At 61.8% G+C, this 68,035-nt stretch overlaps 2 protein-coding genes across 8 annotated transcripts; both read right to left on the bottom strand.

The window, feature by feature from the left end:
- Positions 1-4,655: 4,655 nt before the first annotated feature.
- Positions 4,656-12,128, bottom strand: Crip2 (cysteine rich protein 2). The gene is made up of 8 exons (XM_042669164.1): positions 12,021-12,128; positions 9,622-9,716; positions 6,567-6,624; positions 6,321-6,461; positions 6,179-6,247; positions 5,751-5,845; positions 5,385-5,442; positions 4,656-5,261 (listed from the first exon to the last, which is right to left on the bottom strand). Exons 1-8 carry the CDS (start codon positions 12,061-12,063, stop codon positions 5,194-5,196), a joined length of 627 nt encoding a protein of 208 aa, XP_042525098.1. The 5' UTR covers positions 12,064-12,128; the 3' UTR covers positions 4,656-5,193.
- A 3,032-nt stretch (positions 12,129-15,160) lies between these two features.
- Positions 15,161-66,239, bottom strand: Mta1 (metastasis associated 1). 7 transcript variants are annotated; one of them, XM_042669154.1, is made up of 22 exons: positions 66,181-66,239; positions 48,902-48,969; positions 44,891-44,984; positions 41,027-41,077; positions 40,435-40,561; positions 36,381-36,444; positions 34,188-34,305; positions 29,060-29,162; positions 28,055-28,154; positions 27,792-27,980; positions 25,651-25,725; positions 22,674-22,732; positions 20,559-20,674; positions 20,163-20,314; positions 19,873-20,062; positions 19,653-19,742; positions 18,815-18,967; positions 18,640-18,675; positions 17,193-17,204; positions 16,282-16,313; positions 15,889-16,040; positions 15,161-15,801 (listed from the first exon to the last, which is right to left on the bottom strand). In XM_042669154.1, the coding sequence occupies exons 1-22, from the start codon at positions 66,206-66,208 to the stop codon at positions 15,651-15,653; spliced, it is 2,160 nt and encodes a 719-aa protein (XP_042525088.1). In that variant the 5' UTR covers positions 66,209-66,239; the 3' UTR covers positions 15,161-15,650. The 7 variants fall into 7 exon arrangements, with proteins under 7 accessions (XP_042525088.1, XP_042525089.1, XP_042525092.1 ...); XM_042669155.1 differs by lacking the exon at positions 17,193-17,204; XM_042669158.1 differs by lacking the exon at positions 41,027-41,077.
- Between the last annotated feature and the right edge of the window lie 1,796 nt (positions 66,240-68,035).

The raw sequence follows: 68,035 nt of genomic DNA, 5'->3' as shown, positions 1-68,035 counted from the left end.
AGTCTGGAGCAAAAGCCTGGGTTTCAGGAATCCCACAGGTGCACCCTGGCCCCCGCCCTGCCGGGCCTCCCCCCAGGCCCCAGCTCTGCCCCTGCCTGGGGCTCAGCCTGAGGCCTCTCACAGGTGTGCACACACAGGCCTGCAAAGGTGAACTCCAGGGCTGGGAAGGTGGCTCAGTGGTAGAGCGCTTGCCACGCAGGCATGAGGCCCTGGGTTCATTCCTCAGTACCACATAAGCAGAAAAAGCTAGAAGTGGCACTGTGGCTCAAGTGGTAGAGCGCTAGCCTTGAGCTGAAGAGCTGAGGGACAGCGCCCAGGCCCAGAGTTCAGGCCCCATGACTGACAAAAACAGAAAAAGGTGAACCCCTCAGTCTCCACCCTGGGGAGCCTGCACCCAGCAGGAGCAGCCCTTCTTCCACCTCCCTCCCCATCCCTCAGGGGCCCCTGAGTCCTCCAAACCCCACAGGCTGAAGGCCAGAAAGGAGGCAGCTGCAGGGGCCTGGCCAGGGCATGAAAGCCTAGTAGAGGCTTCAGAATGGAGGAAGTTCTGGTGACAAGGGGGGGTGCTGGAGGCTCGGCCACTGCAGATCCTTGCAGCCTGGCCACACAGGCAGTACACCCACCGGCCTGCCAGGGTGTGGCAGGGTGCAGGCCTGGAGGCGCCCGGCAGGCTGCCGGGGCTCCACTGTGACCACGTGCTCAGGGGGCGGGACCTGGGTGTCTGGACGCAGGTGTCCTGAGCCTGCGGGCATACCTCTTGCCTGTGTCCCCAGAGTCTGTGAGGTCTCTAAGCACATTGCTGGGCACATTTCCTTCCAACTCCACACCACCCCAGGGTATGTACAGAACCTTCTCAGCTCTGAGCTGGGGACATTTTCCAATGCCACCAGGAGCAGGGACCTCTCCCTCCATCTTCCATTACCCAACCTCAACCCCAGAGATAGCGCCTTCTCCCACATGTGAATCCAACCCCCCCCCCAGCCCAGGGAGCCCTCCTGGCAAACCCAAGATGAGCCCTTCCTGCCCTCCCTACTGTTATTTCCTGTTGCCATGGTCCCCGGGGGAGGAGGAGGGGGCAGGGTGACTCCTCTGTGTGGTGATCAGCAGTGCACACCTGGTTCCCTAGCTGTCAGGAGGGCAAAGCAGGAAGATCATGAGTTCAGGACCAGGCCCTATCTCAAAGAGAAAGAGAGAAAGAGTACAGACATACAGAAAGACAGACACATAGATGTGCACACACATGATCACAGACACATTGCTAGAACCTGTCTGGGAGGAGGAGTCCCTCACTGTCTGCGGTGTCCCTCCGGCCCCCAGTCCCTTCTTCCTTACTGCACCCAGCCTGTGTCCAGACCACTGGTCTCACCCCCAATCCTGACAGAGGCTTAAGTGGCACCAGTTGCTGCCCCCTTCCCAGGGCCTCAGTTCCACCCAGGTGCAAGGGCCGGGCTCCTGCCAGCCTGCCAGGCCCCTCCTTCCCAGGCTGCCCCTGGGAGGGACCCCTCAGCAGGCCAACAGGACAAGGACCCCAGGCCGGATGGAGGCCCCAGCACCCCACTCTGCAGGAGCACACAGCAGGCCGAGTGGGGTGCGGAACGGCGCCAGCCCCCAGCTGCTGCCCTGGCTGCCTTCATACTGCGATGACATGAGGACACCGTGGACTTTGGGAGCTGATACTCTGGGTCTTCCTCTGCTCACCCAGTCTTCTTTATTCAGATGCCCAGTACCCTCAGCTGGCCAGCACCTAGCACTGGAAGCCAGCCAGAGATCGCATGCAGCGGTCCACGGGCCACTGACCTCTGTGGAATCTCCACCCCCTCCCAGCCCCATAGAACTTGATAAGGGGCCTCCTCCCTCCTCCAAGTTTGGCAGAACTGTGCTCACCGGGCGCCTCACCTGGTCCCTCACTGCAGGTGTGCAGGTGTGAGGCCCCCCTGCCTCACGGGGGGGTGGGGGGAGGCACACCCAGGGCCATGTGCTTCCGGCAGGAAAACAAGCTGAACCCCGCCAGACATAGCTCTGGCCTCCCACGTCCAGCCCCTCCCCGGCCTGGTGCAGGACACTCACAAGTTCCCAGGGCCTATTTTCAGCAGCTCGTCTCCCGGGACCTGTCTGGCCTGGGGTGGGTCCCGGGTGGGCCTGCTGGCGGAGGCGGCTGGGGGTGGGGAGAGACTGGACGCTGTGGTTCCTGGGCCTCCAGGCTCAGGGCACTGCTGCTGCTCTTCTTCCTCCCCACACGCAGCAGAACAGGGCCAGGGTGGTGAGGAGGGGTCTGGGCTCCCCACCGCACCCCTTCCGTGTAGCCGCACCCCTTGTTTTGGGCCAGACGGGTGCGCCTGTCCTCCCTTCCCTGGAGGCAGGCATAGTGCCCAGTCTCTGTTTCTTGAAGCCAAAACCCAGGCAGAGCTGCCTGGAATTCCAGCCTCCCAACCCAACAGTTGAGGCCTTGTTTACGACCCTGAGCCCGCTCCCCTGACACCCGCCTGGCCCTGGGGAAAGGCAAGCCTACGCCTGGCACCCTGGTCCCCAGCCAGTGCTGTTTGCCCACAGCTACAGCTGGGGCACTGGCACGTGGACACAGGGTACCTGCTTGAAGCTCCTGGGGCTAAAGCCAGCCATCGGTGAGCTGACCTCAGGGATGGGTGGCCACACCTCCACTGAGCTCTACAGAGGCTCAAGAAGCTAACCAAGAGGAATGAAGCCCAGAGACAACCAGGAGCTGGGAAGATGGGGGTGGGGAAGGGGTGGGCAGAGGGGGGGAATCCAAGTCTGATCACAGGTCACTAGCCTGGGGGTGCTGGGCTGACACTGGAGGGCACTGGGGGCTGTGAGGTGGGGCTGGAGGAGCAACAGGAGGAGCTGGCCTCACAGATGAATGGCAGGGGGCACTGGGGGGGGGGGTTGTGGAACAGGACAGGGAAGGAGGCCAAATCCAGATGGACTGTGTGGAGGTCCTGAAGTGGGACCTGGTGGCCAGGTAAAACATCCCCCAACCTCTGCACCTGGAGTGGGGGTCTGCTCTGGGAAGGCTAGGCAGGAACTCTCCTCTGAGCTAGCCCCAAGCACATGGGTGGGACTCCGAGCTGCCTGGCAGCTTGTGGTCCGGAGAGGTGAGGAGGGCCTAGGGCAACCTCCCAGGAAACAGAGAAGAAACACCCACTCCAGAGACTGGAGATGACATCCACTCCTGAGGACAGAGTGGAGACTCCCCGTGCTCCACCCTTCCGCCTGGAGCAGTGCCCTGCAGGGGCCAGGCAGTGCGGAGGACACCACCCAGCAACAAGGCCCCTACAAACAGCAGCAGCACGGCGTTTCCAGGGCAACCCTTCACAAACAAACAAGGCCGCGTCATCTTCCCCACAGGAAAGGAGCAGGTCCACCGCCCCGCTAGGCCAGCCCACTGCTCGGGAGCCAGGGCTGTCAGGGCCCACCAGCCCCACCCAGCCTGAGGGCTCTGGCTCACCCTGAGACCCCTCTGGGGTCACTGTAGGATCCAGACACCGCTGCCCAGCCCCAGGCAGACAAGCCCTGGTAGCGGCTGGTGGAGCTCTTGAAGTTTCGCCGTGGTGGAGGGAAGTGGTCCCAGCCAGGACTCCGGGACCGGCCCGGTTTCTAGCACCCTGGGGACCTCCTCCTCACTTGGTGTGGAGAGAGACTGCTGGCAAACAGGGACACTGCCCGACTTGAGGACTCTTACCCCCTGGTTTACAGGACCATGGGCCCAGCCCTGCGCTTGGCCAGGCCTGGGAGCCCTTGTCTGGCAGGCTGCCTGCGGGGAGCTGCCGTGGGCATTGAGAGTCAAGGCTGGGGGTCAGTGGGGGCCCAAGCAGGTCCAGTGATGCCACCAGGGCAGATCCAAAATGCACTGGCGCCCTCTAGTGGCCAGACCAGGGGCCTCCGCCCCAGGGCCTCCTGATAGAAGGCAGAGGCTAGACTACCAGGGAGTGTTGAGGCAAGTGTTTTCATTGCAAACCCAGGTGTCAGAGCCCCTGGGGAGAAGGGGACAGAACGACACAAAGCCATGGCTGAGGCTGGCCTGACCTTCTGTGACTGCAGCCCTCTCACCATCTCCACCCAGTCCCCACTCTCCACTGGCTCCCTCAGAGACAGAGGCTCAGGCCTGTTCCCTGCTATACGTTATCAGCATAGTCACAAAGCTGGTCCCTCCCACCTCCCGGCTCCTGAGCCAGAGCTCAGCTCCCTTGGCTTGAGAGTATGCGGGGGGGTTTTTTTTGTTTGTTTTTTGGGGGGTCCGGTCGTGGGCCTGAACTCTGGGCCTGGGCGCTGTCCCTCAGCTCTTCAGCTCAAGGCTAGCGCTCTACCACTTGAGCCACAGCACCACTTCTGGCTTTTTTCTTTTTGCTTATGTGGTGCTGAGGAATCGAACCCAGGGCCTCTGGCATGCAAGGCAAGCGCTCTACCACTGAGCCACTTTCCCAGCCCGAGAGTGTGCATTTTTTGACAGTGGGGTCTTTGAACCCCCACAGGCCCCTTCCTTGGGCCCCTCCCCAGGACTCCTGGCCAGTCCAGCCATGTGTGTCCACTCACCACGTGGATCCCACCACCGCCTAACCCTGGCTTCCCTGCCGCCCCCCCCCACCAGAAGCTGGGCCTGGGAGCCTCTGGAGGCAGTCACCAGTACACAGACGGAGTCCTACGATCCTCAAACCTTTTATTGACAGCAAAATCGGGCACTGCATGTGAGCCATGTGAAGGGTGGGCAGTGAGGAGTCCAGGCAGAGTGTCCCACCAAGAGCACCTCCACCTTTGGGTGCCGTGAGAGCGTGGCCACCACTGGCAAGCAGAGCATAATACTGGTGGGCTGGCACGGACAGCAGGGAAGGAATGGGACAGCCACTGTAGAGATCCACCAAGGGTACAGGGACACATGAGGACAGAGACAGACAGGCCAGGAACAGTGGGACACAGGGGATGGAGGCACAGACACAAAAGTAGATACAGGGACACAGGATGCTACAAGGGATAACACACCAAGACACGGCTGGGCTTGCAGACTCCTCCGGAGACTGCCCTCAAGACCCCTCTTCCTCCAGGGACTCAGGCCCTGGGCTTACAGGCAGGACACACAAGGCAGGACTGGACAGTGGACAGTCTCCTCCCTAAAGCCAAGCAGGGGACTTGGGGGCAGGTTCCCACAGGAGACAGGTCCTGCCCCTGCAGGGGGTTATGGGCCTAGGGCTGAACTGTGCCTTCAGGGTCTCTGTCATAGATGTAGCTGCCCACAGCTCCAGTATTCACTCCTGTGCGGAGAGATGATGGGTGGACAAGTGGAAACAAGCAGGTGTCTGGAGGAAGAAAGGATTTCCCACCACCATCCACTACAACCTCCTCCTCTTCCCCTGTCCCATTCTACCCCCACTTACCCTTGGGTCCAAACAGTATCCCATAGCACGGCTTGTGGCAGTAGGGCTGGCCATCGTGCTGTGGACAGGATGGGGGTATGCTGGGCACAGGCCTCTGGCTCCCCTCCCCACAGACTGTCTTGATGCAGGTCCCTCCCTGAGAATCCAGGCCCACTTACCTTGGCAGGCTGGATGTGGAAGGGGTGTCCCCCCAGCATGGGAAAGTGCACAGTCTGGCCACCAGGGGTCAGTCCTCAGCCTGGGCCAGCCTGAGGGGCCCCCGTCCGCCCCCTCTCAAGCCTGCACCCCATCAGCCCTGCATCTTTATTCATCCCTGTAGTCTTCTCCAGGCTGGTCTGACCCCACAAACCCAGTCCTGCGCCTCACCTCCGCATGCCCCCCTGGGGTCAGGGTCTTGGAGCAGCGCTCGCAGCGAAGGCAGGGCCGGTGCCAGTCTTTGCCCAGAGATGTCACCTTTTCAGCTGAAGGGAGGAGCCAGTGACACCCCGTCCAGCACGGAGGGGAGGGGCTGGAGATGCCCCGCCCAGCAGAGGGGAGGAGCTGGCGGTGCCCCGCCCAGCAGGGAGGGGAGGAGCTGGCGATGCCCCGCCCAGCACGGAGGGGAGGAGCCAGTGCGCCCCACCCAGCACAGAGGGGAGGAGCTGTCGATGCCCCGCCCAGCATGGGGGAGGAGCCAGTGCGCCCCACCCAGCACGGAGGGGAGGAGCTGGCGATGCCCCGCCCAGCACGGAGGGGAGGAGCCAGTGCGCCCCACCCAGCACGGGTTCCCATAGGCAGGCTGGGCAGTCACTCACCGAAGTAGACCCTCTTGTTGCATCTGGGACACATGTTGGGCTCTCCGGTGAATGTGGTGACACTGGAGGCTGTGGGGAGGGAGGGCCGAGGTCAGAAGGGACCGTGGCCGCTCACCCCAGCGCCCATGGATGGAGGACCCACCTTTGCTGGGTCCTTTGGGAGGACCGCTGGCCTTGCGCTCCTCAGCTCGGGCCACTGGGGCCTCGATCGGGCCGGTGACCTGAGGGCCCTCGGACAAAGGCTGCTCGTAGATGTAGGAGCCGGCACCCCCAATATTCACGCCTGTGGGTGGCAGAGCGATTCCACTGGAGGCCAGTGTCCTCCTCTCGCCGCCCCCCTCCGCCCCCAGGACAGGACCACCTCGTAAGCGCCCCAGCGCACGCTCACCTTTGGGTCCGAACAGTGTGGCATAGCAGGGCTTGTGGCAGAAGGGCTTCCCATCATGCTAGGTGGAGGAACAGCCGTGAGGGCGGGGCCCCGCTCCTCCCCCGCCCCGCCTGTGCCCACCTCGGGCTCCACCCCACCCTGTGCCCACCTCGGGCCCCGCCCCCACCCTGTGCCCACCTCGGGCCCCGCCCCCACCCTGTGCCCACCTCGGGCTCCACCCCACCCTGTGCCCACCTCGGGCCCCGCCCCCACCCTGTGCCCACCTCGGGCCCCGCCCCCACCCCACCCTGTGCCCACCTCGGGCTCCACCCCACCCTGTGCCCACCTCGGGCTCCACCCCACCCTGTGCCCACCTCGGGCTCCACCCCACCCTGTGCCCACCTCGGGCTCCACCCCACCCTGTGCCCACCTCGGGCTCCACCCCACCCTGTGCCCACCTCGGGCTCCACCCCACCCTGTGCCCACCTCGGGCCCCGCCCCCACCCTGTGCCCACCTCGGGCCCCGCTCCTCCCCCGCCCCGCCTGTGCCCACCTCGGGCTCCACCCCACCCTGTGCCCACCTCGGGCTCCACCCCACCCTGTGCCCACCTCGGGCCCCGCCCCCACCCTGTGCCCACCTCGGGCTCCACCCCACCCTGTGCCCACCTCGGGCTCCACCCCACCCTGTGCCCACCTCGGGCCCCGCCCCCACCCTGTGCCCACCTCGGGCCCCGCCCCCACCCCACCCTGTGCCCACCTCGGGCTCCACCCCACCCTGTGCCCACCTCGGGCTCCACCCCACCCTGTGCCCACCTCGGGCTCCACCCCACCCTGTGCCCACCTCGGGCTCCACCCCACCCTGTGCCCACCTCGGGCCCCGCCCCCACCCTGTGCCCACCTCGGGCCCCGCCCCCACCCCACCCTGTGCCCACCTCGGGCTCCACCCCACCCTGTGCCCACCTCGGGCTCCACCCCACCCTGTGCCCACCTCGGGCTCCACCCCACCCTGTGCCCACCTCGGGCTCCACCCCACCCTGTGCCCACCTCGGGCCCCGCTCCTCCCCCGCCCCGCCTGTGCCCACCTCGGGCTCCACCCCACCCTGTGCCCACCTCGGGCCCCGCCCCCACCCTGTGCCCACCTCGGGCCCCGCCCCCACCCTGTGCCCACCTCGGGCCCCGCCCCCACCCCACCCTGTGCCCACCTCGGGCTCCACCCCACCCTGTGCCCACCTCGGGCCCCGCCCCCACCCTGTGCCCACCTCGGGCCCCGCCCCCACCCCACCCTGTGCCCACCTCGGGCTCCACCCCACCCTGTGCCCACCTCGGGCTCCACCCCACCCTGTGCCCACCTCGGGCTCCACCCCACCCTGTGCCCACCTCGGGCTCCACCCCACCCTGTGCCCACCTCGGGCCCCGCCCCCACCCTGTGCCCACCTCGGGCCCCGCCCCCACCCCACCCTGTGCCCACCTCGGGCTCCACCCCACCCTGTGCCCACCTCGGGCTCCACCCCACCCTGTGCCCACCTCGGGCTCCACCCCACCCTGTGCCCACCTCGGGCTCCACCCCACCCTGTGCCCACCTCGGGCTCCACCCCACCCTGTGCCCACCTCGGGCTCCACCCCACCCTGTGCCCACCTCGGGCCCCGCCCCCACCCTGTGCCCACCTCGGGCCCCGCTCCTCCCCCGCCCCGCCTGTGCCCACCTCGGGCTCCACCCCACCCTGTGCCCACCTCGGGCCCCGCCCCCACCCTGTGCCCACCTCGGGCTCCACCCCACCCTGTGCCCACCTCGGGCTCCACCCCACCCTGTGCCCACCTCGGGCCCCGCCCCCACCCTGTGCCCACCTCGGGCCCCGCCCCCACCCCACCCTGTGCCCACCTCGGGCTCCACCCCACCCTGTGCCCACCTCGGGCTCCACCCCACCCTGTGCCCACCTCGGGCCCCGCTCCTCCCCCGCCCCGCCTGTGCCCACCTCGGGCTCCACCCCACCCCACCCAGTGCCCACCTCGGGCCCCGCCCCCACCCCACCCAGTGCCCACCTCGGGCCCCGCCCCCACCCCACCCTGTGCCCACCTCGGGCCCCGCCCCCACCCCACCCTGTGCCCACCTCGGGCCCCGCCCCCACCCTGTGCCCACCTCGGGCCCCGCCCCCACCCTGTGCCCACCTCGGGCCCCGCCCCCACCCCACCCTGTGCCCACCTCGGGCCCCGCCCCCACCCCACCCTGTGCCCACCTCGGGCCCCGCCCCCACCCCACCCCCCTGTGCCCACCTCGGGCCCCGCCCCCACCCCCACCCCGTGCCCACCTCGGGCTCCACCCCCACCCTGTGCCCACCTCGGGCCCCGCCCCCACCCTGTGCCCACCTCGGGCCCCGCCCCCACCCTGTGCCCACCTCGGGCCCCGCCCCCACCCCACCCTGTGCCCACCTCGGGCCCCGCCCCCACCCCACCCTGTGCCCACCTCGGGCCCCGCCCCCACCCCACCCCCCTGTGCCCACCTCGGGCCCCGCCCCCACCCCCACCCCACCCTGTGCCCACCTCGGGCTCCACCCCCACCCTGTGCCCACCTCGGGCCCCGCCCCCACCCTGTGCCCACCTCGGGCCCCGCCCCCACCCCACCCTGTGCCCACCTCGGGCCCCGCCCCCACCCCACCCTGTGCCCACCTCGGGCCCCGCCCCCACCCCACCCCCCTGTGCCCACCTCGGGCCCCGCCCCCACCCCCACCCCACCCTGTGCCCACCTCGGGCCCCGCCCCCACCCTGTGCCCACCTCGGGCCCCGCCCCCACCCCACCCTGTGCCCACCTCGGGCCCCGCCCCACCCTGTGCCCACCTCGGGCCCCGCCCCCACCCCACCCTGTGCCCACCTCGGGCCCCGCCCCACCCTGTGCCCACCTCGGGCCCCGCCCCCACCCCACCCTGTGCCCACCTCGGGCCCCGCCCCCACCCCACCCCACCCTGTGCCCACCTCGGGCCCCGCCCCCACCCCACCCTGTGCCCACCTCGGGCCCCGCCCCCACCCCACCCTGTGCCCACCTCGGGGCCCCGCCCCACCCCCGTCCCCGGCCGGTGCCCACCTCGGCGTGCCCGCCTGGAGTCAGCGTCTTGTTGCAGCGCTCGCACTTGAGGCAGAACTTATGCCAGTCCTTGCCCAGGGAGCTCACCTTCTCGGCTGTGGGCAGAGGTGTCGGGGCTTCACACCGGGCACTGGGCCCCGCCCCCCGCCCGCGGAGCCTGCCTCTCCCAGGGAATCCTCCAGGCTCAGGCCAGGGGCCCAGCTTCCCCCGCAGGTCCCCCTCATCTGTAGCACCTGGCTCAGGTGCCTGTTAACCCCTCCAAGTCGGCTGAGACTGCACCTGCTTCCACCTGCCTCCCTCCGAGCGTCCACCTCCCGGACACACATCCCTGACTCCTTCCCCACGAGCACCCACCAAGGGAACAGCTCTGGGCCTCCAGCACCTCCAAAAGAAGGCAGGCCTCTCCCTAGTAGGACCCTAGGCAGGACCCTGATTTGGCTTCCTCATCCCAATCCGAGATCTTCCTCTACACAGCTGCCGCTTTGGGGTCAAAGGTTTAAGACCAGCTGCTAAGGATCAGATTGGGTGCCCTGCTATTCCCCCCCCCCCCCAGTGCTGGGGCGGGCAAGCTTCCTCCCAAAGGACGGAAGCCTGGGCCTCCCAAGGGAGTGAGGCAGGAAGAGGGTGGAGGATAGGGCAGGAAGAAGGGCCGGAATTCCAAAGGGAAGGGCCAGTCTGGAGACTGGCTGCTCACTAGGATACAGCCAACCTGCTCAGTAGATGGCAAAAACAGAAGCATCTGCTGACAACCGACAGAACAGCAGGCTCAATCACCTGCACCCTTGGCACCAGCCCTCCCCTAGGCAGCCCTAGCAATTGCAGGACACAGGGCAGCTGACCCTGAAAAGGCCTACGGGTACTGACCACCGTCCTCCAGTGGCTGAGGTGCTGGTGGAGAGGGGGCTCTCCAGGTCCCCAGCAGAACGTGCTAGGCACGGCCAGGCCCGCGCATTCCCTGGGGAACTCTACCTACTCCCATCACTTTGCTTTCTCTGAGGTGCAGAGACCAGGCTGGCCAGGGCAGGCGGGAGCTGGCTGGCAGAGGGCAGGCTTGGCCCCGGGGCCGCCTGGCAGCCTCTAGCTCTGCGATAAGGAGTTTGTCGGGATGGTCATCAGCGGCTGTGGCAGCTGCAGCTCAGGGCTGCCAAAACCATACTGCGCGGGCCAGCTCCAGGACTGGGGCCGTGCGGGGGCAGAGAGCTGACCCTCAGACCCGCTGGCTCGATGGCCGCATTACAGGCCCCAGTCGGGAACACAGAATCGATCGGGTCTGATGGCTTGGGAGCAAACAGGCTCCGCTGCCTGGCCGCAACTGCCCGGGAGGCCACTCTGGGACGCTGCAGCCCAGATCTACTCAGGTGGCCCCACAGGTGCCTCCCCACGCACAAAGACCGCTCCCGCGGCCGCCTTTGTTTTGCCGGGCTGGAGGTGGTGCCCGAGCAGGGGAGCCCTGCGTCCTGTGTTAGGGCCAAAGCCTCCCGGAGCCAAGCCATGGGCGGACCCTCCTTGCCCCGACTTGCCAGGGACCAAGGCCGGGCAGGCTTCTGAGGAGGAGTGGGAAGGCCCTGGCTCCGGGCCACTCCAGAAGCTCTCCAGGCCGAATCCGGTCCCCGCCCATGGGAAGAGCAAACAAGAGTGGCCTCTGCTCTCCTGTAAGAGGGGTGCCCAGGGAAGGCTCCCTGCTGCCCCCACCCCGGTCCTGGGGTGCCCAGGGAAGGCTCCCTGCCTGCCCAGCCCTCTGCCCTTCCAGTCTGGCCCGCAGTCTTGACGTCTGGTCCCGACGGCGGGCAGGGACGTGGCTCAGGCGGGAGGGACCGGGGTGGCGCAGCCGGGCCAGGCCAGGCGGCCAGGGGAGTAGGAAGGGGGCCGCTGCGGGGGACGGGGCGCTGGGCCGGGCGGAGGCCGGTTCCTCCGGTCCGGGATCTGGGGCTCCGGACGCCGCGGTCCGAAGCTCGCGGGGGCCTGCGTGTCACCCCACCGCACCCGCGGGTAACGCGGGGCAGCCCGCCAGGAGACCAAGGCCGCCCCGCCTGGGCCGAAGCCCGACGGCGCCCAGGCCTGCCGCGGCGGCCGGGGCAGAGGGCGGAGAGGGCCGGGCCGGGCCGGGCCGGGGCCACCGACGGAGCGGGAGCGCGGCCGGCGGGAGTCGGGGGCGAGCGGCCACGCCCGGTCCGCCCGGCCCCGGCCCGGCCCCGGCCCGCTGGGGAAAAGCGGGGCGTCCGGGGCTCGGGACGCAGAGCCCGCCGGGCCGCCCGCGGGTCCCAGACCCGCCCGCCCGCGCCGCGCCCCGAGGGCGGGGTTTCGGGCCGCGCATCCCGGCTGCGCACGGGGACCCACGCACCTGGCGGGGTGCGGGGCGCGCGCGGGCGGGTGCGGGGCCCGCGCGGGCGGGCACTCACCGAAGTACACGGTCTTGTCGCACTTGGGACACTTGGAGGCCATGTCCGGTGCACCGTCGGCCCCGCGCCCGCTCGCTCCGCGCCCGCCGACCGCTCGCTCCGCGCCGCCGCCCGCCGCGCCCGCCCGTCCTCCGCCCGCCCCCCGCCTCCCATTGGCCCCGCGGCCGGGGTGGGGCCTGGGAGCCCGCCCAGGGGCCGCCCGCCCCGGGGGCGCGGGGGACGCCGAGGGCGGGGCGCACCTGCCGAGCGGGGCCGCCACCCCGCGCCCCGCGCCCCCGCCCCGAGCCCGCCCCGGGGCTTCCCGGGCTGCGCGGCGGGAGTGGGGCCGCGGCTCGGGGCGGGGGCGCGGCGGGCGGGGCGCGGGCTCAGCCCTCCCTCCCCTCCCCTCCCCTCCCTCTCTCCTCCGAGCGGCGCCGCCTCCCTTTGTTGCCCGGTTTCCATGGAAACAGCGCGCGCGCGGCCTGCGGGGCTGCCGGCTGCCGGGCCCCCACCGCGGCCCAGCCCGGGAAACCACGCGCCGAGGGCGGAGGCGGCGCTGGCTGCGCGCGGGTCCCCGGCGGGTCCCCGCCGCGCCCCGCCGCGCCCCGCCGCGCCCCGCCGGCCCTCGGGAGCGCGCGTCCGGCCCCGGGGGCCCAGGCCTCCGTCCTGACCCCCGCGGGCCCCCCGAGTCTGGGGACCCCCCAGTGGGGGCGGGCAGCTCGAGTCCCAGGCGCCCCTCCGCTTGGGCGGCGGGCCAGCACCGCAGCGCGGGTCCCTGGGCGCTCCTGGAACCAGGCGCGCTGTCCCCAACCCGAGCTGCTTTCTGGAGTGGCCCTTCCCCCCTTCGTGCATGCATATCCTGCAGCTCCATGATCACATCCCAACACCCCCCCCCCACCCCCGACTGACCAGCCTGACCAGCTCCCCTGGCTCCTCTGGATGCTGGCCAGTCCAGGTGGAGCCCTGGCAGAGCCTTCCTGGGCAGGGTCCCCTCGTGTGGCCGGTAGCCCTGCCCAGGCGCACTCCTGAGGACCCCCCCTCCCCCGCTGTGCTCTCCTCTGGCTCCATCTTGCTTCCGTTGCAGGCCAGCTCTGGCTGGCCAGGCACAGGTGTCTCCTGGAAGGAGGCAGCCCCCAGGGTGCCCGGCTCTGCTAAGAAGCAGGTGGGGGTGGCAGAAAAGAATGGCATCCGGCACTGGCCAGATGCCTAGGGCAGTGTCGGCAGCTGGAGAGGTCAGCTGCGGCTCTGGCCCTGCCCACCTCAGCTGCAGGCCCTGGGTCCAGGAAAGTCTCCTGGTACTATGGGAATATTCCAGGCTTGGCAAGAAAGGGCGTGGGGTCAGCGGAAGGAAGCAGAAGAGCTGGGAAGGGAAACAAGCTGGAGCAGACAGGGAAGGATGGGCAGGTGCAGAAAGGCACCGGGCCTGGGCTAGGAGGCCAGGCAGGGGACATGTCCCTCCACCAGCAGCGGAACCCAGAGCAGGGCAGGGGAAGCCTGAGCCCAAGGGCTTTGAGTTACAGCCTTGGCAGGGTGTGCTGGCTGTGGAGAGGGTTCCTGCCCTTCCCCAGGCTCTGGGCTACCTTTCCTGGCAGGGGGGCTTTGGTGTGGCGTAGCAAAGCAGGGACAGCCAGGCATGGGCCCCTGCCTCCTGCGCCCCCTCCAGCCAGTGCTCACTCCCTTCTTAACCGGGATCCCAAGCAGCCGGATGTGGATACGCAGCCAAGTTATGCATGGCATCGGCAGCTGGGCACACAGGTGGGATGTTGGGGTGGAGCAGGACCCCAGGAGTTTGCACCCACCACTTCAGAGTCCTTTTGCTCTGGAGACAGAGCTCTAAGCTGGGCCCCAAGGACACTTCTTTGCCTTTGCCTAGATCTGGCCTCAAAAAGGGTCAGGCAGCCGGGCACTGGTGGCTCACACCTGTCATCCTAGCGATCAGGAGGCTGAGATCTGAGGATCACGGTTCAAAAAGCCTGGGCAGGAAAGTCCGTGAGACTCTTATCTCCAATAAACCACTAGAAAACTGGAAGTGGTGCTGTGGCTCAAGTGGTAGAGCGCTCGCCTTGAGCTGAAGAGCTGAGGGGCAGTGCCCAGGCCTAGAGTTCAAGCCCCACGACCAACCAAAAAAAAAAAGCGACGGGCATTGGGGGTGGTGGGGCAACCCTGTGCCTCAGTGTGTGTGTGGTAATGGCAGAGGCTAGCAGTCTTCACCTCATGAGCTGCTCTCTAAAGCTCCTTGCCGCTTCTCTAGAACCCTAGGGTCCGAAGAGGAGACCCTCAGGGACATGGGGTGCCGGGGGGAGGGGGGAGAGCAGGTGGCAGGCTGCAGACCATGGTTGCCAGGGGAAAACATGCAGCAACCCTGGGAGAGGTGAGAGCAAAGGCTATCTTGCAGCTGAATTCCCAGCACCCAGAACAGTCTTCCTGACAGGCCCCAACGGCCCTCAGAAAAGCCAGAGCACCCCTTATCTGTCCCTGGGACGGGAGCAGAAGAGGTTTCTATTTTAATTCTTAGGCTGAGATTTCCACACTTCTCAGGCGCCTGGGAGGGGTGGGGAGCGGAGGCCGAGTCTGAGGGACAGAGCCCCAGGTTCCCAGGGAGGGGCCGGCTGAGCAGACACAGCCGGAGGAGGGGTCCTCAGAGCAAGGGCGTCACCCGGGGGTGGCTGGCCGGTCCTGCACCTGCCCCTCAGTCTGCAAGCGTGGGTGAGGGGACCAGCCAAGATAGGATTTCTGAGCAGGAACTTAAACTGAAATCTGAGAAAATTCTTACTGTGGAAAAGCACACTGCTGGGGGCGGGGAGGCGATAGAAAGCCTTAGGCAGCTGGAGCGGGGCCTCCTCCCCCCAGAGCGGGGGCCCTGGGCCGGTCTCCCAGCCAGCCTCTCCATGGACAGAGCGGGCAGCGCTCTGCTCAAGTCCAGGGCCCCAGGCAGGGCACTGAGTGGCACAGCCCGGAGACCAAAATGGCTGAGGGGCCATACTTCTTGTTTCTCCTATCCCAGATGCCCCAGAGCAGAGCCACTAGCCTGGGCCTGGCCTGGGCCTGGGCTGCGACTCACCACCCTGGACCTGGTCCCTCAGGCAGGCAGCATGGGCAGCCCGGAGTCCTGAGACCAGGAGAGGGACCCGAAGGAAAGACACAGGGAACATCTGCCAGGGTTTTTTCCTTTTTATGAGATTTTTTCTTTTTTGTTTAATATGAAAATTACTTGAAAAGACAAGGGGCCGACCCGCCAGGCAGCGGCTGCCACCGGCCACACTGATCCTCCTAACATTCCAGGTGAAATACAGAGCTCAAGTTCATCTACAAAAAAAGTAATAAAAATAAAATTTAAAATGGCACCTTCAACAGAACACAACAAAACCTTAGGGCCGATCCCGGGCGGCTGCCTCATCTCTGCTCCAGCCAGAAAGTAAACACAAAGCTAAAAAACGACTCCTCGGCATCTCGGAATAAGTTAAACTGCACTTCTTCCCCTGTGTCCGCCGAAGGAGCGCATTTCTCTGCAGGCGAGGGCGGGAGGAGGGGCACTACCGACACAGGGGGGGCAGGCAGCAGTCTGGCGGGGCAGAGGCCGCCCGGCGCCCAGGCTCGGGACACTCTGGGGTTGACGGAAAAGCCTGGGCGGGCCGCGGGGGCGGGCCGCCGCTAATCCTCGATGACGATGGGCTCGTCGTTGACCGGGGCGGGCGGCGGAGGCCTGGACGGCAGGGCCTGGCTCTGGCGCAGGGAGATGGGCTTGTAGGGCCGGCGGGCAGCACGCTTGGTTTCTGAGGATGAGAGCAGCTTTCGGATCTTCCTGCGAGTGAAAGAGGCAGGCTGTTGAGGCCAGCGCTTGGTAGCGGGGGCGGTGCCCCCGCCCTCCCCTCTCCCCCAGGACACGCACCTGGTCTCCTCGGTGGCCATGTAGAACACGTCATCTGGGGCGTCGATCCAGTTCATCCGCCGCCGCTTCACGGGCGGCAGGGAGCCGCCGCGGAGGAGGCGCACTTTGGTGGGGTATGACTTCCCGTTGAGCAGGAGGTTCCGGCTTGGTCCCTGGGGCAGGGACGGACGTGTCTCCCTGGGCACCCCTCTCCCGCACCCTGCAGCCAGGCCCCAGGGCAAGCCCCACCTCAACCTGCATGGCCCCTCACAGGGGCCGCCCTGCCCGGGGCAGGCGGGAGCCCATGAGGCTCTTCACACCACAAGGGTATGGCCGGCTGGGCCTCTGGGACGCTCCCCAAGGCAGCTAGCTGTGCACACATGCAGCACGCGCCATGCTGGCTGCTCCTCTTACCATGTGCCTGGTCTGTCCATGGTTTGCCAGACCTGATGAGAAAAGAGTGTGCAGTGAGGCACTGACACCAGTGGCCACGGGCCTCACCCGGGCCACGGGCAGGGGACCTGCGCCTACACCCAGAGGCCAGAAGGACATGGTGCTGGTTCCTGAGTCAGGGCTTCGCGACCCCACAGCTCTGAGGGCTCCCTGCATCCTGCCGGCAGAACACGCTCCAGGTGGGTCTGACAGCTTAGCTGGGCTCCCCACTACCAGCACTGGGCCAAGACAAATGAAGCCTGCTACACATAGTAACCAGGCCACACCCACAAGACTAAACACCGCGCACACCTAGCTCCACGGTGGGGCGGCCAGGCTCCGGGCTGTCGACAGCCCAGGAGGCAGAGCTGTCTCCTTGGCCAGCAGGCCAGGGGCTAGGCCCTGGTCCACAGCACCAGCTGAGCCCCGACACCCTGGCGGATGGCGTGTGCGGAGCGGAGGACTCCAGCCCGCCTTGTTAGCCCACCCCGGCCCCGGGGCCCCGCTGCCTCCCCTTCCCACCCAGGCCTGCTGGTGAGCGTCCATGGGCCTGGGGCTGGGCTGCGGCTCTGACCTCAAACATTGCTCCACTCTTTTTGTGAAACAGGGTCTAGCTGTGCAGCCCAGTCCGGACCTCCTAGGGCTGGGCTGCCACCTGCACATAGGAGGGGCCTGGCTGGCCCTCCTCCAAGCAACCTGACTCCTGACCTGGGGCACTCACTCCCAGGATACACTGGGGCCTGGCCGCTCCAGACCCAGCCTTTCTCCCCCGCAGGCCCCTGGCTCCCAGAGGGTCCGGGTGCCTGTTGCACAGCACCAGGGCAGGTACGACCTGCTCTTCGCAGGATCCAAGCCCCACACCCAGGACAGCCACCAGTGCAAGCGCTACTTACCCAAGTAAGTGCCTGCCAGAAAGATGGGGTGGCAGAGGAAAGAAGACACGTGCTAGTTAGTGCGTGGCATACACCACAGGCAGCCCGAGGGCAGGGCAGAGCAGCAGGCAGCATGGTGAGTGCCAGGGCCGGCCCCTCCCTGTCCAGCCTCACACCTGCCCAGGCCGACAGACCCAGCCTGTACCGATGCCGCGGCTGCGCGGCTGTGGCCCCAGAGCACCCCCCGGGGCTCTTCCCTCTGGCCTCTACTGAGGACTGAGTGCCTCAGTACAGCCTCTTCCCTCTCGCCAGCCCGTGACCTAGGCCTGACCCGTGCAGGTGGGGCCTCCAGGACTGGGGCAGAGCATGCCCTGCAGGGCCCACTGGGGACCAGTGGCAATCAATGTACTTTACATTTTAGTTTGTTAGGTTTTTTTTTTTGCCAGTCCTGGGGCTTCAATTCTGGGCCTGGGAACTGTCCCTGAGCTTTGCTGTGCTCAAGGCCAGTGCTCTACCACTTGAGCCACTGCACCACCTCTGGCTTTTTTTGTTATTTATTGGAGATAAGAGTCTTACAGACTTTCCTGCCCAGGCTGGCTTAGAACTGTGAACCTCAGGCCTCAGCCTCCTGAGCAGCTAGGATAACAGATATGAGCCACCGGTGTCCGCTTCAAAGTACTTTAACATGTGAGCAAATGAAGAGGCCAGAAGCAAGAGCGCATTGTGTCTCTATGTCTTGAGGAGACTATGCCTGGGCCCATGCTGGCGGTGCGCGGGCGGCAGGAAGAGCGGGCACGGACAGGCAAGGGGCTTACACCCAGACTCCCGCACAACCAGCGGTGCCCCCAAAGGGAGCGTGCTAGAACAGCTGATGGCCACTGCGCTGCCACCGGGACCCAGGCCCCAGCCCCCACAGTGGCCTCTGTCCTGAAATCTGGCAGGATGCTCTCAGGTCTTCCCTGAGGCCTGTCCGTGTTGGCCTTATAGGTGCCCAGACTGAAGGCGCCCAAAGAGGGCCAGGGCTCCACAGCCTCTCGCTCCACAGCGCAGCGCCTGAGTCAGTCCTCAGGCGCCAGGCTGCAAGGCCCACACCCGTGCCCAGCCACCCTCGGTCACTGTGGACGCCGGCCTGCCTCCTGCTGCCCCAGCAGGCCGGGTGCAGGAGAGGGTTGCAGGCAGCAGGCGCAGCCCCACAAGCAAGGCCGGGGGCATGCGGGAGGTCACAGCGCGGAGGCGGTGGGGGCGCAGGCCACGTATGCAAGGACAGTCCACCAAGGCACACGCCGGGGAGGGCACGTGGCCATGCCACCAAGGGACAGGCGGGGGACAGCAGGGGTCTGGGCCGTGAGCCAGGCCTGCGTGGACTGCCCCGGACGTGCCCTGAACCGCCCACAGCAGGAGCAGACAGTACACACAGCATCACGACAGGGCTGGCACAGCACCCACCGGCGGCCACCCCAGGCCTTACCCCTACTGGGCATCAAGAGGCGCTTCTTCATGTTGCCTGGCAGCGCCCAGAGACAGGAGAGAGAGGGAGAGAGAACACGGTCAGCGGGGGGCAGCAGGATGGGCAGGCCCCGGCCGCCGCGGGCCGGCTGCAGCTCCGTGCAGGCCCTGCGGGAGGCGCTCGAGCCCAGACTCACCGTCTACCCCGTTGTGCTGCTCGTAGCTCCTCTTGCCCAGGATGGTGGGGGAGCCGTTGTTGATGACCGGGGCCGACTTGGCGGGCGTCAGGCTGCTGAGGACGCTGGATGCGGTCTTCACCGGATCAGGCTTAGGGGGGCGTGGGTGGGTCTCTGTGGAAGCAGAGGGTCCCTGCTCAGCAGGCAGGGAGATGCCCAGGAGCCCAGGGCAGGGAGGGTGCTTTGGGTGTGGCGGGTGCTCCACAGCCAGGCGCAGTAGCTTCCAGGATCCAGACAGAGCCATAAACAGAGCAGCCTCCACATCCAGGCCCCAGGGGCTGATGGCAGAGGGCTGGCTGCCAGCCAGGCCCCGATGGGGCTGGTCCTGGCACCAGCCACCTCCTCCACAGGACAGGGCGAGGCCAGCCCGGGCCTGGGACCCCCGACAGGGAACAGTGCCAAAACCACGTGTGCCTGCTCATAGTTCTGGAATGTCCTTTCCAGAAGAACAGTTAACTCCCTGCTGGGAGAACTGACTCAGGAGCCCACTCAGGCCCAGGAGGCCGTGAGCCTCCTCTCCCTGAATGGTCTGGCTGGCTTCTCAGGTGCCTAAACCCACACACACGAGCGCTTCTCCCGCGAGCTGCGCCAGGTGTGCGCCTCCCATCCCCAGAGGCCTGGCTGAGCCGTGCTCTCCGTGGTAACACGTGTCTCCCTGGCCTGATGCTGTGGAGGCTGGCCGGAGGGCTCCGTGGTGCAGGGAGGCAGGGCCGCAGCTTGGCGCCCAGGCCTCCTGCGGGCGGTTTGGCGCGGACCCCCCCCCCCCCCCCCCCCCCGGCCCAGCCTGGGCCCGGCTTACCCAGGTACCGGAGCACAGCCTCCAGGGGCTTCCGCACCACTTGCCTCAGCACCAGTGGGCTTTGGGAAGCTTCCGGCAGCCGGGCCGTGCCTGTGGGGAGGAGGGGGTAGGCAGGGTGAGGGGCCGGCCCCCCAGCCTGTACCCCACCCAGGGTGCTCTGCCCTCTCTGCCCCCCAGAACTGACAGGAACACAGACAGAGACGGGACGGGGGCGGCTCACACTCGGCCTTGATGGCGGCACTGTTGATGGGCATGTAGGGGTGCCGGGCGGCGTGCCAGGGGCGCAGGAGCTCACGGCACAGCCGCCGGGCGATCCTCGTCAGCTTGGTGGTGTGCAGGTAGAAGGCCTGCCTCGTCTTCATGGCAAACTTGGGGCTCCCACTGCTCCGGGCTGGCATGCCATGGGGACTCTGCGGAACGGGCACACAGCCCCACGCAGCGCCATGACCGGGGGCCGGGAGCCACGGGCCCCGGACGCCCCGCACAGGCCGACGGCTCCGCCCCACTCACCATGTTATTGCGGTTTGGTCCTGGCCTCTCTCCATCTAACCGGGTTGGCATTTTCAAGCCACCATATTTCTTCCAATATGTCCAACAAGAGGCGCAGAGGCGACACTGCATGTTAGGGGGACCCCAAGAATACCACTGGTAAGACTGTGTGGCTACGGACAACAAAGTTGGAAATAGACGGATTCTTAAGCAGAACCAAGATGCAGAGAGCATTCCACAGTGTCCCGGCCCCCCCACCCGGGGCACCCCGGGTCCACCACACTCCCCACCACAGCCCACGGCCAACCGCACCCCTCATCAGAGGCCCGGCCCAGCCGGCCGCACAGGTGCCAGCCTTGCTCGCAGGGGCATCCGGGGCGCTCCCGCGGCCCTGGCGGGGCCGGGCCGGGCACTTACTGTAACAGCTCTCGCAGGCCCGGCCGGCCCCAGGGCTCTGGCCTGCCGTCCCTGTGCCATTCACCACACTGGCCTTCACGTTGTTGACGCTGATCTGGTTTGGATTTGGCTTATTACTGAGAGGGTGAGAAGGAGCAGACACAGCGGCCTGAGGTGCGGCCCTGCACTGGGGCCCACACCGCCGCACCCCCGCACAGGGCCCACACCACCGCACCCCAGCACAGGGCCCACACCACCGCACCCCCGCACAGGGCCCACACCGCCGCACCCCAGCACCCCCGCACCAGGGCCCACAACGCCACACCCCCGCACAGGGCCCACACCACCGCACCCCCGCACAGGGCCCACACCGCCGCACCCCAGCAGCCCCGCACCGGGGCCCACAACGCCACACCCCCGCACAGGGCCCACACCACCGCACCCCCGCACCGGGCCCACACCGCCGCACAGGGCCCACACCGCCGCACCCCAGCACCACCGCACCGGGGCCCACACCGCCGCACCCCAGCACAGGGCCCACACCGCCGCACCCCAGCACCACCGCACCGGGGCCCACACCGCCGCACCCCAGCACAGGGCCCACACCACCGCACCCCAGCACCCCTGCACCGGGGCCCACACCGCCGCACCCCAGCACCCCTGCACCGGGGCCCACACCCCCGCACAGGGCCCACACCGCCGCACCCCCGCACCGGGGCCCACACCGCCGCACCCCCACACCGGGCCCACACCGCCGCACCCCTGCACAGGGCCCACACCGCCGCACCCCAGCACCCCCGCACCGGGGCCCACACCACCGCACCCCCGCACAGGGCCCACACCGCCGCACCCCCGCACCGGGGCCCACACCGCCGCACCCCAGCACCCCTGCACCGGGGCCCACACCACCGCACCCCCGCACAGGGCCCACACCACCGCACCCCCACACCAGGGCCCACACCACCGCACCCCCGCACAGGGGCCCACACCACCGTGCCCCCACACCAGGGCCCACACCACCGCACCCCCACACCAGGGCCCACACCGCCGCACCCCCGCACAGGGGCCCACACCACCGTGCCCCCACACTGCTGCACCCCCACACCGGGGCCCACACCGCCGCAGCCCCGCACAGGACCCACACCACCGCACCCCCACACCAGGGCCCACACTGCCGCACCCCCACACCGCCGCACAGGGGCCCACACCGCCGCACCCCAGCACCCCTGCACCGGGGCCCACACCACCGCACCCCCACACCAGGGCCCACACCGCCGTACCTCCACACTGCTGCACTCCCACACCAGAGCCCACACCGCCGCACCCCCACACCAGGGCCCACACTGCCGCACCCCCGCACCAGGACCCACACCGCCGCACCCCCGCACAGGGGCCCACACCGCCGTACCGCTGCACCGGGACCCACACCGCTGCACCCCTGCACCGCGGCCCACACCGCCGTACCCCTGCACCGGGACCCACACCACTGCACCCCCACACCGCCGCACCCCCCGGCACCGGAACCCACACCGCCGCACCCCCACACCGGGGCCCACACCACCGCACCCCCGCACAGGGGCCCACACCCCCGCACCCCCGCACAGGGGCCCACACCACCGCACCCCCGCACAGGGGCCCACACCACCGCACCCCTGCACAGGGGCCCACACCGCCGTACCCCCGCACTGCTGCACCCCCACACCGGGGCCCACACCGCTGCACCCCCGCACCGGGACCCACACCACCGCACCCCCACACCAGGGCCCACACCGCCGCACCCCAGCACCCCTGCACCAGGGCCCACACAGCTGCAACCCTGTCCAGGACCCACGCCACCACACCCTGCTGTCCACATTTCCATGTGTCCATTAGGAGATAGGGTGGTGGTTGACTTCCAGTGTGCCCAACGCTCAGCCCAGCCTGAGCCCTGGACCAAAGGAGTGCCAACGCCAACCACCCTTCCACCCTTCCCAGCACCTCGCACTCGGCAGAGCCGCAGCGGCCACACCAGGCCGGGGCGGCATCCTCAGCACACACATCCCCACCGCCCTCAGCTCCACGAGAAGCCGCGTGGCACGCCTCCCAGGCCGCTCCCTGCTGGCCCTCCACCAGCCCCAGGACACACGGTGGACTTACTAGTTGGGAATATAAACTTGTTTCAACTTGCTCTCTGCTTCCGCTGCTTTCAAGCGTTTCTTAAACAAAACAGAGTTCTGAGGTCACCAGGCCAGCTGGGCCACAGCTGGGAGACCACAGGAGGGCCACCATGGCTTCCCTAGCACCGTCACCCGGTCCTGCCGCCTAGCCTCGGGGGGAGGGCAGGGGAAGGGCAGGGCACAGACTGGAGGGCAGAGGCCAGACTACTCAAGGGGCGTCCTCCCGGTGTCCAGCCTCCAGCGACCCACCGTCTTCCCTCCCTTCTGCTCTGGCCTGGTGGGAATCCAGGGAGGCACGCATGAGGGGGGGGAGGGGGAAATGGGGACAGGGAGGACGGTGTGGGGGGATGCTGGGGAGGACGGTGTGGGGGGATGCTGGGGAGGACGGGGAGGATGGTGTGGGGGGGATGCTGGGAAGGACGGGGAGGATGGTGTGGGGGGATGCTGGGGAGGACGAGGAGGATGGTGTGGGGGGGATGCTGGGGAGGACGGTGTGGGGGGATGCTGGGGAGGACGGGGAGGACGGGGTGGGGGGATGCTGGGGAGGACGGTGTGGGGGGGATGCTGGGGAGGACGGTGTGGGGGGATGCTGGGGAGGACGGTGTGGGGGGATGCTGGGGAGGACGGTGTGGGGGGATGCTGGGGAGGACGGTGTGGGGGGATGCTGGGGAGGACGGTGTGGGGGGATGCTGGGGAGGACGGTGTGGGGGGATGCTGGGGAGGATGGTGTGGGGGGATGGGGAGGATGGTGTGGGGGGATGCTGGGGAGGATGGTGTGGGGGGATGGGGAGGACAGTGTGGGGGGATGCTGGGGAGGACGGTGTGGGGGGATGCTGGGGAGGATGGTGTGGGGGGATGCTGGGGAGGACGGTGTGGGGGGATGCTGGGGAGGACGGTGTGGGGGGATGCTGGGGAGGACGGGGATGGGGAGGATGGTGGGGGGGGGATGCTGGGGAGGATGGTGTGGGGGGATGGGGAGGACGGGGTGGGGGGATGCTGGGGAGGACGGGGATGGGGAGGACGGTGTGGGGGGATGCTGGGGAGGACGGGGAGGACGGTGTGGGGGGATGCTGGGGAGGACGATGGGGGGGGATGCTGGGGAGGATGGTGTGGGGGGATGCTGGGGAGGATGGTGTGGGGGGGATGCTGGGGAGGACGGTGTGGGGGGGATGCTGGGGAGGACGGTGTGGGGGGGATGCTGGGGAGGATGGTGTGGGGGGATGCTGGGGAGGATGGTGTGGGGGGATGGGGAGGACAGTGTGGGGGGATGCTGGGGAGGACGGTGTGGGGGGATGCTGGGGAGGACGGTGTGGGGGGATGCTGGGGAGGACGGTGTGGGGGGATGCTGGGGAGGACGGTGTGGGGGGATGCTGGGGAGGACGGGGATGGGGAGGATGGTGGGGGGGGATGCTGGGGAGGACGGGGATGGGGAGGATGGTGGGGGGGGATGCTGGGGAGGACGGTGGGGGGGGATGCTGGGGAGGACGGTGTGGGGGGATGCTGGGGAGGATGGTGTGGGGGGATGCTGGGGAGGACGGGGATGGGGAGGATGGTGGGGGGGGGATGCTGGGGAGGATGGTGTGGGGGGATGCTGGGGAGGACGGGGATGGGGAGGATGGTGGGGGGTTGCTGGGGAGGATGGTGTGGGGGGATGGGGAGGACAGTGTGGGGGGATGCTGGGGAGGATGGTGTGGGGGGATGCTGGGGAGGACGGTGTGGGGGGATGCTGGGGAGGATGGTGTGGGGGGATGGGGAGGATAGTGTGGGGGGATGCTGGGGAGGATGGTGTGGGGGGATGGGGAGGACAGTGTGGGGGGATGCTGGGGAGGACGGTGTGGGGGGATGCTGGGGAGGATGGTGTGGGGGGATGGGGAGGATGGTGTGGGGGGATGCTGGGGAGGATGGTGTGGGGGGATGGGGAGGACGGGGTGGGGGATGCTGGGGAGGACGGGGATGGGGAGGACAGTGTGGGGGGATGCTGGGGAGGACGAGGAGGACGGTGTGGGGGGATGCTGGGGAGGACGGTGTGGGGGATGCTGGGGAGGATGGTGTGGGGGGATGCTGGGGAGGACGGTGTGGGGGGGATGCTGGGGAGGACGGTGTGGGGGGATGCTGGGGAGGATGGTGTGGGGGGATGCTGGGGAGGACGGTATGGGGGGATGTTGGGGAGGACGGTGTGGGGGGAGGATGGTGTGGGGGGATGCTGGGGAGGACGGGGATGGGGAGGATGGTGGGGGGGGGATGCTGGGGAGGATGGTGTGGGGGGATGCTGGGGAGGACAGTGTGGGGGGATGCTGGGGAGGACGGTGTGGGGGGATGCTGGGGAGGACGGTATGGGGGGATGCTGGGGAGGACGGTGTGGGGGGAGGATGGTGTGGGGGGATGCTGGGGAGGACGGGGATGGGGAGGATGGTGGGGGGGGGATGCTGGGGAGGATGGTGTGGGGGGATGCTGGGGAGGACAGTGTGGGGGGATGCTGGGGAGGACGGTGTGGGGGGATGCTGGGGAGGACGGTATGGGGGGATGCTGGGGAGGACGGTGTGGGGGGAGGATGGTGTGGGGGGATGCTGGGGAGGACGGGGAGGATGGTGTGGGGGGATGCTGGGGAGGACGAGGAGGATGGTGTGGGGGGATGCTGGGGAGGACGGGGAGGACGGTGTGGGGGGATGCTGGGGAGGACGGTGTGGGGGGATGCTGGGGAGGACGGTGTGGGGGGATGCTGGGGAGGACGGTGTGGGGGGATGCTGGGGAGGACGGTGTGGGGGGATGCTGGGGAGGACGGTGTGGGGGGATGCTGGGGAGGATGGTGTGGGGGGATGCTGGGGAGGACGGAGATGGGGAGGATGGTGGGGGGGGGATGCTGGGGAGGATGGTGTGGGGGGATGCTGGGGAGGACGGGGATGGGGAGGATGGTGGGGGGGTGCTGGGGAGGATGGTGTGGGGGGACCCCCACTTACCTGCTGGACATATCTGTCTGTGGTCTTCCACATGTAGTAGTACTCGATGATGCTGGTGAGTGACTTCCAAGGGAGCTGGAGTGAGAAGAAATTGTGCCCGTAAGGAGAGGACCGCTGCCCAGACGGGGCGTGGAGCGGGGTGGGGCCAGGTGCAGCGTCCAGGTCTGACCCCTGGAGCGCCGGGTGGAACACAGCCCAGGGAAGGCGTGTAGCTTGACTGCCCAAACCCAGTCTACACCCAAACGCCACTGTGTGCTTGCGGGGCCTGAGGCCGCCCTGGGGCCTGGCCCAGACCCCTTCAGACTCTGCTGGGGAGCGTCAGCACAAAGGCCCCTGCCTGGTACACACCTTCCAATGGGATCTCCTAGCCTCCAGAGCCAGAGGCTCACGCCTGTCATCCCAGCTACTCAGGAGGCTGAGATCTGAGGATCTCAGTTCAAAGCCAGCCCAGGCAAGAAAGTCTGTGAGACCTTACCTCCAATAAACCACCAGAAAACTGGAAGTGCCGCTGAGGCTCAAGTAGAGCGCTTGCCTTGAGCTGAAGAGCACAGGGACAGTGCCCAGGCCCAGAGTTCAAGCCCCACGACCGACCAAAACAAAACAAAAACAAAAAAACTTGGAGATCTGGGGGGAGGGGCGTAAATACAGTTTTGTTATAAGTAAGATGTTACACAGGAGTTACCATTTCATAAGTCTGGTAATGAGTATATGAGTCTTTTTATTTTGCCAGGCCTGGAGCTTGAATCCTAGGCCTGAGCACTGCCCGTGAGCTTCTGTGCTCAAGCTAGCACTCTACCACCTGAGCTATAGCTCCACTGCTGGCTTTTTGTGGTTAACTGGAGATAAGCACTGCACAGACTTGTTCAGCGTGGGTCTGGGTCTGTTTGCCCCTCTCACTGTCTAGCTGCTGGCTCTCCAACCCTGGCTCCAGTGGGGACCAGCAAGGCCAGACCTTGCCTGCCTCAGCCGCCTGCACCGCCTTCTCCCAGAACCCGCTCCTTTCTCAGTCCACCTAAGATGTCCCCTTGTTTTCCTCATCTTACTTTTTTTTTTTTTTTGCCAGTCATGGGGCCTGAACTCTGAGCCTGGGCACTGTCCCTCAGCTCTTCAGCTCAAGGCTAGCGCTCTACCACTTTGAGCCACAGCGCCACTTCCGGCTTTTTTTTCTCCTTATGTGGTGCTGAGGAATTGAACCCAGGGCCTCATGCATGCAAAGGCAAGCGCTCTACCACTGAGCCACCTTCCCAGCCCAAAAGATAGTGCAGTTTTTTGTTTTTTATTGGTCATGGGGTTGGACGCTGTCCCTGAGCTCTTCAGCTCAAGGCTAGTGCTCTACCATTGAACCATAGTGCCAATTCCAGTTTTTTCTGCTTATGTGGTACTAAGGAATCGAACCCAGGGCCTCATGCATGCAAGGCAAGCACTCTACCACTGAGCCACCTTCCCAGCCCCCTTACTCTACTTTTTGTCTGAGAGTTTGGCTTTATTTTGGTTGGTCCTGGGTCTTGAACCGGGGCCTAGGTGCCATCCCTGAGCACCTCTCATCAAGGCTAGCACACTACCACTTTAAGCCACAGCTCCACAGCGAGTTTTTGAGGGTTAATTGGAGATAAGTCTCACGGTGACTTTTCTGCCTCCTGAGTAGCTAGGATTACAGGTGTGAGCCACTGGCACCCGGCTCATTTTTGTAGCCTTTTGGATACTTTACATGTGAACCTGCCGGGCACGGGCCAGTGGTTCTCTGGCTGGCTGGGCAGCGGCCAGCACTGTCCCTGAACAACAGTCCCCTACAACCTCCGAGCCAGCCGGGCTTCCCCTCGGCTGTTCACAGGCCTGCCTCCCGCCAGTGCTGGCACCCTCCGCACTATACGCCCTTTTCTGCTTTCTGGAGGCGGCACCTGACTGGTGGTGGCAGTGCCACCCTTCCCTGAGGCCCTGGGCAGGCCCTTCCCCGTGGAGCGATGCTGCCTGGGACTGACCAAGCAGGTTCAGCGGGAGAGCACGGGGGGGGGGGGGGCACCTCTGCTCTCTCGCAGACACAGGCCACACTGTGGCACCACGCAGCCACACAGGCCACAGAGGCCAGGCCACACCAGGATGAGCACCGGCGCTTCCCAGCCCTGCATGCCCCTGGCACTTACAAAATCTTGCTGAATGTCTGTGAAGTCTTTCCCGTATTTTTCCAAGGCTTCCTCGAAAAGGTTGGCTTCTGAGGCGGACCACTCCTCCATCTCGTCTCTGCAGAGCACCGGCCCGCCCTGCGGCACGAGGGCCGAGATGGCCTTGGAGATGTCGTAGATGCTCTTGTGCAGCGTGTCCATGGCGTGGAACTGCGAGACAGCAGGGGTCAGCTGGGCGCAGGGCAGGGGGACGGGCCGCGGGGCGGCGGGAGCGGGCGGCTCACCAGCGTGATGTCTCGGGAGGCGGCGGCGGCGCTCATGTGCAGGCTGGGCTGTCTCACGGAGCTGCTGCAGTCCAGGGCCCGGGCGAAGGTGCCCACAGACCTGGGGGTGAGACACACCCTGACCACCATTTGGACGAGCCAAAGAGGCGTGCTGCACCCCCCAGGGCCAGGCTCCACACCCCCTGCGGGGCCGCGGGCCTGGGTACCAGGCGGGTGTCGGGGTGGGGAAAGTGCAGAACACACATGCGCATGTCAGCTACCGCCCCTGCCGGAGCGGCCCCGGGGAGGAGGCAGCAGGCCTTCCTGGGTCCCGCAGCCGCTCTGGGCCCCGGGGAGGAGGCAGCGGGCCTTCCTGGGTCCCGCAGCCGCTCTGGGCCCCGGGGAGGAGGCAGCGGGCCTTCCTGGGTCCCGCAGCCGCTCTGGGCCCCGGGGAGGAGGCAGCGGGCCTTCCTGGGTCCCGCAGCCGCTCTGGCCCCGGGGAGGAGGCAGCGGGCCTTCCTGGGTCCCGCAGCCGCTCTGGGCCCCGGGGAGGAGGCAGCGGGCCTTCCTGGGTCCCGCAGCCGCTCTGGGCGCGGGGAGGAGGCAGCGGGCCTTCCTGGGTCCCGCAGCCGCTCTGGGCGCGGGGAGGAGGCAGCGGGCCTTGCTGGGTCCCGCAGCCGCTCTGGGCGCTCTTGATTCCTCATGTCTAGGAGGCACCAGTTGCACTTCCTTTCGCCCAGCAGCCAACACAGCACCCTTGGCGGCCAGGGACCTCCTCTGACAGGTCCTAGCCCATCTCTGGGAGAAGCACCTCCCTGGGCCCAGCCTGCCCAGCCTCGGTGTGAAGTGGCCCTGAGGGGCCAAGCAGCCTGGGGGAAGTCCGGGCTATGGGAACCACCACAGGGCTCAACTAGGGAAAGGCCAGCAGCAGGGAGACAGGGCAGCGCCGCGTCCAAATTCACTGTGAGGTTCCGGCTGTCCTGTGCTCACGCCCTAGGGCCAAAAACGCTGGACGCCAGTACTCACCGCGCCACCACCAGAAACTGGTCAATCTGCTTGTCCACAAGGGGGTTGTGTGCCTCCCAGACCTTGGTCTCCAGTTTGGACTGGTCACGGCCATCCTCCTCACCTACAGGGAGAAGCGCTTCAGTACGGCCAGTGCAGGCTTCGAGAAGGCCACCTCAGCCACGGCTCTGCCTGCTCCCTGCTCCTTTCCACACCACACGCTTCCAGCCTGAGCCCGGGACACCTGGGGTTGGGAGCAGCCGGGAGGGGGAGGGGTGGGTGTGGTCAGGGTCTGCGGGCCGGGGTGAGCTCTCAGCTAGCATCACTCCTCAGGTACACCACCAGATCCAGACTCATGTCCGGGACCCTTTGGTGTCTGAAGGACCGCCTGGCCGTCTCTTTCGTACAGGGTTCTCAGGCCTTCCTGTTCCAAGAGTTTGGGAAGTGGAATGATCTCTATTTCCAAGTCAGGGCTTCCAGAGAAGCCCTCAGGAGAGAGTCCCCAACCAGGCCAGGCCTGAGTCTGGGGAGGCCTGGAGAAATCCCACACCCCTCTTCCACCCCCTACCCCCGTCTGACTGTCCATCCAAGGGCCACATCAGTAATTTAGTGAGAGTATGAGGTATCAGGTTACACAAGGGGCCTAATCAATTTCCCTCTGACCCTTGGCAGTGATGCCCTCTGTGACAGGACAGCCTGACTGGGACCTGAGGGTATGGGGTCCTAGGTCAGGGCACTGGGGCAGCTCTCCAGATGAAGTAGAGCTGGACACATCTGACCTACAGAGAGTAGACGGCTCCTAAGCCTGGCCGGAGGGCGTCTGTCTGTCTGGAGAAGTTCAGGCCTCCTGACTGGCCAGTCTCTAAGGACCACTCCCAGGAGGAATACCTGGCACACTAGAGACCCAGGAGACGCTACCTGGAGGGTAGAAGACTTAAACCTCCAACCCATGCCCCGAGGCCCTGGTCCATGGCAGGGTTCTGGGGCACCAGGCTGTGCAGTCAGTGCAGTGGGTTTTTCTAGCACTGAGTGGGAGCCCTCCTGGTGTGCACTCTGCTCTGAAATCCCCGCTTAGGGAAGCAGGGCTCCAGCTCTGGACGCTGTAAATTCTGGAGACCAGGCCCGGAGGAGCGGCGGAGCTCTCGGCTGCCTTCTCAGTTACCTTTCCTGTCACTCAAAAGGGACACCAATTAGCGCGGCCAGCACCCCTCCACCCACAGGCACGCGAGCTGGAGCCTGCAGGGTGGAGAGAGGGCGAGGCCACTGCTGTGCTGCTGGAGCTCCAACTGGGACCCCATTCTGGGCCGGAAGGGGCTGGTGGTAGTCAAGCTGCAGCCCCTGTGCCTGTAGGAACCTGCTGGCCTCCAGGTCAGCCCAAGGCCACGGGGTGAATCTCCCGGGGCTCTACAGTGAGCAGGCGCAGCCAGGCCACGGCAGCACCACACTCCAGGTAGCAGGGCCAGCTACAGAGGAGCACTGCTGCTCTGGCTCCGAGCCCACAAAAGGAGGCTGTCCTCGCAGGGAACAGACTCGAGGGAAGGGACTGCAGGGTAGGCTGGCTCAAGAGGCCAGGGTTCAATGTGAGAAGATGGAGGGAGGAGATCAGACCTGACAAAGCCCTTCTGGGCCCAAGAGAGCCCTGACAGGTCTGATCCCGTGCTTACAAAGAGCCGGGCAGCAGTGGGGATGAGCTACGGAGGAACAGTGGGGCTGGACACATCACAGTTCACCAAGAAGGTGACTAGCCACTCGGGAGACCGATGCAGCCCAGCGTGAGAGGCCTCAGAGGTGAGCAGCAGAGTGGGGGGGAGGGGCGCGGCAGGCAGCCTGGACTGCAGAAGCCGAGCAGAACGGGAGGCGCTGAAGACCGCAGCGGGGGTGAGGATCGCTGGGCTCACACCCCACAGAGCCAAACTGGGGGAGTCCCACCCCTCCAAGTCAGCCCCAACATTGGTTTGAAGGTCTGAATGCACATCCAGGACCGCCGGCCCACGCCGGAGCCCAGCCACCACCACAAAGCACCCATCACAGAACAACCCGTAAGCTACGATGACACAGACATACATGCACGCACTCTCTCCCCCCCCCCCCCCCCGCCCCCGCCTCCCGCATGCTAGAGGCCAGGCCAGGACGCTGAGGCAGAGCTCTGAGCCCAGGAGCTGCCCGAGCTCAGCAGATGCAGGCCAGGGGCTTGCGGACAAAATGCACCAACAGGACAGACACTGGAAGAGACCTGCCAGCCTCAGAGAACTGCAGGTCAGCCAATGGACACAGCTGCCCCCTAGCTGCTCCTCACGGCAAAACACAAAACCCCAGGACTCATTCAAAGTAACTTTACTGATTGATTGATTGACTTGATCGATTGAAAAATAGGGCTTTAAAAATGTAATGAAGCTGGGTGCCGATGACTCACACCTGTAATGTGAGCTATTCAGGAGGCTGAGATTTGAGGATCATGGCTTTAAGCCAACCCAGGGAAGGAAAGTATGTGAGACTCTTATCTCCAATTAACCAACTAATCTCCAAAGAGCCAGAAGTGGAGCTGTGGCTCAAGTGGTAGAGCACTAACTTTGATCACAATAACTCAGGGACAGAGCCTAGGCCCAGAGTTCAAGCCCCAGGACTGACAAAAAACAAAGTGTAGCCAGGCACCAGTGGATCACACCTGTGGTCCTAGCTACTCAGAGGCTGAGATATGAGGATCGGAGTTCAAAGTCAGCCGGGGCAGAAAAGTTCTTAAGACTCTAATCTCCACTAAACTACTAAGAAAAAGCTGGAAGTAGTACTGTGGCTCAAGTGCTAGCTTTGAGCACAAAGAGCTTAGACACAGCGCCCAGGCCCTGAGCTCAAGCTCCATGACCAACTTTAAAAAAAAAAAGTGTGATGAACCAGGGACTCATGCCTAGTCACTAAAGAGACTGAGATCTGAGAACCATGGGTTTTTTTGTTTTTTTTTGTCGGTCGTGGGGCTTGAACTCTGGGCCTGGGCGCTGTTCCTCAGCTCTTCAGCTCAAGGCTAGCGCTCTACAGCTTGAGTCACAGCTCCACTTCCCGTTTTCTGGTGGTTCATTAGAGATAAGAGTCTCACAGACTTTTCCTGCCCGGGCTGGCTTTGAACCGTGATCCTCAGATCTTAGCCTCCTGAGTAGCTAGGATGACAGGCAAGAGCCACAGGCACCTGGCTCTGAGGATGATAGTTTGAAGCCAGCCTGGGCAGGAAAGTCTGTGAGACTCTTATCTCCACTAAATTTCTAAAAAAGCTCTAAGTAGAGCTGTAGTTCAAGTGGTAGAGCAGTAGCCTTGAGCAAAAGAAGCTCAGGGATAGTGCCCAGGCCCTAAATTCAAGTCTCAGGACAAGAAAGAAAGAAAGAAAGAAAGAAAGAAAGAAAGAAAGAAAGAAAGAAAGAAAGAAAGAAAGGAAGAAAGGAAGGAAGGAAGGAAGGAAGGAAGGAAGGAAGGAAGGAAGGAAGGAAGGAAGGAAGGAAGGAAAGAAAGAAAGACATGCAAGCCGGGCGCTGGTGGCTCACACCTGTAATCCTAGCTACTCAGGAGGCTGAGATCTGAGGATCATGGTTCAAAGCTAGCTGGGGCAGGAAACTCCGTGAGACTTATCTCCAATAAACCACTAGAAAACCGAAAATGGCACTGTGGCTCAAGTGGTAGAGCACTAGCCTTGAGCTGAAGAGCTGAGGGACATTGCCCAGGCCCAGGGTTCAAGCCCCACGACTGACCAAAAAAAAAAAAAAAAAAAAAAAAGGGAGGGCTGGGAAGGTGGCTCAGTGGTAGAGCGCTTGCCTTGCATGCCTGAGGCCCTGGGTTTGATTTCTCAGCACCACATAAGAAAAAAGCCAGAAGTGGCGCTGTGGGTCAAGTGGTAGAGCGCTAGCCTTGAGCTGAAGAGCTGAGGGACAGTGCCCAGGCCCAGAGTTCAGGCCCCACAACCGGACCCAAAAAAAAAAGGGAAAGAAAGAAAGAGAGAGAGAGAGAGAGAGAGGAAGGAAGGAAGAAAGGAAAGAAAGAGAGAGAGAGAGAGAGGAAGGAAGGAAGGAAAGAAAGAGAGAGAGAGAGAGGAAGGAAGGAAGAAGGGAAAGAAAGAGAGAGAGAGAAAGAAAGGCAGGCAGGCAGGCAAGCAAGCTGGGCACCTGTGGCTCAAGCCTGTAATCTAGCTATGCTCAGGAGGCTGAGATCTGAGGACTGTGATTCAAAGCCAGCCCAGGCAGGAAAACTCCATGAGACTCTTATCTCCAATGAACCACCCGAAAACCGGAAGTGGTGCTGTGGCTCTAGTGGTAGAGTGCTCGCCTTGAGCTGAAGAGCTGAGGGACAGCACCCAGGCCCAGAGTTCAAGGCCCACGACTAACAAAAACAATGAGTACACATACAAAGACAATGAGTACACGTATAAACCAAGCAGGGAGATGAGAGGATTGTAGTTCAAGGTCAGCCTGCACAAAAATTAAATAAGACACTATTTCAACCACTAAACCAGCTACAGTAGAGCATGCCTACAACCCCAAATAAGTACAGGCGGGAGGAATGCAATCTGATGCTGACCCAGGCACAAAATGTGAGAACAGGTGGAGGGCCTGGCTGAGGTAGTACAGCACCTGCCTAGCAAGTCCAAGACCCTGGACTGACACACACACACACGCAATACAAGGGTAATGAGCACACCTGCAACTCTAACTTGAAAGATTGAAGCAGGAGGCAAAGGGTCCAAGACTAGCCTGGACTATCTAGGGAGACATCATGTCAAAGAACAAACAAGTACGGGACAACACGACGCGTGAGGAATATGTCAATGAGCGCGTAGCGAGCAAGAATGGAGGCGTCAGCCGTAATCCACCACAAGTTCAAGGCCAGCCCGGGACACACTGTGAGCCTGTCTCAAAAAATCAAGGGCGAGGGACCAGGCCGTGTTCACTCTCCAGTGCCACTCAGACGCGCGCACAACACACAGTTCAGGGCAGACTACGGAGGGGCCACACATGGCCATGCCGGTGGTGGCGACAGGCTGGACCCGCGCCCCTCTGGGGTCTGGAGCCTGCAGCCAGGCTGAGCCCTCCACGCCCCCACGCAGGCAGCTGTCCGCGCGCGCGGCAGGGCCCGATGCGAGCGCTTCAGGTCCCCGAGCGCCACCCACACCCACCTTCTTTCAGCAAGTCAGTGATGTCAGCCTGGTACCGGTTCCCCACTCGAATCTCCCCTTTATCGGCCAGAAGGGTCTTCTGCTGTGGGTCGTAGACTAGAGAATAGAAGAAGAAATCCTGAAAAACACCACACACAAGACAGAGCTGTCAGAGAAGCCCTCAGCTCCTGCGGGCTGCTCCGGAAGGCTGGCGTGGGCCGTGGCACCGGGAAGCAGGGACACGCCTGTGTATGACCCAGGACCCAGGGCAGAAGCTTCCACAGACACGCAGTGAGAGCCGGGAGGGCCTGAGCCAGGAGAGTCACAGGCATGAAAGTATGCCAGGGGTACAGAACAGTCTGGCAGAGCAGGCCACCACAGCAGTGGCTGCAGCTTCTCCTGGCGGCCTGAGCTGCCTTCAAGTCTGTTTGCCTCAAACCTTAGCCCTGGCTTCCTCAGGGGCGGGCGCGACACGGCCTTTCACAGCTCTCTAAGCCCCCACAAGCTAGAGCGCCGGCCGCTCTGCTGCGCCCGCTCCTGGCTTCCTCTGGCTTCTTATTTGCCTATCCTCTTCTCTAGCACCGACAGCCATGCAGCGGGGAGTGGCGGCGTGACACCTGGCCTGCCCAGGCTCCCAGTCCAGCCGGCACTCATTCAGAGCCTGCTCTTTTTTTTCGGTCAGTTGTGGGGCTTGAACTCTGGACCTGGGCGCTGTCTCTCAGCTCTTCAGCTCAAGGCGAGCGCTCTACCACTTGAGCCACAGCGCTTCCCGTTTTCTGGTGGTTCATTAGAGATAAGAGTCTCATGGACTTTCCTGTCTGGGCTGGCTTTGAACCGTGATCCTCAGATCATGGTAGCTAGGATGACAGGCATGAGCCACCGGCGCCGGCTTCTGCTGTTTTCTTTAAGTTACAGAAGCAGAAGTTGGCTCCGTGCCGGAGCAGCCTGAGCCTGGATGGCCAGACGGCTGGGCTCCCTTCCTGCTCTTGCTCCTCAGGACGCCAGCTCTAAGGACCAAGGTCTAGGCAAGGTACAACGGCCAGAGCTGCTGGCCTGGTGCTCCGCGCGGACTTGCCTGGACCGTGGTGGATGTGTCCAGCAGGGAGCTGCTCAGACCACTGGCAAGCAGAAGGAGCGTCTCCAGTATGGAGAGCATCTTTGGGCTCAGGGTTTGTAGCGCGGGCTTTCCCATCATTTCAGAACAACCGTCAAGTGGAAGGCAGCAGGCAGGACACATAGGGCTGCCACCGTGAGCCACATCATCAGCAACACGGCTTGGGCCGTCCCTGAGCCCCCTGTCCTGTCAGGCCGGTCACCACCGCCACTCCACAAACAGCCCTCGGTTCACAAATGAGGTCTCTTTCTCCAGGGTTACACCTCTGTGGAGCCGCCCCGGGGTCCTTCCGAAAACAGGCAGTACTTTGTTTTCTAGTGGAGACTTGTCAAAGGCCCTTCCCAGAGCATAGCTCATGGGCTCGTCTCCGTGGCTGCTCCGACTGCGGGCCGAGGCCCCTGGGCAGCTCTGGGCTCCATGGCCTGTGCCTGCAGCCTGTCTGTTTCTGGGCTCTGTGTGGCGGGAGCTGGCCTGTGGCCAAGAATGTGTGGTGGAGCTGCTGCAGAGGACACACTGCCCACTACACTAGGGGCCCGAGTCCCGCACCGAGCTGAACTCCGGACAGACTGAGACGACTGGCTCCCTTGGGGTCTGGCCTAAGGGCGCCTCCTGGGAACATGTGGAGAGCCGGCTTCTTCCAGGTGAGCCTGCGCTGGCTCAGCACCTGCCCTTACCTGACCTCAATCATAGGGCTTCCCTGTAACAGCCAGACCAGCATCCTGGCCTCCCTGGCCTCAGAGCTGTGGCTGTCACACTAGTGTGTTCACAGCAGCTCTAGGGACTTGACCTCCCAGGGATAGATGGCACTATCTAGGGATATTCACGTTGTCACTACTTAGGGGTGGCATGTGGCAGGTAACACAGGACTGTCTGCCTAACTGCCCCAGGGCCGAGGCTGGGCCAGAGGGGGCCAGCAGCCGCGCTCTGCAGGGACAGAGAGGCCCTGCCCAGCCACGTCCATCAGTCACTTCCAGAAAGACCCTCCCGACCCAACCCTGCCGCCCCCACCCCATGCCAGCTTCAGGTCACGGTGGGCCACTGAGGCCCACAGGGCCAGGGCAAGCACAGGGGCCACCAGAGCAGCAGGAGGAAGGCCTCACCTCACGCTCCAGGTAGGACTTGAGCGACTCGGTCTCGTTGAGCAGGGTGACACTGCACTTGCCCCTGGAAGAGAGGGCGGCAGGTGGCAGGGCCGGCAAGCAGCCCAGGGTGGGGCCCTGGGAGCTGCCCGATGTCCATGGGGGTCAGCGGCTCTACCTGACCTCTGGAGGGGCTGTGGGATCTACCTGACGTGGGAGGGGGACTGTGGGATCTACCTGACGTGGGAGGGACTGTAGGATCTACCTGACGTGGGAGGGACTGTGGGATCTACATGACGTGTGGAGGGGCTGTGGGATCTACCTGACGTGTGGAGGGGCTGTGGGATCTACCTGACGTGGGAGGGGCTGTGGGATCTACCTGACGTGTGGAGGGGCTGTGGGATCTACCTGACGTGGGAGGGACTGTGGGATCTACCTGACGTGTGGAGGGGCTGTGGGATCTACCTGACGTGTGGAGGGACTGTGGGATCTACCTGACGTGGGAGGGGCTGTGGGATCTACCTGATGTGTGGAGGGGGACTGTGGGATCTACCTGACGTGTGGAGGGGCTGTGGGATCTACCTGACCTCTGGAGGGGCTGTGGGATCTACCTGACATGGGAGGGACTGTGGGATCTACCTGACGTGTGGAGGGGCTGTGGGATCTACCTGACGTGTGAAGGGGCTGTGGGATCTACCTGACGTGTGGAGGGGCTGTGGGATCTACCTGATGTGTGGAGGGGGACTGTGGGATCTACCTGACGTGTGGAGGGGCTGTGGGATCTACCTGACCTCTGGAGGGGCTGTGGGATCTACCTGACATGGGAGGGACTGTGGGATCTACCTGACGTGTGGAGGGGCTGTGGGATCTACCTGACGTGTGGAGGGGCTGTGGGATCTACCTGACGTGGGAGGGGCTGTGGGATCTACCTGACCTCTGGAGGGACTGTGGGATCTACCTGACGTGGGAGGGGCTGTGGGATCTACCTGACGTGTGGAGGGGCTGTGGGATCTACCTGACGTGTGGAGGGGCTGTGGGATCTATCTGACGTGGGAGGGGCTGTGGGATCTACCTGACGTGTGGAGGGACTGTGGGATCTACCTGAAGTGGGAGGGACTGTGGGATCTACCTGACCTCTGGAGGGACTGTGGGATCTACCTGACGTGTGGAGGGGGGCTGTGGGATCTACCTGACGTGTGGAGGGACTGTGGGATCTACCTGACGTGTGGAGGGGCTGTGGGATCTACCTGACGTGTGGAGGGGCTGTGGGATCTACTTGATGTGTGGAGGGGGACTGTGGGATCTACCTGACGTGTGGAGGGGCTGTGGGATCTACCTGACGTGGGAGGGACTGTGGGATCTACCTGACGTGGGAGGGACTGTGGGATCTACCTGACGTGTGGAGGGGCTGTGGGATCTACCTGACGTGTGGAGGGGCTGTGGGATCTACCTGACGTGTGGAGGGGGGCTGTGGGATCTACCTGAAGTGGGAGGGACTGTGGGATCTACCTGACCTCTGGAGGGGCTGTGGGATCTACCTGACATGGGAGGGACTGTGGGATCTACCTGACGTGTGGAGGGGCTGTGGGATCTACCTGACGTGTGAAGGGGCTGTGGGATCTACCTGACGTGTGGAGGGGCTGTGGGATCTACCTGATGTGTGGAGGGGGACTGTGGGATCTACCTGACGTGTGGAGGGGCTGTGGGATCTACCTGACGTGGGAGGGACTGTGGGATCTACCTGACCTCTGGAGGGACTGTGGGATCTACCTGACGTGGGAGGGACTGTGGGATCTACCTGACCTCTGGAGGGACTGTGGGATCTATCTGACATGTGGAGGGGCTGTGGGATCTACCTGAAGTGGGAGGGACTGTGGGATCTACCTGACCTCTGGAGGGACTGTGGGATCTACCTGACGTGGGAGGGACTATGGGATCTATCTGACATGTGGAGGGGCTGTGGGATCTACCTGACGTGTGGAGGGGCTGTGGGATCTACCTGATGTGGGAGGGACTGTGGGATCTACCTGACCTCTGGAGGGACTGTGGGATCTACCTGACGTGTGGAGGGACTGTGGGATCTACCTGATGTGGGAGGGGCTGTGGGATCCACCTGACGTGTGGAGGGACTGTGGGATCTACCTGAAGTGGGAGGGACTGTGGGATCTACCTAACGTGTGGAGGGGGGCTGTGGGATCTACCTGACGTGGGAGGGGCTGTGGGATCTACCTGACCTCTGGAGGGACTGTGGGATCTACCTGACGTGGGAGGGACTGTGGGATCTACCTGACGTGTGGAGGGGCTGTGGGATCTACCTGACGTGTGGAGGGGCTGTGGGATCTACCTGACGTGTGGAGGGGCTGTGGGATCTACCTGACGTGGGAGGGGCTGTGGGATCTACCTGACGTGTGGAGGGACTGTGGGATCTACCTGAAGTGGGAGGGACTGTGGGATCTACCTGACCTCTGGAGGGACTGTGGGATCTACCTGACGTGTGGAGGGGGGCTGTGGGATCTACCTGACGTGTGGAGGGACTGTGGGATCTACCTGACGTGTGGAGGGGCTGTGGGATCTACCTGACTTGTGGAGGGGCTGTGGGATCTACTTGATGTGTGGAGGGGGACTGTGGGATCTACCTGACGTGTGGAGGGGCTGTGGGATCTACCTGACGTGGGAGGGACTGTGGGATCTACCTGACGTGGGAGGGACTGTGGGATCTACCTGACGTGTGGAGGGGCTGTGGGATCTACCTGACGTGTGGAGGGGCTGTGGGATCTACCTGACGTGTGGAGGGGGGCTGTGGGATCTACCTGAAGTGGGAGGGACTGTGGGATCTACCTGACCTCTGGAGGGGCTGTGGGATCTACCTGACGTGTGGAGGGACTGTGGGATCTACCTGACGTGGGAGGGACTGTGGGATCTACCTGACCTCTGGAGGGACTGTGGGATCTACCTGACGTGGGAGGGACTGTGGGATCTACCTGACCTCTGGAGGGACTGTGGGATCTACCTGACGTGGGAGGGACTGTGGGATCTACCTGACCTCTGGAGGGACTGTGGGATCTATCTGACATGTGGAGGGGCTGTGGGATCTACCTGAAGTGGGAGGGACTGTGGGATCTACCTGACCTCTGGAGGGACTGTGGGATCTACCTGACGTGGGAGGGGCTATGGGATCTATCTGACATGTGGAGGGGCTGTGGGATCTACCTGACGTGTGGAGGGGCTGTGGGATCTACCTGACGTGGGAGGGGCTGTGGGATCTACCTGACGTGGGAGGGGGACTGTGGGATCTACCTGACGTGGGAGGGACTATAGGATCTACCTGACGTGGGAGGGACTGTGGGATCTACCTGACGTGTGGAGGGACTGTGGGATCTACCTGATGTGGGAGGGGTTGTGGGATCTACCTGACGTGTGGAGGGACTGTGGGATCTACCTGACGTGGGAGGGACTGTGGGATCTACCTGACCTCTGGAGGGACTGTGGGATCTACCTGACGTGTGGAGGGGGGCTGTGGGATCTACCTGAAGTGGGAGGGACTGTGGGATCTACCTGACCTCTGGAGGGGCTGTGGGATCTACCTGACGTGTGGAGGGACTGTGGGATCTACCTGACGTGGGAGGGACTGTGGGATCTACCTGACCTCTGGAGGGACTGTGGGATCTACCTGACGTGTGGAGGGACTGTGGGATCTACCTGACCTCTGGAGGGACTGTGGGATCTACCTGACGTGGGAGGGGCTGTGGGATCTACCTGACGTGGGAGGGGCTATGGGATCTATCTGACATGTGGAGGGGCTGTGGGATCTACCTGACGTGGGAGGGACTGTGGGATCTACCTGACGTGTGGAGGGACTGTGGGATCTACCTGACCTCTGGAGGGACTGTGGGATCTACCTGACTTGGGAGGGGCTGTGGGATCTACCTGACGTGTGGAGGGACTGTGGGATCTACCTGACGTGGGAGGGGGACTGTGGGATCTACCTGACGTGGGAGGGGGACTGTGGGATCTACCTGACGTGTGGAGGGGCTGTGGGATCTACCTGACGTGGGAGGGGGACTATGGAAACTACCTGATGTGCGTGGCAGGCAGAGACTCCAGCTGCCGGGAGAGGAACAGCTCCCGGTGGCGCAGCTGGTGCTTCAGCTTCTCCGGCAGGTCAACCATCTCAGGGTTCTCCACCTCCTCCTCCACCTCCCCTGAAGGACACAGAGGCCCGTCAGCACGGCCCCAGAGACCAGCTGCAGTCCCAGCCCCGAGCCCGACCCCCCACGTGCAGGGTACTGGGCACAGGAAGGCCGCCTCCCGGCCTGGCATGTCCCCTGCCTATCCCGCCGCGGTCGGGAGGACACAGCCTCCGGGGCCTGCTGTGGAGGCAGCAGGCCAGAGAGGAAGGAAGAAGGGCAGCCATTGTGCGTCCTAGGCAGGGCAGGTACCCTCGGCAGGCCTGGCGGCCCTGCGCAGCCTAGCACAGCCACTCTACACGGACGCCCTGGAGGGCAGGGCAGGGCAGGGACACACGGGCGCGGGAGCCCCTCACAGCTAGCCAGCAGGGGGCGCGGGAACGGGCATGCAGGCGGCCGCTAGCTTCCATCCGTCACGCGTCACCGCCCCGCCCAGGGACGCAGGCGCAAGGACGCCCGCTCACAGAGGTCGGCTCTTACCTTCCTCGCCGGTGTCCGCCCCCGGTCCGGCTCTATAGCAGACTGACAGGGCTACATAACAGACAGACAGCGCCGGATGGCAGGTTAGCGCCAGTGCCGGCTGCTTGCTCCCTGCCCAGGGCCCGGACTGAGGAGACACAGGGGCCGCAGGCCTCCCCGTGGGGGGCAGAATCCACCAGCTGAAGGCCACCAGGGCTTCAGCATCCACCCACCCAACTCTGGCCAAGTCAGGGCCCAGGCCTCTTCAGATGGCTGCCCAAGCCCCACCCTGGAAGCAGCTCCCACCTTCCCACACGCACGCACGCACGCCCCACCACCAGTCCAGAACCAGCCCCGCCCCGGGCGCCAGGACAGGATGTCAAGACTGATGAGGGAGAGGCTTCCACCTTGATGGGTACTGACCACTGAAGGCTCACGGGGCTATGCACCAAGGCCTGGCAGGCACCTTGGGTGGCCTGGCTTCTGCCCACTATCTGGTGCTGAAGAACATCCCCCTTAGGCCTGTCCCCGCCTCCCGGGGGGGGGGGGGGGGGATGTGTAGCAGTGCTCCCTACTGTGGCTCAAGGCTGCCCAGTGCTGCCACAAGAGGCACACCTGTCAGCAGGTCCCAGCCGCGCCCAGCCTGCCAGGGCTTCTCACTACCCACTGACCCCCTGTGGTGACCGAGGGAAGCCCAGGAGCCTTATCTCCTGCATTTAGATGGGCTGGACCTGGACCTGGACATGGGGACTGTGGATAAGCATCATCCTTGGCCACTCACCCACCCGTCCACTAACCAGGCAGGCTGCTGAAGCAGTCACTCAACTGCCACCAAGTCTCAAGGCCTCTGTCAGCCTGGACACCCACCCAGCGGTCTCAAGACCTCCATCAGGGCCTGGACACACACCCAGCAGTCTCAAGACCTCCATCAGGGCCTGGACACACACCCAGCAGTCTCAAGACCTCCATCAGGGCCTGGACACACACCCAGCGGTCTCAAGACCTCCATCAGGGCCTGGACACCCACCCAGCGGTCTCAAGACCTCCATCAGGGCCTGGACACCCACCCAGCAGTCTCAAGACCTCCATCAGGGCCTGGACACACACCCAGCGGTCTCAAGACCTCCATCAGGGCCTGGACACACACCCAGCGGTCTCAAGACCTCCATCAGGGCCTGGATACACACCCAGCGGTCTCAACATCTCCGTCACGGCCTGGACACACCCAGCAGTCTCAAGACCTCCATCAGGGCCTGGACACACACCCAGCAGTCTCAAGACCTCCATCAGGGCCTGGACACACACCCAGCGGTCTCAAGACCTCCATCAGGGCCTGGACACACACCCAGCGGTCTCAAGACCTCCATCAGGGCCTGGATACACACCCAGCGGTCTCAAGACCTCCATCAGGGCCTGGACACACACCTAGCAGTCTCAACATCTCCGTCACGGCCTGGACACACACCCAGCGGTCTCAAGATCTCCGTCACGGCCTGGACACACACCCAGCGGTCTCAAGACCTCTGTCAGTCTGGACACACACCCAGCGGTCTCAAGACCTCTGTCAGTCTGGACACCCACCCAGCGGTCTCAAGACCTCTGTCAGTCTGGACACACACCCAGTGGTCTCAAGATCTCTGTCACGGCCTGGACACACACCCAGCGGTCTCAAGACCTCCATCAGGGCCTGGACACCCACCCAGCGGTCTCAAGACCTCCATCAGGGCCTGGACACACACCCAGCAGTCTCAAGACCTCTATCAGGGCCTGGACACACACCCAGCAGTCTCAAGACCTCTGTCAGTCTGGACACACATCCAGTGGTCTCAAGATCTCTGTCACGGCCTGGACACACACCCAGCAGTCTCAAGACCTCCATCAGGGCCTGGACACCCACCCAGCAGTCTCAAGACCTCCATCAGGGCCTGGACACACACCCAGCGGTCTCAAGACCTCCATCAGGGCCTGGACACCCACCCAGCGGTCTCAAGACCTCCATCAGGGCCTGGACACACACCCAGCGGTCTCAAGACCTCCATCACGGCCTGGACACACACCCAGCGGTCTCAAGATCTCCGTCACAGCCTGGACACCCACCCAGCAGTCTCAAGATCTCCATCAGGGCCTGGACACACACCCAGCGGTCTCAAGGCCTCTGTCACAGCCTGGACACACACCCAGCGGTCTCAAGACCTCTGTCACGGCCTGGACACACACCCAGCGGTCTCAAGGCCTTTGTCACGGCCTGGACACACACCCAGCAGCCCCACACTGAAGGTGGCCCCTGCTCACCCCCGAGGCTGGTCGGCATGGCTGGGGACAGGCAGAGCACTGCCAGGAGACCCCATGGGCTCTGGCTCCTCAGGCCCAGGAGAAGCCCACAGCGGCACAGACCCTGTCAAAGCAGCCCCGGGCCCTCCGGCTCCAGCTCCAATGAGCCCTCCGAGGGGCAGATCTTTAGGACAGAGAGCTGCAAAGCTAGTCCTGAGAAGACCAGCGCAGGGCCCGGCCCAGCACCCCAGCTCCACCACGCTCTGCCGAGCCCCAGCCTGCCTTCTGGAGGGTCCTGGCGGGCACTCGGCCCGGCCCAGCACCCCAGCTCCACCACGCTCTGCCGAGCCCCAGCCTGCCTTCTGGAGGGTCCTGGCGGGCACTCGGCCCGGCCCAGCACCCCAGCTCCACCACGCTCTGCCGAGCCCCAGCCTGCCTTCTGGAGGGTCCTGGCGGGCACTCGGCCCGGCCCAGCACCCCACCCCCCGGAAGCACGACCACACACCCTCCTCCAGGTGGAGGATGCTCCCTGCCCCCGCAGCAAGGTTCCGCCAGCCATGGGGCTTCTCACCCCCGGAATGAGCACACGGTGGCTCAGGCCGCAGACCAGAGCCTTGAGCCTGCAGGCCGTAGCACACAGGCCCTGGGGTCGGCAGGATTGAACGCGGGGTCCCTGTAAGGCTATGAACAGCCTCCCAGGTTGCTGGGAACCCTCAACAGGACACCAGGAGCCTCCAACGGTCCACTCTGGCTCGTTCCTCAGGCCTAGGAAGGCGCCCTCCCCCTCCCCCACTCCACAGGTGGGGAGGAGGCCAGTAGGCCTGGGTACCCTGCCTCTCACAGTCCTGCTAGAGGCAAAGGCAACAGATGCCCAGGGCCTACCCCCCAACCAATGGCCACCACAGGAGCCCTGCGTCCTGCCCTCCATCCAGGAGGAACAGAGCCGCGGGGTCAGGAGTGGGCCCTGAGCCCCAGGGACAGGCACAGGCCATGCGCCTGGATGTGCAGCCTCAGCCACCCTGCAGTTTGCTGGGCTGCCCACAGCCCAGACACGGCAGACCCCGCCTGATGACCGGCCCTGGCACAGGTTTGAAAAGCCAGGGTCCAGCCCCACATCGCTGGGTCCTACTTCAGAGCTGACCCCCAGTGCACCCAAATTGCCAGTCTGTGTGTGTCTACTCCAGGGTGGGGCCGAGGGGAGGACGCGCTGTCAGGTGGGGAGGCAGAGGGCCCAGAAACCCTCATCAGTGCTGGGCGTGTAGTCTGGAGGCAGGAGGGAGGGCGCAGGAGCTGAGAGCACTGCTTTGAGAGCCCCAGCTCCTAACATGACCAGAGCCGTACAATAGTCTGGTCCGAAACTCCGGGGTCCCACACCCCATGGGCTCAGGCTTGCTGTCCCCGCCGGCCCGTGAGAGGAGGCCCGGGTCATCTGCTCCCACCCCTGGGGGCCCGGCCAGGACGCAGAGGGCCTATGTACCTGCCAGGCACCTCACCCAAACCCATCTGCAAAACCAAGAAGACAGAACGGGCTGGCAGACAGTGGCCTCGGAGAGCAAGGACCTGAGAGCCCGAAGGCCACCGCCAGGCAGGACGCCCCAGGGGGCGGAGACTCACTCGCATGCTTGTCCGCCAGGGCGATGAGGGTGCTGGAGATGTCCCGCCTCCTGTAGAAGCACACTACCTTGGCCTCCACGTTCCCGTTGGCTGTCTGAAACAGCAAGGCAGAGCGTCTGAGTGAGAGCAGGCCTGGGACGCGGCCACGGGCACCCATCGCAAGAGGAAGGAGCCTCACACGCCGGACTAAACCCCACCAGAGCCTGGGCCTCTCCATCAAGGGAAAGAACACTGTGTTAGATAGGACCTCAGACACCCTGGGCCCCAGGGACTCCCTCCCTCCCCCCCCCCCCCCCCCGCCCAGCCTGGCAGCCTGCACGGGGGCAGATGGCAGCCCTACAGAGACGGCCTTCCAAGGACTGGGAGGCCATCTCCATGGGCAGCCCTGACTATGGACTTGGCTCAAGCTTGCTGCACCTTCTGTGCAGATGGTGGCCCCTCCGCCCTGACCTGGGCTTCACCACCACCTCTAGCAGGGGCCGGGAGCAGGGGACTTGCAATAGAGCCTTGCACCACAGCAGCAGCCCAGGAGAACCCAGCCCCGCCATGTGCTCCCCCGCCCCACTCCCAGAATGCCCAGTGTCTAGGATCTGTGACCCCAGGAACTCTCGACATTACGTGATGACACGATGCAATGACAAGGTCTAGGCCGTGGCAGAGCACGGGATGGCCTTCACGGGATGTCTGCGCAGCCCCTCAGTGACGTGGCTGGCTCAGAGCCATCTCCACGTCACTCTGTCCATTCTGTAGGTGGCCACAGGGAGCCTGTGACATCCAGCAACCCCCACCTTGGCAGGGTCAGGCACTCTTCGAACCAGGTTATCAAAGCAGTATCCACAGTCCTGAGTCCCCGGTGGCCACATTCACATCTGACCCCATCGCTGCTCACCAGGCCTCTTTATTTTTTATTTTATTTCATTTTATTTTTTGGTTGGTCATGGGGCCTGAACTCTGGGCTGGGCGCTGTCCCTCAGCTCTTCAGCTCAAGGCTAGCGCTCTACCACTTGAGCCACAGCGCCACTGCCAGCCTTTTCTACTTATGTGGTGCTGAGGAATCGAACCCAGGGCCTCATGGATATGAGGCAAGCACTCTACCACTGAGCCACCTTCCTACCCCTCTCTTTAATAAAGAAACTTTTTGGGGGGAGGGGGTGCGAGTAGGGGTGGGAGTGGTCCCAAACTCAGCTGTCCCTGAGCCTCTTTGTGCTGTGATGCTCCAATCTCAACCTCCTGAGTAGCTAGGATTACAGGCATGAGCCTCCAGCCATTAAACCAATTCTTTTTTTTTTTGTTGGTCATGGGACTTGAACTCTGGGCCTGAGCACTGTCCCTCAGCTCTTCAGCGCAAGGTTAGTGCTCTACCACTTGAGCCACAGCACCACTTCCAGTTTTCTGGTGGTTAATTGGAGATAAGAATCTCACAGACTTAGCAGGGTGCCAGTAGCTCACGCCTGTAATCGTAGCTACTCAGGAGGCTGAGATCCGAGGATCATGGTTCAAAGCTAGCCTGGGCAGGAAAGTCCGTGAAAATCTTATCTTCAATAAAGCACCAGAAAACCGGAAGTGGCACGTAGCTTAAGTGGTAGAGCGCTAGCCTTGAGCTGAAGAGCTGAGGGACAGCACTCAGGCCCAGAGTTCAAGCCCCACAACCGACCAAAAACAAAGGAATCTCATAGACTTTCCTGCCTGGGCTGGCTTGGAACCCTGATTCTCCGATCTCAGCCTCCTGAGTAGCTAGCTGGGATGGTAGGTGTGAGCCTCCAGCATCCAGCTGTCCAACCATGAATGCCTCCCATCACTGGATTAGACAGCTGTACATATGGCTGCGGGCTCCCAGGCACTTCCCCCTTTCGTCCTGGCTCCCTGCCTTCACCTTTTTCACACTTTCTCGTTTGCCTAGCCTTCCAGACTCCTGCAAACTGGGCTCAGCAATCCCGAACAGTCCCCAACAGCCCCCTCTACACCTCTGCCCAGCTGCCTGGCAGGAAATGCCATCCAGCCACTGCCCAGGCTGGTCCGGCAGGGCCTGTGCCTGCTGGCTGCGCTCAGCCTGCCTTTCCTGGGAACCTCGACCAAGGCCCGTTGCCACAGCCCGTCCGGCCTTTGCCCGTGACCTGCCTTTGCTCTAAAAGCACTTCAGACACGCCCGCCCCCCACGTCCGAGGGTGCCCCACTCCATAGGTCAGTCCTGTCTGCTGGCAGGGCTCTGGACTCTCAAAAGTTGCACCACGTGGGTGCCAGACCTGTTCCCCCATCGGGTCCCGACTTCCTCAACTCTCATCCAGTTCCCTTCTGTGGGTGCTTGCTCGTGCTCCCGAGTACTGCCCCCCCCCGCCCACTGGCCAGACCTCCAGGACCGTGGGCTGTCCAGTGAAGGCACCATTCCTCCTACAGTTCATATATTCATTTTTTTTTTTTCTTTTTTGGTCAGTCGTGGGGCTTGAACTCTGGGCCTGAGTGCTGTCCCTGAGCTTTTCTTGTTGAAGGCTAGAGTTCTATTACTTGAGCCACAGCTCCACTTGCAGCTTTTTGGTGGTTAACTGGAGATAAGAGTCTCACAGATTTTCCTGCCTGGGTTAGCTTTGAACCGCAATCCTCAGATCTCAGTCTCCTGAGGAGCTAGGATGACAGCTCATGTATTAATCTTTCACTATAAAAACGCTCTCAGGCCGGGCGCTGGTGGCTCACGCCTGTAATCCTAGGTACTCAGGAGGCTGAGATCTGAGGATCGCGGTTCAAAGCCAGCCCAGGCAGGAGAGACCATGAGACTCCTATCTCCAATAAACCACCAGAAAACCAGAAGTGGCGCTATAGCTCAAGTGGTAGAGTGCTTGCCTTGAGCTGAAGAGCTGAGGGACAGCGCCCAGGCCCAGAGTTCAAGCCCCACAACCGACAAAAAAAAAACAAAAAAAAAACACAACGCTCTCAGGTATCTCAACTTTCTGTGTATGTGTAAGTACAGGGCTTGCACTCGGGGTTTGGGTGCTGTCTGTCCCTGAGCTTTTTTTGCTCAAGGCTGGTACCCTATCACTTGAGCCACAGCTCCACTTTCAGCTTTTTTGCTTGTAAACTGTAGTTAAGAGTCTCATGGACTTTCCTGCCCAGGCTGGCTTAGAACCATGATCCTCAGATCTCAGCCTTCTGAGTAGCTGGGTTTACAGGCGTGAGCCACCAGCACCTGTCCTGTCTTGCTATTTTAGGAGTCAGACAAAAGAACAGAAGGAAAAGCTCTGTGCTTCGCAGCAGGCCCCATCTGGAAGTCCCTCTGGCCACTGTCTGCTCGACTCGGGATCGCTCATCTGTGAAGCCCTGCGGCTCTCAGGACAACCGTGCATCTGTGCTGCCCCTCCGCAAACACTCCAAGTCAGCCCTGCGCCCTAGGTCCAGGACAGCAGGCGGGCTCTGTCCAGCACTATGTCCATCACCCAACTGTGGGAGGAAGAGACCTGTCTGCGCACACCACCACCGGGACATCTCCAGCCAGAAGCCAGTCCTAGAGTCTGCAGGAGTCGGTGTTCCGCATCTCCTGAGGACTCTCTCCAGCCAGGCCCAGTGCCCCAACTCCCTCCAGGTTCTCCATCTTCCAGAAGGCTGTGGCCACGCCAAGCAGAGTGGAGCGGGCAAGTTGGGGCTTCCCCGTGGTGGCAGGCTCATTCCGCAGGAGGGCTCTTGGCTGACAGACATAAATGTGTCTCTGGACCCAGGCTCCCAGCAGGCCCAGGGGAGCCCAGAAGTGACTGAGGAGGTGGGCAGCAGGGGCCCAGCATGCACACACCCTCAAGGCCACCGCAGGCCTCCGGGAAGCCCTAAGGCTGCAGGAGCAGCTGGGAGCCACCTCCCACAGGGCCTTCTGAGGCCGTGCGCTGGTCTTCGGTCATCCAACCAGAACTTCTGAGACCAGGGACCATCGACCGCTTATGCCATCGAAAGTCCTGCATCTAGGTAGCCCAGAAGCCCAGGAAGACTGCCGGCCCTGGCCTCCACCCCTCCTCCTCCCAGGTAGAGTGCTACCTTGTTGAGTTCCTCGATCCTTCGGATCAGGTACGGGTTGCTGGAGGAGTTCTCGAAGTAGACATAGTCTGCAAACAGACAGAGTGAGCGTCACCTGTGTCACTAGCCCAGAACTTGTCACCCTCCCCCTTCCCATACAAAACCTGTGGCAGATCAGCCCTTGTCCTGGCTCCGCTCCCCAGGGAAAGAGGCAGCAAGAATCCCACATCAGGGCTGGGAAGGTGGCTCAGTGGTAGAGCGTTTTGCCTAGTATGAATGAAGCCCTGGATTCAATTCCACAGCACCACATAACAGAACAGGCCGGAACTGGCACTGCGGCTTAAGTGATAGAATGCTAGCCTCGAGCAAAAGCAGCCCAGGAACAGCACCCAGGATGTGAGTTCAAGCCCCAGGACTGGCAAAAAACAAAAACAAAAAAACACAACAGGTGGGTGCCAGTGGCTCACACCTGTCATCCTAGCTACTAAGGAGGCAGATCTGTGAGACTCTTATCACTAATGAACCACCAGAAAAACTAAGTGGCACTGTGGTTCAAGGTGGTAGAGCACTAGGCTTGATCAAAAGAGCTCAGGGAGGGCTGGGAAGGTGACTCAGTAGTAGAGCGCTTGCCTTGCATGCATGAGGCCCTGGGTTCGATTCCTCAGTACCACATAAGCAAAAAGAAAAAAGCCGAAAGTGGAGCTGGGGCTCAAGTGGTAGAGCGCTAGCCTTGAGCTGAAGAGCTGAGGGACAGCGCCCAGGCCCAGAGTTCAGGCGCCACAACCGGATCAAAAAAAAAAAAAAAGAGCTCAGGGACAGCACCCAGGCCTTGAATTCAAGCCTCACAACCAACCCCTCCCCCTCAAAAAAAAAATCTTACGACTTTCCTGCCTGGCTGGCTTCAAACTCCAATCATCATATCTCAGCCTCTAAGTAGTTAGGATTATCGTTGTGAGCCATGAAGAATCTGGTCTTAAACTGAGGCCTGCAGATATACTCCATGAAAACACACCACTCTGAATTATTCACCCACAATAGGTTAATTTCACCATGTGTATTGTATCTTAGTAAAACTGTTTATCTAGGTGCCAACAGTTTACACCTGTAATCCTAACTGCTTAAAGGCCAGACAGGGGAACAGTACACCACCCTCACCAAAGGCTGGCTGCGGGGGCATGAGCCTATTTTACTGGCACACAGGAAGCATTAAATGGGCAGACAGAGGCCTGGGGGTCTTTCTGGGCCAAAAGCAGGGCCTTATCTCAAAACAGAGCAAAGCCAGGCTCTGGTGGCTCACGCCTGTAATCCTTGCTACTCAGGAGGCCAAGATCTGAGGATGGTGAGGTTCAAAGCCAGCCTGGGCAGGAAAGTCTATGAGACTCTTGGCTCCTTCAATTAACCACTAAAAAGCTGGAAGTGGAGCTATGGCAAATGTCAGAGCATCAGCCTCGAGCAAAAAACAAAACCAAAAAAAAAAAAAAAAGAAAGAAAGCAGCTCTGAGACAGCACCCAGACCCCAAGTTCAAGGTCCCAAGATTGGCCAAAAAAACAAAACAACAACAAAAATACCCCCACAAATGAACAGTGTGGCAAGTTGAAGGCATCGCTCAGCGGTAGGTGTACCTAGCAAGCAGGAGACCCTGGGCCCAAACCTAAGCACCTTAAACCTCTCCAAAAGAGAAAACTCCTCACAAAACCTTTGTCAAGTGTCTCAGGCTGGGTGTAGTGACATGCTTGTAGCTGCGGCTAGTCAAGAGGTAGAAGCAAGAGAATCATGAGTTCAAGGCCAACCAGGCAAAGACAACAAGGAAACTCAAAAACAGAGACAACTGGAAAGGGGGGCAGTCATAGGTAAGTGGTAGGGTGCTTGAAGCCCAGGGTTCAATAACTAGCATCCGTCAATTCAACAAGCTTTCCTTTCCTTCTTACAACACAATCAGGGCAAATTAAGCCCAGACCCCAACTACTCCCACTTGCCAAAAATTGGGATAAAACCAAATGTCAGTGGCGCTGTGGTTCAAGTGGTAGAGCACTTGCCTTAAGGTGGAAGAGCTCAGGGACAGCGCCCAGGCCTAGAGTTCAAGTCCCAGGACCAGCCAAAAACAAAACAAACATGTACAGTGAATGGACAACAAGACCCCAGCCCCCGAGGCCTCCTGAACGGCAGAGGGAGTGGCGGGTACTTGCCGGGACGGAGATCCACTCACAGCTCTGACCTGGGGCCAGGACTACACGCACCACCCAACCGTAACCAGAGCGCGCACCACTTCACATACAGTTCACTTTGCTTTCAGTTCAGTGCATAGGCACTAACACAAAGTTCCAAAACTGTCATTGACAAATCAAAATACACTAACTACAACTTAAAAATGCAATTCCAAGCCAGCCAGTGGCTCAAGTGGTAGAGCGCTAGCCTTGAGCTGAAGAGCTTAGGGACAGCGCCCAGGCCCAAAGTTCAAGGCCCATGACTGACAAAAAAATAAAAATCCACAGAGAAGACTGGAACTGTTGGGGGCTCTGAAGAGAGTGGCCGTGAGTGCCTGGTCCCCTTCCCGGTGCCAGTACGGTGGCACGGTGGCAGCCGACTGCCAGCCAGGCTCGTCCACACCTTGTGCAGGGGGGGGGGGAGGAGCCGGAGGCCCTGGGAACCCCGAGGCCTCGTCCATACCGGGGGCCGTGTGGTAGCGTCCTCACCTCTGGAGGGCCATGACCAAGCCCCACCAAGCAGGGTCCCACCTCCCCCGAAGAGGCCGGAGCCCCGTCCTGGGCTGTGCCTGGCCAGCACCACACGTGCTTCCACTGTTTGGAGCCCCATGGGTCCTTCTAGGAAAGCACTGAGCCCGGGGTGGGCTTGGCCAGTAGAGGTCGCTGTACTGCTGGAGCTGCAGCGTGAGCCCGGAGCCCAGCCCGGGCTCAGGCGGCCTGGGAACAGAGCTGGCTTTGTGTTTTACCTCTCCTCAGTCAGAACCTTGCAATTGCAGTGGCTGCCAAAGCCACCTTACGGCAGCACACATGCAGCACTGGCGCTGCGCTGCCTTGGGTTCTAGCAAGCTCTTCAGGGTGCGTTACGCACGTGGACCAAAACCTACTTCCACAGTTGGCCAGCTCCAAATCTGCTTTGGTCCCAAGGCTCAGCATGGCCACGGCCACTGAGCCGAGGCCCTCACTTGCCAGTCAGCACCTCAACTCCCCAAACAGATGCGGACCTGGGTGCTGTGAAGCGCTGTGCCCAGAACCAGCTCGGTGAGCCCTCAGCCCACGCTTTCCACCAAGCACCTGAGGGTGAACAGCTGACGCTGGCCCTCACTCAGCCCCTCCAACGCCCAAGGCCCGGTGCCACCGCAGCCACAGCAGCCTGCCGGAGGCCAGCGCTCCAGTCAGAGGTCTGCAGTGTGCCGGGAGCTCAGCAGACGCCCCGCACTGCCCTCTCCTGCTCTTCACCTGCCATGGGGTCACTGTCGCTGGACACAAGTCTTTGGCTGCCCCTTGGCTAATCAACAACTTTGTATTCTCATTTTTATCTCATATTTTTCTGAAGAATTTGTGCTATGGTGAGAAGCTCCCCCCGAAACGTTCCAACGTCTCTGACCATTATCTTTCCTTGAGTCAGGAATGTCACCTCTCATGGCCTTCAAATCCCGACACCCTGAGCGGAGCACCATGGCTCAGGCCTGTAATCCTAGCTATTCAGGAGGCTGAGATCTGAGGACTAAGGTTCAGAGCCTGGCAGATAAACCCAAGATACATAATCTTTTTTTTTGGTTGGTCATGGGGCCTGAACTCTGGGCCTGGGCACTGTCCTTCAGCTCTTCAGCTCAAGGCGAGCGCTCTACCACTTGAGCTACAGCGCCACTTCCGGTTTTCTGGTGGTTTATTGGAGATAGGAGTCTCACAGTCTTTCCTGCCCAGGCTGGCTTTGAACCGTGATCCTCAGATCTCAGCCTCCAGAGTAGCTAGGATTACAGGCGAGAGCCACCAGCGCCCGGCTCTTACAAAATTTTTGGCTCAGGCCAGCCTCGAACCACAAACCTTTCCCTAGTAGCTAGGATTACAGATTCCCACCTTGATTCCTTACAAGTCAGATGCCCGATACCCACGAGGTCCCCCACCTCGGACTGCGCAGTTGTGGGTATGGAGACCCACGCGTCACCAGAGACAGCTCCGTGGCACACTGAGCAAGGGCCAGCCACTGGTAGCTTAGCAGCAGCCGTGGGACATCTGCACCGGCGTGTGAGTGGCTTTCACATGAGTGGCGTGTGAGTGGCTTTCACAGGCCGCCAGGCACTCCTCCTCCGGCTGCACTCGTGCATGTAAAGCTGCACGGGTCCTCAGCGCCTGAGTCACGTGGGGCACGCGCAGTGCCATCTCCCAGCTAGGAGGCCTCCCCCTCCCCCAACCCACCTGGATCCCACCAGTTCACTTGTTTTGTAGAAATCAACAATTCTATACTCTTTTTTTTTAATTTTTGCCAGTCCTGGGGCTTGAACTCAGGGCCTGGGCACTGACCGAGCTGCTTTTTGCTCAAGGCTAGCACTCTACCACTTGAACCACAGCACCACTTCTGGCTTTTTCGGTGTATGTGGAACTGAGGAATCGAACCCAGGGCTTCATGCATGCTAGGCAAGCGCTCCACCACTAAGCCACATTCCTGGACCCAATTCTATACTTTATAAGGGAAGCCAAGAACTAGGACAGGCTCCAAAACTATGAAAAGATGAGTACCATATGATTCAAACGCCACTGTACGGTTACCACCATCAAGGACAACAGGGCAGCACGCACAGATCGGTGCAGGGCATACAGTCAGCAAGCAGGAGCACTGAGAGGAGGCAAAATGATGCTTTTTTTCTCCATTCTGCAGTTTGAACTCAGGGCTTTTCTTGTGCTTGCCAGGCTGGCACAAGGCCTCCAGCCATTTTCCGTGGGCTATTTTTAGGACAGAGTGGCTCCCTACCCCAGCACATGTATGAGCTGCGATCCACCTCCACAGTAGCTCCCATCACCGGGCCATGTACTCAATGTACAGCCCTCCCTCTGTGGAGAAGGAGCTTTTCTGCCCAGTTTGGTCAGCTCTATGGAGTAGCTATGGTTACAGCCATCAGCAAAGGACATAGGAGCAGCTTGGGCAAATTCATTTTTCTGACAAAGGTACCAAGATAATTTAATGGGGAAAAAAGTTTTCTTTTAAAGGTGGAGGGGCTGGGAAGGTGCCTCACATGCATGAGAGCCTGGGTTTGATTCCTTAGCACCACATAAGCAGAAAAAGCTGGAAGTGGCACTGCAGCAAGTACTGATGGCTCATGCCTGTAATCCTAGCCCTTTAAAAGGCTAAGATCTGAGGATTATGGTTTGAAGCCAGCCCTGCCAGGAAACTAGGTAAGACTCTTATTTCCAATAAACTACTCAAAAAAGCCAGAAGTGAGTGGCGCTGTGGCTCAAGCCTTAGAATGCCTGGCCTTGAGCAAAAAGAAACTCAGGGAAAGCACCCACAAACCCCAGGACTGGAAAAATAAATAAATAAGGTAATGAAAAGCTAGGCACCAGTGGCTCATGCCTGTGATCCTAGCTACTCAGAAGGCTGAGATCTGAGCATCAGAGTTCAATGCAGAATGGGTAAGACAGTCTGTGAAACTCTCATGTCCAATTAACCAAACAGCCAAAAGTAGAGCTGTAGCTCAAGAGGCACAGCACTAGCCGTGAGTACAAAAGTTCGTGGTCAGATAGAGGCCAGGCCCTGAGTTCAGGCCCAGGACCAGTACATATACAAAAAAAATTACAAACGACTTTAAGCCCTTGTATGCAGATGCAGACAGAGCTCACACCCACTCCCCCCGAGTGTGCTGCTGACGGAGGCCCTGTGCAGGGGGAAGCTGCTGGACAAGGCTGTCCTTGGGGTGCCGGCCTGAGGAGGAAAGAAGCCCAGGCTGAGCCCTTCTCTACACAGTGAAAGCCTCTAATGTAGTCTTGTCTCTCTCAACACCTCAAGAAGACAGTGGAAGCCAGGAGCTGGTGGCTCCTAGCTACTCAGGAGGCTGAGATCTGAGGATGGTGGTTCAAAGACCTGGGCAGGAATGTCCAGGAGACTCTTATCTCCAATAAACCATCAGAAAACCAGAAGAAGCGCAGTGGCTCAAGTGGCAGAGCACTAGCCTTGAGCTGAAGAGCTGAGGGACAGCGCCCAGAGGGGGTTAAGGTAAGGAAACACACTGAAAGCTACCAAACACAGGGAGGCAGTGGGGGCTCAGGAGAGATGCGAGAGCTGAGCTGCTGACTTACATGCACAGTGCACAATTTATATACACTGAAAAAAACAGATGAGAGCAAAGCGAAACGCGGCTACACCACCAGCTATGCCACTGTTGTGGGGCAAACAGAAAGTGCATGTGACGTGTGTAAACATGTCTGAGCACAGAACAACCAACCTGCTGGACCTGCTTTAAGAAAGGCAGAGGCTGGGAAGACGGCCCCATGGTGGAGTGCTCGCCTAGCATGCATGAACCTTGGGTTTGATGCCTCAGCACCACATACACAGAAAAAGTCAGAGTGGCACTGTGGTTCAAGTGGTAGAGGGCTAGCCTTGAGCAAAAGAAGCTCAGGGACAGTGCCCAGGCCCTGAGTTCAAACCCCAGGACAGGCAAAAAAAAAAAAGGAAGATGGACAGGGTGAGTTTGATTACTGTATGCATGTATGTACAGAACTGGGCACTTGAACCCCATTGTATAAGTAGCATATATGTACTCATAAAAAACTGAAAAATCGAAATAAATAAGTGCAGGGGTGCCACACCACCTCCTGCAGAGTCCGCGTGAGAGATCGCATTAGACAAAGAGCTTCAAGGAAGCATGCCTGCAGGAAGGGAGTGTTGGTTCAAGGCTTCCCATACACTTGGCTGCACCTTTATAGCCCTACCTTTATTTTTACTATATTCTTTTTGGCTGTACATTCGTTGCCTTTCTTTTCTTTTCTTTTTGTCGGTCGTGGGGTCCGAACTCTGGGCCTGGGTGCTGTCTCTCAGCTCTTCAGCTGTAGACTAGCGCTCTACCACTTGAGCCTCAGCCCCACTTCCTGCTTTTACTGCTTATGTGGTGCCGAGGAATCGAACCGAGGGCCTCATGCAGGCAAGGCAAGCACTCTACCACTGAGCCACCTTCCCAGCCCCATCGTTGCCTTTATTTTCGTTTTGGCTATTTTTTTATTGATTCGTGAACAGAGCATGTTTTATCTTTCCAGTCCAATAGAGACGGCTTCTCTAAATAAAGACTAGGATCAAAGATTAGATGTGGGCAAGGCCCCAATCAATCTATCCTCTGATGTGACGCTGCCTCCAGAAGCTCCTGCAACTTCACACGCAGTTTTGCAGCTCACATATAGTAAACATAGAAACTTAGATGAACCATTGCCTTATACAAGAGCTTATAAAGATGAAAATAGATGGATTAATGTAAAAGAAAAAAGGGTATTTTGGAACTCATTAGATTTTATGCAAAGATTAGGTAGATCTAGATCATTATGGTGTTTAATATTAAAACAACAATAAGATAGTTTAAAATAACAATTAGAAATTTATGTGAACAAATATTGGGATTAAAATCATAGGAAACGGAGAATGCCTGACTCAACCTGGAAGTGGATTTTAGGATGGTTTCAAAGGGACTTTAAAATATATGGAAAAAATAAAAAGAGTGAAGTATAAGTACAGCCCTGTCTTAGGTTTGTTAATTATTAAACATAAAAAGGCTGAATAGATGACACATTCTATTAAACTATATGCTAGACTTGTCTCGCACCACTTAGCTCAAATAGTTGGTGGGATAGTCATCAGTTTCCATATAACCCATCAATGCTTTGCTTTTCTTAAAAATTGATTACATGCTTAAATAAACAAAGAATCTATGTCACAATCACACACTGTATAAAAATGTTAATTCTCCTCAATGAAGATACACTCAGATGCAACTCTTTTGAGTCTGTGTCTGTTTGTCACTTCGCCGACTCCTTGCCCATCTATCCCGAGGTCCCTGTCTCATTGGTCCCAGTGCTCCGGCCGAGCTGGTCCGTTGCACAGGGGCTAGGAAACTGGCTCAGTGGTAGAGTGCTTGCCTTGCATGCATGAGGTCCTGGGTTCGATTCCTCAGTACCACATAAGCAGAAAGAGCGGGAAGTGGCGCTGTGGCTTTTGACAGCGCATTAGCTTTGAGCTGAAGAGCTGAGGGACAGCGCCCAGGCCCAGAGTTCAGGCCCCACAACACACAGACACACATACATACATACACACACACACACACACACACACACACATAAATAAATAACTGCAATCCAATCTGGGCACCAGTGGTTCACGACTGTAATCCCAGCTACTCAAGAGGTTGAGATCTGAGGATCACGGTTCAAAGCCAGCCTGGTCAGTTAAAGTCTGTAAGACTCTTATCTCCAAAAACAAACAACAAAAAAAAGACTCTTATCTCTAATAAACCACCAGAAAACCAGAAGTGGCACTGTGGCTCAAGTGGTAGAACACTCACCTTGAACTGAAGAGCTGAGGGACAGTGTCCAGGCCAAGTCCAAGCCCCATGACCAAAGGAAAAAAAGCTCAGGGACAGTGCTCAGGCCTTGAGTTCAAGCCCACAACTAACAACAACAACAACAAAAAAAGATAAAGTGTTTTTGTTTTTTTTGGGGGGGGGGTCCGGTAGTGGGGCCTGAACTCTGGGCCTGGGCGCTGTCCCTCAGTTCTTCAAGCACTCTACCACTTGAGCCACAGCGTCACTTCTGGCTTTTTTCTTTTTGCTTATGTGGTGCTGAGGAATCGAACCCAGGGCCTCATGCATGCAAGGCAAGCGCTCTACCACTGAGCCACCTTCCCAGCCCCAAGATAAAGTTTTTCTGACCTGGGGTAGGGGTGTGTGTGTGTGTGTTCTGACCTGGGGTGTGTGTGTGTGTGCGCGCGCGCGCGCGCATGTGTGTGTGTGTGTGTGTGTGTGAAGTTCCTGGGACTCCAACTCAAGACCTTGGTGCTGCATTCTACCACTTGAGCCACAGCTCCACATGCAGCTTTTTGGTAGTTAATTGGAGATTAAAGTCTTTTGGACTTTCTTGGCTGAGCTGCTTTTAACTGCAATCCCCAGATCTCAATCTCAATAGCCAGGATTACAGACGTGAGCCACCACTGACCCACCGACACGCTGTCAAGGCAGATTTCTTAGGCACATAAAATATGTATTTTCAGGAAAGAGCAAGGGAAGTGGTAGCACTGGCCAAAAGAAATGTACTCCTTATTTGACTTATGTAACCGTAACTCCTCTGTACATTACCTTTGTAATAACAATAAGAAATGCAAAATAAGTAAATAAATATATGTATTTCCCCCCAGGCTTCTGAAAGAAGTCTGAAATCCAAAATTAATACAAGTTCTTGGTGCTGGAAGTGATAGACCCCTAGCCTGGCATATAAAACTCTTAGTTGAATCTATAGAAAATAAATAAATAACCCACTACCCAGTAACAAAACTCTCTCATGACAAGCAATTAGAAAAACAAATAACCCAATTTTTAAAACCATTATTTGGCCAGGTGCTGGTAGCTCACACCTGTAATCCTAGCTACTGAGGCTGAGATTTGAGGATTGCGGTTCAAAGCCAGCCCAGGCAAGAAATGAGAAGTGGCACTGTGGCTCAAGTGGTAAAGGGCTAGCCTTGAGCTGAAGAGCTGAGGAACAGTGCCCACAACGGACCAAAAAAAACCTAGCTTGGAAGTAGAGCTGTGGCTCAAGTGGAAGAGCGTTAGCCTTGAGGAACAAAGCTCAGGGACAGAGCCTAGGGTCTGGCTTCAAGCCCCAGAACCAGCACCGAGAGAGAGAGAGAGAGAGAGAGAGAGAGAGAGAGAGAGAGAGAGAGAGAGAGAGAGAGAGAGACACGGATGGACGGACGGACAGAGGGAGGGAGGGAGGGAGGGAGGGAAAGGAAGGGAAAGGAAGGGAAAGGAAGGAAAAGGAAAGGAAGAAAGAGGGGGGAGAGAAGGGGAGAGGGAGGGGCTGGGAAGGTGGCTCAGTGGTAGAGTGCTTGCCTTGCAAGCATGAGGCCCTGGGTTTGATTCCTCAGCAACACATAAGCAGAAAAAGCCGGAAGTGGCGCTGTGGCTCAAGTGGTAGAGCGCTAGCCTTGAGCTGAAGAGCTGAGGGACAGCGCCCAGGCCCAGAGTTCAGGCCCCACGACTGACCAAAAAAAAAAAAAAAAAAGAAAGAAAAGAAAAGAGAAGAAAGACAGACTTGGGCAGCCACTCCATCAAAGACCCATGGTAGGTAAACTGTAAAACATGAAAAGATGCAGACCCACGACCATCAGGAAAATGCAAATTGTACCTTTGAGACCCACAGGAGAATGCTGTGCAAAAGCAGAGCTAGTACCAGGGGCTGATCACCACAGTACAACTGTCACCCCAGCTGGGGCCGGGGGGCTGTAGCCAAGGATGCACCAGGCAAAAAGCAAGACCCACCGGGTGCAGGTGGCTCACACCTGTAATCCTACCTATTCTGGAGGCTGAGGTCTGAGGATTACGGTTCAAAGCCAGCCCAGGCTCAAGTCCATGAGATTCCTAATTCCAATTAACCACCAAAAACCCATGGAGCTGTGTCTCAAGTGACAGAGAGTCAGCCTTGAGAAAAACAAGCTTAGGAACAGCTCTGAGGCCCTGAGTTCAAGTCTCAGAACTGGTACACAGGCAAAGCTATAGCAGTAGGCTAGCCATTCAATCTGCAAGCACACACCTGGGTACCTTTTCTTATCCAGGAGAACTAAAAACCTAATGTCCATCTTTTTTTAAAACCTAGAATCACCAAGCCTGGAAATGACCAGTGTGTCCATGAACTGGTGAATAAAGCGTGACGGCGTGCATGCAATGGACCACCACTGAGCAAGAAAACTGGCCAAACCTCCACACAGGGCAGTGCTCATGTGTACCAAGCTCCATGAAGATGTGAGCTCAAAGAACAGTTCCAAGCCGGGCGCCAGCGGCTCCTAGCTACTCAGGAAGCTGACATATGAGGATTGCAATTCAAAGCCAGCCTGGGCAGGAAAATCAGTGAGACTCTATCTTGAATGAAATACCAAAAAGCCATAAGTAGAACTGTTGCTCAACATGGCAGACTGCTAGCTTTGAACAACAAAGCTCGGGGCACAAGCCTCAGGACAGACGGATGGATGGATGGATGGGTGGGCGCCTGCGCGCACGACCCTGCACGTACACGTACACGCACGCGCACACACACGCACACACGCGAGCGCACGCACGCACGCACACACACACACACACAAACTAGTCAATAAAATTAGAAGAAAGGGTGGGAGAATGGCTCAGTGGCAGAATGCCTGCCTAGCATGCATGAAGCCCTGGGTTCCATTCCTCAGCACCACATACACAGAAAGAGCTGGAAGTAGCGCTGTGGCTCAAGTGGTAGAGCGCTATCCTTGAGCAAAAGAAGCCCAGAGACAGCGCCCAGGCCCTCAGTTCAAGCCCCAGGACTGGCAAAAATAAAATAAATTACAAGATCCACCTCACACACAAGGACTGGCTGTATGCAAAATACCCTTCAAGACACCTGACTGAGTTACACGGTAACACACAGGCGTGTCCACACAGGCTACGCCAGCTGTGACGTGACAGGGGACATGCGTGAGGTCCCCTCCAGCCTGGGCATGGCACTTTTAACCTAGTCTCGTGTTCGTGTACAAAGGCCCCTCTAACCTCGCTCCTTGTTTGCCAGCACCCGATTCAGGCCCATGGCCCCCAAACGGGGACCACAGACAGCCTTGTACTCAGGACGCCAGACAGCCCCTGGGTCTTGTGCCCACGTGGGACTCCTGTGAAAAGAGAGGTCACCCACAAAAAGTGCAGAGTGCCTCAGGCACGGAGCTCAACACGGGACAGAGCCCTCGTGCAAGGAGCACACCCGAGCAACTCGGTGCGCTGTCTGCAGCCTGTGAGCAGGGCCACGGGATCTGGCGTGTCACAAAGGACGCACGTGCACGTGCGTCTGTGTGTGGCATGCATTCCCAGGATCACACACCTGCAGACCCCCGGCAGCCCCTCCAGGCCCTGCCCCAGGTGCGCTGCTGACCGCCAGGTGTGCTGTGGACAGGCAGGAGCACTGGTCTAGGGGTATAATCCAGACAAACAGCCAGACCCACGCAGTCATGCTTCCGCTCCCGCCCAGGGGTCCTGTGCGCCACCTGCCAGATCTGGACATTCCTCAAAGCCTAGACCCAGCCCAACACTATGGGGCACCGTTATCTCCCCCCTCCTAGTCCACCTCCACCAAGGTCCCTGCCAAGCCCCACAGACCTCTCAGCCTCTACTCTATGTACCCAGAGGTGCTGGGAACACTGTGGTGCCCCTGGAGGGCAGACAGCCCTAGTGAGCCACCCACAGTCCCCACACAAGTCCAGGGAAGGATAGAGAATAGACTCTACCTGGTTCTACAGAACACTCTGTCCTGGGGATTGAACTCAGGGCCTGGGTGCTGTTCCTGAGCTTTTCTTGTTGAAGGCTGGAGTTCTATTATTTGAGCCATAGCTTCACTTCCAGTTTTTTGGTGGTTTACTGGAGATAAGAGTCTCACCGACTTTCCTGCCTGGCCTGGCTTTGAACTGCGATCCTCAGCTGTCAGCCTCCTGAGTAGCTAGGATTACAGGCGTGAGCCACTGGCGCCCAGCCCGAGACCCTGAGATTTGACAGCACGGCCTCGTCTCTGGTGTGGACCTTCACCTGTGAACACACACCTACCAGTAGTGCCCAGATGAAGGCCCTCACCCAGAGCCTGAGAGACCTTGGGCCTCACCACAAACAGCCGCCTCAGGTGGACAGTGTGGTTCAGAGGGATGCAGGGTGGCAGCAGGAGGAAGCCAGCTCACCAGCCCTCTAAGGCAGCATGGACACCCACGCCCTGGGCAGCTGAGCCGCTCTAAGCCAAGCGCAGAGCCGGCAGATCGGATTTGCCTATCTGGAGGATCATGTCCCACCCCACTCGCTGCCCACGTGCAGGGAGGGGGCACCACAGGACCAGGCCTGCAAGAGCAGGAGGCCCCCAGGGAAGATACCAGCCCGGCCCAAAGCCTGTGGGCCTGGGCCCCAGACGCTCACCGACACACAGCACACCCAGCCGCGGGGCGGGGCTCAGTCCAGAAGGGGTGGAGAGACAGCACCTCACAGACCAGCAGCCACACAGCCAGGGCCTCTCCAGGCATCCCCAGCACTCACATGGCTGGGCAGCTAGAAACAGCCTGGGGCAGAGAGCGGGACCCACGTCCACCTCAAGCTGGACGTACCCCAGTATCTGTGAGACCAAGGGACAGCCCGGAGACCAGTTCACCGCAGGCCATCCTGCCCAGCAGGACCGCTTGGGGTCATCCCAGAGCAGTGGTGGCCAAGAACCTGCACACAGCGGGTGAGCAAGGCTCCCCAGGGCCAGGGGCATGAGCAGCTGCCTTGCACCATTTATCCCAACTTCCCTAAATAGGCCTTCTTTATTATTATTAATCTGGGAGCTTAGGCCAAATTTTTCTCTCAGAACAATATGCAAAATTGGAAGCAGGCACCAAATCTGCAGAAATCGGACCCAGGGCACCTGAAGCTCACAGAGGCGGCAATGGACACCCACCCGACAGTCCCGCCAAGGACTGACACCCACCCACCTGAGGACCCACAACCGCCCGACAGTTCCCTCCAAGGCAGGCTTGCTCGCAGCAGGCTGCAGGCCTCGCACTCAGACTCACACATGAAGGCAAGAGTCACAGCTCCAGTCTACCAGGGGAGAGAACTGGGCAGAGCCTGGGAACCTGGGTCCCTTCTGGGCAGTCAGTGCACGGAGACCTTAGACATCAAGACGCTGACCATGGCCACCCCGGCTCACAACATGGCACCATCTCTACAAGGCTGCAATTTCACAGCAATGGCTTCGTGCAAGTTTCCATTAAAAAATAAAACACTCGGGACTGGGAAGCTGGCTCAGTGGTGGAGCGCTTGCCTTGCATGCATGAGGCCCTGGGTTCGATTCCTCAGCACCACATAAGCAGAAAAAGCTGGAAGTAGCTCTGTGGCTCACGTGGTAGAGCTTGCCTTGAGCTGAGGGACAGCACCCAGGCCCAGAGTTCAGGCCCCACGACTGGACCCCCCCCAAAAAAAATCCTGGGGTGATGCTGCCCTTCAGTGGTAAAGCACCTGCCTACTCCCCCCTGATGGAGAATTCAACTCCCAACGCTAGAAACAATAAGTTAACTAAAAACAGTAAAGCAAAAGAAAACAAGAACACAGGGAGTTAACATCTAGACACTGGTGCCGGGCAGGACAGCTTGGGGAGAGGAGGCATCACAGTGGCTGCAGGCCACGTGTTGTGCTTCTGGGTTTTGTTTTTGTCATCTCCGGCAACTACCTTAAAACCCAAAAACAAAAAGCAAAGCAAAAGAATGAGGGTCATGCCTGTCATCCCAGCCACTCAGGAGGCTGAGATCTGAGGATCGCGGTTCAAAGCCAGCCCAGGCAGGAGAGACCGTGAGACTCTTATCTCCAATAAATCATCAGAAAACTGGAAGTGACACTGTGGCTCTAGCCTTGAGTTGAGGGACAGCGCCCAGGCCCAGAGTTCAAGCCTCACGACCAAAAAAAAAAAAAGAGGGTAACTTGCAGTAAAAGAAAGAAGTCCAGGGGCTGGGAAGGTGGCTCAGTGGTAGAGCGCTTACCCTGCATGCCTGAGGTCCTGGGTCCTCAGCACCACATAAGCAAAAAGACAAAAGTCGGAAGTGGCGCTGTGGCTCAAGTGGTAGAGCACTAGCCTTGAGCTGAAGAGCTGAGGGACAGCGCCCAGGCCCAGAGTTCAGGCCCCATGACCGGACCCAAAAAAAAAAAAAAAGAAAGAAGTCCAGAGCAAACGGTGACTAGTCTTTCAACTTAAAAAAAGAACCCCCCCCCCACACACACACACACACAAGCAGCCCAGAGGTGAGGCAGCCATGAGCGCTCCTCTTCTGTTTTGAAATGCCACCCACAGTTTATACTAGCCTGGTGAAGCAGTGGTCTGCTCCAGGGCTCGGCGCCACAGCTGGTCCAGATGTGCTTGCTCTCGGCACGAACAGCCTCCAACTGCAAAGCCCTGCAACCCTGGCCCTGCTTCCAACCTCACTCACAGATGCCGACAGAGGCCTCAGTCCATGCCAGCCCACTTCCCAGGGAAGAAGCAGGCCATGTTCCCTCCTGGGATGACCACTTCGTCCAGCCAGTCAGCTGGCACACACCATGGCCATGGCACCTTCGCCCTGCCCAGCCCAGCAGGAGCTCAGGACAGCTGCCAGGCGGGGAGTGCAGCACCCAGACACGGCACGGCCACAGACCCTGCTCGGGACATATGTGGAATCAGGCCCGGGTGTCCCTCTGGAATTCAGACCTGACTGGGCATCCTGTCCTTTGTTTGCTACATGTGTCCCTCAACACAGAGGTCCGAGAGGTCCCGCTGGCCACTCCCCCGGGCCGGGGCAGGCTGCCCAGATGGCCAAACCTCAGGCAACAGCCGACAGAACAAGAGGCCTGCTCAGAATGGCATGGATCCCTCTCCATCTTGTGGAGAGTTGCAAATCCAGCAGCCAAGACCTGGACCACCATGACCACCAGGCCCTGCTGGGACACACAAGATGGCACCCACAGGCCACGCCAGACAGCGGGGACCCCGCGGATTTCTCTCTACAGGGTCATGATGATTGAGCAATGTCCGAGGTGCAGGGACCCCCTCCCCCATTTCTGTCAGCACCACCCACACAGCCCGGGTACGGCAGCCAGGCTCTGCAGGGCAGGGACCATGACCTGACCCTGTTCCTCAACGGGTGCCTCCACTGCCACTGTTACGTGGGGTCCAGCCGCAGACTCCCGTGGAGCCCCAGGCTCAGCCTGCACACCAGGGCCTGGACAGACGGTCAGTGAGGCCCATGGAGAAGCACTGAGATAAATTCCCATTCACACCAGGGGAAACTGAGGCACAGAAAGGTCCTAGGATGGCCAGGCCAGCAACAAGTTCACAGGCAGATAGGTCTGAAGGCCAAGAAAATAGTTCATACAACCCAGGAGAACCTAGCTGGGCATCCAGGGTGGTGTCTGGCAGTGGTAGGGGCAAGGGTTCCCAGTGGGGTCTGCCTGGAAACCTAACCACAGCACCCTCCTCAGGCCGGGGAGCGGCCTGGCGCCAGGGGCTGTCAGCAGTGCCCGGGGGAGCTCTGCCGTGAGCCTCCCCGCGGAGCCATTCATTCATTCCAGCACACAGCAGCCCCGACCAGAAACCACAGCAGGAGACAACTCAGACCCAAAAGTGCAGGGCAGAGAAGGGAGGTAAGAGACCAGGACAATAGGGGCTCTTCGCAGATGGAGAACCTTCCAGAATGCGGGAGCTGGAGGCCCTGGGTAAGAAGCTACTGGGTCAGCAGGGGCCATGGGCCTCACTGTGAGGCAGGAAGGGCTCGGCACTGCCCACAGCCCCAGGGGCCCAGCAGCGCCAGCAAGGCTGTCCAGGCCCCCAGGGGCTGGGCAGAGGACCCGGCGCGGCCCGGCCGCCTCGGGAGGGCTTCCCGGTGCTTCCGGGGGAGCTCCCGGGGCTCCGGCCTGCTCCCCACTCGCGCCCGGCACCCCAGGCCGCGCCAGGGGGGAGGGCCAGGCCGGGCCGCGCTCGTCCGCGCCCGGGGTGGAGGCAGGGGCGCGGGCCGCAGGGTGGGCCCCGCGGAGGGCAGGGCCGGCCGGGCACCGGCCGCCCGCGGGCCAGGGCCCAGGTCAGCCGGGCCGGGCGGGGCAGGGCCGGGCCGGGCAGGCGGCGCGGCGCGGGGCCTGGCCGCCGGGAGGCCCCGGGCCCTCCGCCGGGCCGGAGGGGCGGGCGGCGGCCAAAAGTTTGGGGTGACTCAAGCCTGCCCGGGACGAAGGCCCGGTGGGGCCGACCCCCGCCGCGGGCCTCCCGGGGCCGGATGCGGAGGGGCCCCGCGCGGAGGGGCCCGGGGCGGGCGCGGCCGCTCGGCCGGCCCCGCGCCCCCCGCCCCTCCGAGCCACGTGCTCGGGCCGGGGGCCCCGCGGCGCCCCGCCCGCGCCCGCCCGCGCCCCGGGCCCCCAACAGGTGGGAGGCCGCGCTCCGCCCGCGCCCGCCGGGCCCAGGGGCCATTTTGGGTGAGCGCGGGGTGGGGGGGCGGGAGAGATGGGGGCCGGGCGGGGCGGGGGCCGGGCGCGGGCGCGGGCGGCGGGCGCGGGCGGCGCGGCCCGCGCATAAAGGCCGTGGCGGGGCCTTACCTCCGACCCTGTACATGTTGGCGGCCATGTCCGGGCCGGCGGCGGGGCCGCGGGCGGGCGGGCGGGCGCGGGCCGCGGCGGGCGGGCGCGGGCCGGGGCGGGGGCGGGCGCGGGGGCGCCGGCGGGCGGTTTAAAGGGGCCGCGCTGCTCCGCCGCCGCCGCCGCCGCCGCCGCCTCCGAGGCCGCGCAGGGACGGGAGGGCCGCGCGCGGGCGGGAGAGGAAGAGGAGGAGCGGCCGCGGGCGGCGGGGAGGGGCCTCGGGCGCCGCCGCCCACCGCGCGGGCCGTTACCCGACCCCGCGCGCCCGCGCCCGCGGCCTGGGCCTCGGCCTCCGCGGGGGCCTGCCCGCGTGGGCCCGCCGCCCTCCCCGCACATCCTCCCCGCGTGGGCCCGCCGCCCTCCCCCGTGGGCCCGCTCCCCTCCCCGCGTAGACCCGCTCCCCTCCCCGCACATCCTCCCCGCGTGGGCCCGCCGCCCTCCCCCGTGGGCCCGCTCCCCTCCCCGCGTAGACCCGCTCCCCTCCCCGCACATCCTCCCCGCGTGGGCCCGCCGCCCTCCCCCGTGGGCCCGCTGCCCTCCCCCGTGGGCCCGCTGCCCTCCCCGCGTGGGCCCGCTGCCCTCCCCGCAATCCTCCCCGCGTGGGCCCGCTGCCCTCCCCCGTGGGCCCGCTGCCCTCCCCGTACATCCTCCCCGCGTGGGCCCGCTCCCCTCCCCCGTGGGCCCGCTGCCCTCCCCGCACATCCTCCCCGCGTGGGCCCGCCGCCCTCCCCCGTGGGCCCGCTGCCCTCCCCGCACATCCTCCCCGCGTGGCCCACTGCCCTCCCCCGTGGGCCCGCTCCCCTCCCCCACGTGGGCCCGCTGCCCTCCCCGCGTGGGCCCACTGCCCTCCCCGCGTGGCCCACTGCCCTCCCCCGTGGGCCCGCTCCCCTCCCCCACGTGGGCCCGCTGCCCTCCCCGGACACCCTCCTCCCGTGGAGCTGCCCCATCCCTAGGTGGCCCGTCCTGCTCACCCCTGTTGGAGTGGGCCCTCCCCACTCCCTGGTCAGACCTCTGTGGACTCCTCCCGCCCTCCCAGGTGACCCTCCGAGCTCCACCTACCTGGAGAGAGCAGGCCTGTGGGTCCAGCCTTGGACTGCAGGCCCCTGCCCCTGCCTCCCTTCCCAGATCACCCTTTCCACCCAACAGATAGCCTGTGTGTGTGCCCTCATCTGCAGCTGTGATCATCCCTAGACACCCTCTCTCCCTGAACGGACAAGACCTCCCTGGGCCCTGGCCTGGTGAGAAGACCAAGGTGGCCAGGCACTGGTGGCTCACACCTGTCATCCCAGCTACTCAGGAGGCTGAGATCTGAGGATCACAGTTCAAAGCCAGCCCAGGCAGGAAAGTTCATGAGACTCTTATCTCCAATGAACCACCAGAGAACCAGAAGTGGTGCTGTGGCTCAAGTAGTAGAGCACTCGCCTTGAGCTGAAGAGCTGAGGGACAGCGCTCAGGCCCAGAGTTCAAGCCCTATGACCAACCAAAAAAATAAGATGACCAAGGAGAAGAGGGCCTTAGCTCAGAACGTTCTCTCCCACGGGTCCCAGGACCCCACAAGCCTCTGACCAGAACCAACAGGGATCCAGAGCTGGGCAGGCAGTGTCTCTGTGAAGAGGGGCACCTCCCCTTCCTCTGGCACCAACGGGGATTTATGGAGATTTGTTTGCTTTTGTGCTCATTTGAAGTCTGTGGTGGAGCGCTTGCCCAGCATGCATGAAGCCCTGGGTTCCCTTCCTCAGTACCACATACATAGAAAAAGCCAGAAGTGGCACTGTAGCTCAAATGGTAGAGTGCTAGCCTTGACCAAGAGAGGCTC

This window comes from Dipodomys spectabilis, unplaced genomic scaffold, assembly GCF_019054845.1.
Source record: "Dipodomys spectabilis isolate Male_0828 unplaced genomic scaffold, ASM1905484v1 ptg000486l, whole genome shotgun sequence".
NCBI classification, from domain to species: Eukaryota; Metazoa; Chordata; class Mammalia; order Rodentia; family Heteromyidae; genus Dipodomys; species Dipodomys spectabilis.
Note: the sequence above shows the minus strand (reverse complement) of the source record. Positions and strands in the feature narration are given on the sequence as shown.

Excerpts from the sequence above, each read along its gene's own strand:
- Crip2 (XM_042669164.1), bottom strand. The coding sequence starts at position 12,063 with ATGGCCTCCAAGTGTCCCAAGTGCGACAAGACCGTGTACTTCG. Across the intron at positions 9,717-12,020 it reads CGACAAGACCGTGTACTTCG|CCGAGAAGGTGAGCTCCCTG; the intron begins GTGAGTGCCCGC and ends CTCTGCCCACAG. Across the intron at positions 6,248-6,320 it reads TCCCAAAGGACCCAGCAAAG|CCTCCAGTGTCACCACATTC; the intron begins GTGGGTCCTCCA and ends CCCTCCCCACAG.
- Mta1 (XM_042669154.1), bottom strand. The coding sequence starts at position 66,208 with ATGGCCGCCAACATGTACAGGGTCGGAG. Across the intron at positions 20,675-22,673 it reads CAAGTTTATATTCCCAACTA|TAATAAGCCAAATCCAAACC; the intron begins GTAAGTCCACCG and ends TCACCCTCTCAG. Across the intron at positions 15,802-15,888 it reads ATGGCCACCGAGGAGACCAG|GAAGATCCGAAAGCTGCTCT; the intron begins GTGCGTGTCCTG and ends TTTCACTCGCAG.